We start from the raw sequence: 58,586 nt of genomic DNA, 5'->3' as shown, positions 1-58,586 counted from the left end.
AGGTTGAATAAGAAACTGAATGTACAGCACCTGACAGATGATTCAGGCACTTCCTGAGATACCGAAAGCCAGGAGGGCCAATATGCTACACAGGAGGGAAGAACATATTTTGACTGCTCAAGGAAGGTTTCCATCCTGTTTAAAGCTGGACTGTCCACCATATTGGATTTGTTAGTGGACTGGAAACATCCTTGCTATCTATCACCTGAAGGACCAAGGCAAACCCATCATCATTTTATGGAAGTTGATGATTACCAGCCTTTGGCCTGGTGAAAGTATTTTCATTCCTTTCCCTCTGGTGCACAGTTCACTTGTTTGATCGTTTATGAATAGAATTCTTCTAATCAGGCATGTGGATCTCTACCATGGGGTAATTTGTGCATTCTCTCTGCTTTTGGTATGCTGCTCCAGTAAGGATGAGGATTATCAGAGAAGATCATGTGAAATAAGGCAAGGGTGGGCAGACGTTAGGCTTCCAGGACCAACTTTGCTTTTTGGTAGAACCACCCAGAGCCTGGTGCAAAAGACCTAGGCGTTGTTTTGAGTACCAGAGCTAAATGGAGCTCACAGTCATTTCATAAAGCACTCCTGGGCCCCATCTACATGGCACCGCTTTCGCCCTCCACCCCATCGCAACTGCACAGCATTTCAGCTTCGAAGTAGCTTCTGATGGTATACACTCTCGATTTACTGCGTGCTTCCCTAACAAACTCTGCTGTGCCCTCTTTTTTTTTTTTTGCCATTATACTTAAATGAGCAGCTGTGCAGTCCAGTGAGCACGGGCGTGTGACATTTCAGCAGCTGTTTTATATTTGAGGGGTTCTGCTGTGTGTGTCTTTCTGCCCCTTTTTAGGTAAAAAGTGGGTGTTTTGTGCTCTTTCATTTCCACACGACCAGTTTGTCAGTTCCTCAGCCTGAGACCCTTGCGATGGTTCACACTCACAAGTGTGAGTGGTACGTGTCTACCCATTGCTCCGAAATGGTGGCTGGAGTGATGTTGGTCCTCCCCCAAGGCACCCCCCCTAGCCCTTGGGTACTGAGTCCAAAAGCAACCGTTGCGAAGATACGAAGGTGCAAAAATGTGTGAAAGTGTGATTAAATAGATGACAACGCCCCTCTGTGCCTCAGTACCTGCGCAGTTGCGAAGGGACAGGGAAGTAAAGGGGCGTCACAGAGCAACGCAAGCACTACGCACCCCTACAACATGCCCACCGCAAAATGCGAAGTCAGTTTGGGGAAGGGACAGACGGCTCGCAACCGCGGGAAACCCGCAGCAAACCAAAAACATTGCAGCAAAACGCCTCCTCGGAATCCAGTTTCCGGGAGAAAACCACAGATGGCTGCGAAGTGGCGACCTCATCGTCTAATCAAAAGGACCTTGACTCTCACCTGCCCTGGAGTAAAAGGCTCGTGTAGATGGCCCACTGGTTACCCCAAGCTCTCTTCATGTTCAACAATATAATTTAGCACAAGGTTGGGCAGGGAGTCGTTTTGTTGCTGCTACTGTCAAACAATTGGGAGTCTGCTTTTCTTGCTGATCTACTGTAAATCACACAAAGATCTCCCAGTAAACCAGATCTACCTTCTGCCCACCCCTGTAGTAGGGAGTTTAGAATAAGTGACAGGGTGGTGATTTCATAATGCACAGTGGAGGCCAGGGATCAGCTTTATAAACTTTGAGGTATGCCGTGTTTCAGCCCTGAGCTTCTAGCTTGATGACAAAAAGGGGCTGCAACCCATTGGTAGAGCACATGCATTTTGTATGCAGAAAGTTCCAGGTTTGATCCTCAGCATCTCCAGGTAGGGTGGGAAAAAATCCTGTCTGAAACTCTGGAGAGCTGCTGCCAGGCAGTATTAATACTGGGCAAGATGGACCAAAGGTCTGACTCCGTATAAGGCAGCTTCCTATATTCCTATGACTGCTGTCTAAATTATGGGTATTGCTAAAGGTCTGTATTCTTGGAGTTTGCAATCACGTTTGTCCTTTGGCATGTCAGTGTGATTTTGGCGGGGGGAAACCCCCTCCCCATTATCTGAACTTGATTATACAGAGGGATCATGTCCCTAGGGATCCCTTCCTATAAACCGGATTGCATAGTAATCATGCAAAGGAACCATGGAGCCAACAGGCTGAATGCAACAGCATAAGCCCCATTACGGAACTGACATGACCTCCTGGATGGCACTGTGTGCTACGTACAAGCTGGGATGTAGTGAACAGATCAAAAGGGAGACCTGATCCCTTGGGCCAAGGGGAAAACACCATGTTTGCTGAGCGCAAAGAAACAGAATTCCAAAGGGTTTGTGCAATAGGACCTCATTTGCTTACGGTGCAAAGAGCATCCTGGTGGTGTTTATCTAACCAAGTAGCCTCTGCATTTTTCAAATGTATGCATTTTTGTACGCATGTACCTATTGGCTAATGCAGGTTCATGCACATTTTAGAAATGTACACAGTTTTCTTTGCACATTCTTCAAATGCATGCATGTTGTCCAGCACATTCTTTTTGTTTTGTGGAATGCATCACAAGCTTGGAAATGTATGGGTTTGGGGCGCAATCCTATCCTGATGCTCGTAAGCCTCCCAGCTCGGAGGTGTACAGGCATCCAGTGCAGAGAAGGAGGAGTGGTGGAGGCAATCTTTGACTCCGCACTCCTCCCGCTCTGCATTTTGGCTGGGGTGTTCCAGAGGGGCAGGGGAAGGAGGCTGGAGCAGGTTAGGGATACTTTGTAAGCTGGCCTCTCCAGCCCACCCACAGACATGCCGTCTTTACCTCCTCTCCAGAGGCAGCTGGCACAGTTCTCTCCGCGCCAGCAGCAAGTGATGGGGGGTGGGGAGTGTGGATTCCTGTATCTGAGGACGGAGCACTTTCTCAGACCTTGGATCCAGGAATCCGAAACCTCCTATGGCCCCTCAGACACTGTCTAGGGGTCATAGGATTGCTCCTTCAGGGCGCCATCCTATGGCCGCTAGAGAACGTCTAGACGGCCATAGGATTTTTCATTTCCTGGGAAACCCAACTCCCTGCACCCTCCCCCACTGCCTTGTAGGCAGCGCAGTTTATCTCTGGCTCCGAGCTCATAAAAGTAGTGCGGAGCGGGCAAAAATGGGGCGTTCCTGGGGGCGGGGCGGGGGCGGCGGAAGCACCCTCACTACGCATCCTATGCACCATCTGGCCTCCCCCTCCCTTCTCTGAGGCGCCCTGGCTAGACAGCTAAAATCCACTGTCTAGCCACAAATGCAGGACAGCTGGAAGGTGGAGGAGAAGATCCCCTGCATTGGATAGTCGGTTGCCTCTGAGTTCGGAGGCAGCCGTCTATCCCCATAGGATTGTGCCTTTATTCATTCATTCAGTTTATAGAATCATAGAATAGTAGCGTTGGAAGGGGCCTACAAGGCCATTGAGTCCAACCCTCTGCTCAATGCAGGAATCCAAGACAGAGCATCCCTGACAGATGGCTGTCCAGCTTCATCTTGAATGCCTCCAGTGTGGGAGAGCCCGCTACCTCCCTAGGTAATTGGTTCCATTGTTGTATTGCTCTAACAGTCAGGAAGTTTCTCCTGATGTTTAGCCGGAATCTGGCTTCCTGTCACTTGAGCCCATTATTCCGTGTCCTACACTCTGGGATGATCGAGAAGAGATCCTGGCCTTCCTGTCTGTGACAACCTTTCAAGTACTTGAAGAGCACTCTCCTATCTCCCCTCAGTCTTCTCTTCTCAAGGCTAAACATGCCCAGTTCTTCCCGTCTCTCCTCATAGGGCTTCGTTTCCAGTCCCCTGATCATCTTTGTTGCCCTCCTCTGGACCCTCTCCAGCTTGTCTGCATCCTTCTTAAAGTGTGGTGCTCAGAACTGGACACAGTACTCCAGATGAGGCCTAACCGGTGCTGAGTAAAGGGGAACTAGTACTTCTCGGCATTTGGAAGCTATGCTTCTATTAATGCAGCCCAAAAGAGCATTTGTCTTTTTTGCAGCCACATCACATTGTTGGCTCATGTTCAGCTTGTGATCGACAGCAATTCCAAGATCCTTCTCGCTTGTAGTGTTGTTGAGCCACGTATCCCCCATCTTGTAACTGTGCCTTTGGTTTGTTTTTCCTAGGTGCAGAACTGGGCATTTATCCCTATTAAATGTCATTCTGTTGTTTTCTGCCCAGTGCTCCAGTCTATACCAGGTCCTATACCAGACATTAAACATAGGAAGTTTGGGGTTCGGCATCCCTGAGGGCAGTGGAGACTGGTGGCTCTGATTTCAGTCAGGCTGTGAATCCATTCTGGTTTTCAATCAGAACCAGCCAGAACTCTAAAGGAGCTATCCAAAGTGCTGAACCCTATCCCCCAAATAGGTTCAACACCTTGGATATCCCCTTTAGAGTTCTGGCTGGTTCTGACTGAAACCTAGAATGTAACCAAAATTGGAGCCACCAGCCTCCACTGCCTGACAGCCCTATAGTTCTCTCTGTCGGGTCTGTGGACATGTTTAAAAACTGGGCCTTTTGGTCTACAGTGGAATTCCAAAATTAATTCCATCTTTGGTTCCCTTCCTGTGCACTCAAGCTAATAGGCAGACCGAATACATGGGATTTAAATTTGCCAGATGACATCAGCTTTAGAATCAGCACAGGAGGAAAAAGAAAAACAGAGTTTTCAAATTCAAAAGTATTTTCACTGCAAATTTATACCAGTTCTAAACTTTTGGAGTATTAATGGGATTATAATGCATTACATCTAACAGCTGAATACAAATCCTGATTTTTTTTAATATGGTTTTTTTTTGGTGCTCATCTTTCTTTCTTTTTGACACTTGAATGTGATGCTCATCAGCGTCTTCTGGGAAGCTGTCAAATTATTTAAATGAGTGTGAATCTGACATTTTCCCCCCAGATAAGAGTGTTCAATAAGCACCTTAAAAGGAAGGTTTTCAAGGTTCCTGCTTTGATGGACACCATTCAAGCTTTTCAAAATAAAGGTTTTGAGCACTTCAATTTAGGAGTTGATTTGCTGCAGCACAATACTGGAGGGAAAGAAATGCAGATGTGCTTCATTACTGGGGAGGGAGAAGGGAAAAAACTGTCAAAGAAAAAAACTTTTAGACTTCATTACCTCAAGGAGGAGCACAACAAAGCATGGTATGACACTTGAAAGCTGTTGATGGTAGGTAATGCTGTACGGCAGACTGTCCTCAATTGTTCTTTGTGGTTCTAAATGTTCTAGGCATTGTCATGGGGGCGAAAACCAGCCTTGTATGACACCACTTGTTTTGTTTTGAGATGATATAATCATATATACCTGCCTGGACCAGAAGATCGGCTTTAGCAGTCCTTCTCCGGGAGCCCCCGCCAAATGAAGTGAGGTGGGTCACTACTAAGAAGAGGGCCTTTTCAGTTCTGGGATCCCAGCTGTGGAATGAGATCCCAAGAGATACCCACCTGGGACCTACATTGTGGTCTTTTCAGTGCCAGGTGAAGACCTTCTTATTTTCCTAGGCATTTTAGCCTTTCTGCTTCTGTGTTATTAATTCTGTTATTATTTTTTAAATCTTTGCACTGCTGCTAGGTTTTACTTTGGTTTTTTTAAATTTTATACTGTCGTTTTAAACATTTATATTTTACTTTATCGTGTTGCATTTTATGGTTTTAATTGTTGTGAACTGCTCAGACAGCTTAAGCTATTGGGTGGCATAGAAATGTAATAAATAAGTAAATTTTTTTAATGCCTTTACGTTTTTTCTCTCTTTTAAACAGATGCTCATGGTTTTCTTTCCATAATTTTATGGTTATTTACCATTATGGTAGTCAGTGGCCCATACAGTCAGCTTTTTCTGGAGGGGAGCTGAATAATAATAATGGGCTCTTATCATGGAGGGTTATGTAGCCTTTAGGGTTGCCAAACAACCAGTATTTTACAAACCACAAATATGGCTCCTGTATAGGCCTGGGGGCAACACTTGGCATCTTTGAACAGCTGCCAGGAGCCTACTGGTGCTGAGACCTATGCTGAGCAGCATCAGCTAGGAAGCTGCCATTTTTTAAATGCCCACAATGCCCTGACCCTCTGTCAGGGCATTGTGGGTAGCAACAGTGGCAGGTGTTTGCATCTGGTGCTGATAGCCCAGTACGAGCAGAGTCATAATTCAGGAGAAAGGAGGAAAACAATCAGCCTGTTCTGCAGGGGAGCAGAATAATAATTATGAGCTCTTATAATGGGGCATTGGAGTCGCCAAGCAACCAGTAATTTCCAAGTCCAAATAATTTTCTCTCAGGTAACCAGAATTGTGTACTGAAGATATGGCAAATGGCAGATCCTGCTAGGTTCCCCGCTGACTCAGCTCCATCTACTTCTTCTCGGCCTATAATCAAAAAGGCCTTTCCCTGGCTCTTCCTTGACCTGCAGAGTCCTGACAAGTGGACATAGCTGCCTTATACCGAATAAGACCACTGGTCTTCCTAACCCCATATTAGTTTCTACTCTGTGTGGCAGCAGTTCTCCAGGAACCCCTGCAGAAGTCTATCCCATCTCCTGCTCTCTGAGATCCTTTAAAATGGAGGTACCATAGAGTAAACCTGGTACCTTTTTTATGCGAAGTATGGGCTCTACCATGGGGCTTTCTCCTGCCCTACCATGGAGCCACAAACCATTCTCCAACCCCTGGTCTCATGTAGAGGGCTACTGTTTTTGAAATAAAAAACTGGCAATCCAAACACAGGCTCTAATTTACTGCTGGCACTGCCCCCTGGAGTTGCCCCCACCATGTATGTCCAAACGCATTATAAATCCCCAACGTGAAACAGTTACATCAGGGGACAGGTTTCTGATTTGGTGCCATTTCTTTTCTTCTATTTATATTACAATATGAATGTATGTGTTGTACATAATTTGTTATCCCCACACTTGATGTTTGACACATGGCCACTGATCTTGTGAACTGACGAAAAGCATTGTGTTTGAGATGAACGAATGTGGCGGCCCTTCCATGTTGCAGTCATGACGTGATGAACATATGTGTATGAAATCAGCTGTAACTGCACATAGGATTGTCCCTGTACTGTAAAAGTTAGTACCTCATAAAGTGGGAAATAACACATCCTTGACTCTGGTTATGGCTCCTCCAGAGAATGTGGGTAAAGAAAAACCTGAGGTCATATGTGGGAAACCTTTTGCATGGCCGTGTCCCAGGGTCAATCCTACCCAATACCCAACTGAGAGGCTGTCTTTAATCTCCGATTCTTACACAGTATAAATGTTCTTCGATTTATTTGGGGGAAATGAGTCACTATTTTATTTTTCACAATATAATCTTTATAAAAATAAAAAGCCTTCTAAGGGTTTAATGCTATTCTTTGGTTTGTTAAACATGTGATTCATCAATGTCAAAGAGCAGAGGGAGAAAGAATGGTGTACTGAAACTGTGTACTGAAAAAGGGCCAGTGGGCAGTTTCAACAAGCAGGGCAGAAGCAACTTGAAACACTTAGAAAAGAGAGGCAAAGGTTAAAAAAATTGTGACAGATTAGTAATTGCTGCCTCCGAAAGATTGGCTAATGGAGGTTGACTAGATGCTTTCACAAATAACAGGAGAGAGGCTAGAAAGCTCATCGGCTGAGAATGCCATTAAAATAAAATAGAACGAAAAAAGCGTTCCTTAAACGGGAGTAAAAATCGCACATTGGGTGGAGTGATGCATCAAGAGAAAACTAGACAGCATGGAAGGTCTGCACCACTGACTTATTTCAAGGTTGGTCAACTCACAGTCTGTAGGCTGGATCAGGCACTTCTCTGCCCCCCACCCAGAAGCAATATTGCAGTCTTTGGTGGCCCTACCAATTTTGAATCGAGGGGTAAAATCCAACTTAAGTCCTACTTAGAGTAGACCCATTGAAATAAATGGGATTCAAGTTAGTCATGACCCATTCATTTCAATGGGTCTACACTAAGTAGGACTTCGTTTGGATTTTACCCTAGCTATATTAATACATTTTTCCATGGTTTCACTCATAACAAAAAGAACATTTTTAAGTTAGATTAAACAGGACAAAGACGTATTTCTTCACACAGCACATAGTTAACTATGGAATTCACTACCACAGCATGTAGTCATGGCTACCAACTTGGATGGCTTTAAAAGGGGGTTAGACAAATTTCTGGAGGAGAAGGCTATCAATGGCTAGTAGTCCTTTTGGCTATGTGCTACCTCCAGTACCAGAGGCGGTATGCCCATGTACACCAGTTGCTGGTGTGGGAGAAAAAGCCTGTATAAGACCTGAACCAAAGTATCAGGCCTGGACCAATGTCTCCAATATGGAAGAATACAGAGGATATTGTATATTCTCATTCCCTTTTGTTTCTCCACAGTTTCCCCCACACTGGGGAACACGGGCAAGAGTATGCTGTTGCACTTGTGTCCGGCTTGTGGGTTCCCGGTTGGCAGCTGGTTGGCCACTGTGTGAACAGAATGCTGGACAGAAGAAGGCTTTTAGTCTGATCCAGCACTGCTCTTCTTATGTTCTTATATTCTTAATATGAAGAAGAGCAGCGCTGGATCAGACTAAAAGCCTTCTTCTGTCCAGCCTTCTGTTTCCACAGTGACCACAATTTCTGTGAGTTGCTTAGCCTGTTTTCAGAATTTGATTGGTACAGTATTCAGTCTTGAAGGAGTAGTGTATAATGGAAAATAATTTTGTTGTCCCTTCCATTTGTATTAGTGTTTTTTTAATGGTCTGAGATGATAGTTATACTTTTATTCTTTTACAATACTTTGTATATTTTATAAGTTGTTAGTTTAAAAAATAATTGTGTATAAATCCCTGTTGATACAGTTGGCTTTAATTTTGTAATTCTTTATAGATTGCCCATGATGAAAGATGTCACAGGTCCAAAATCTGTTGGACTGCAATAAGTTTTCATTATTAGTACCTCTGAGGGCTGCATTAGAGTCTACATTAAATGAGCGTCTAACTGATCCTAACTTATTTTACTACTCTAGTGTAAGCATGCATCTGTCCTGGTCCCCACCCCCACCCCAATCCAGATAGGATAGGAGGGCAAATTTAAGTGGGGAAGTAGCTGGGTGGTATTTAACACAGTGTCTAGTTTAGCCCTGAGAACTGGTTTCTCTTTTTGCATTTATTTTGCCTTTGTACCTTTGGATTTCTCCGGCTTCTGCACATGAAAGGCCAGGGGGGAACCAAGAAACTGTTGGGGTGCTTCCAGACGAGCCTGTTATTGTGCTCTGCCTCGTTCATGGAATTTTTCAGGGGATCCAGACATAGTCCTCCTCCATTTGTAACCCTCTATTTTCCTATTTCTCCTGTCTTTTTTCCTACTAAAGAATATCTGATAAGGATGGAAGAGATTAAACAGTTCCATCCATCTTTTAACTGTTAGTTCTGGAAGCACCCTGGGACTTGTAGTTCTTGACAAAGCATGTCCCATAGGGAAGCTTATTTTTCTCTGTTTCTCAAACTCTAAGCCCTATGCAAGGGTGGGCAACTTGTGGCCCTCCAGATGTTTTGGCTTAGAACTCCCATCATCCCTCAACATTGGCTATGCTAGCAAGGCCTGATGAGAGCTGTAGGTCAAAACCATCTGGAGGACCACAGTTTGCCCACCCCTATCTCATAAAAGCGATCTCCCTCTCTCTCACACACACTTCTAGATGAGGAGGGCCTGTGCTGGCAGCTCATTGTCCAGAATACTGCTTGTGCTGGTATTCTGGTTCTGATTCAGTTGATTCACTGCTTCTGATTCAGCCCAGCAAAACGCACAAGATTTGAACAACTCATTATAGACACAGGGAAATAAGTTTGCATGAAGTTTTCCTCAAGTATCATCTCCAATTTAGCCTCTCTCTTTTTTTTTTTACCCTTATGGTAATGGGTGGATGTGTGATTGCACAATGAAATTTCATTGTGAGATTGCAACATGAAAACCCCACGTGTTAGCAGCCATACTAATGTGGAAAGGTGCAGTTAGGGAATCCTTCCCCATCTTGCACCTTCTATTTTTATTTATTATTTTCTTCTTGCAGGAAATCCACAGCAGCAAAGATCCTCCTTCTCTCCACTTTATCCTCACAACAGCCCTGTGAGGTAGATTAGGCTCAGAGTCAGTGATTTGCCCAAAGCCACCCAGTGAGCTTTATGGCCGACTGGAGACTAGAACCAGGATCTCCTGCGTCCCAGTCCAGCATTCTAGCCACTGCACCACGCTAGCTCTCCTAGGCATGGAGAATGCAGATGGTCACGGGAGCCTCCGCATGTTTACTCGCGAGTAAGCCCCATTATATTCCATGAGACTTTACTCTGAGCTAAGCTTCCTTTGCGTTGCAAACTGACAGCTCGATTCCGTGTATGTTTATTCAGAAGCAAAGCCCTACAGAGTTTAATGGGATTCCCAAGCAAACACGTGTAGGACTGCAGCTGGACAACGCAGATCTTCTGCATGTTTACTCGCGAGTGAGCCCCTTAGCAATCCACGGGGCGTGCTCCCAGTTAAGCATGCCTCTGTTTGCTACCTGACAGCCCGATCTGTGCAAATTTACTCTGAAGTAAGCCCCAACTGGAATGGAACGTAGTCTCAAGTCAGCGCGCTATCGGATTGCAACCCCGGGCTTCTCTGCCATTCGTTGCAACATTTGCTGCGCGAGGTGGACCTGAGCGCCCCGCCGGATCAACGCGGGAAATTCGGGCGCTTTTCTACTGGGATACATGGAGGATTAAGAGGAATATAAGGGGGTGTTTGTGAGTCAGAAGGGAGATTGAGGGAGGGGACCGATTTTTAGGGGAAATCTGGGAATGAGGCCTCAGATAGAGGGGGTTCCACAGAAAGGGTGGGAAGGGAGCAGGTGAGAAAGCTCTAGGGTGGGCTCGATCCTACGCGTGCGTCCTTGGAAGTTAGCCCTATCGTGTTGATCCAAAGTAAACGTGCATAGCGTTTAGGGTGCAGGCCTGAAGCCAGGGGTGCCCTTCCCAAATTTTCCCTGTCCCTCATTTTCTTTTTTTTACAAACAATTAAACAGTTTACAAATTGTAAAAGGCCTGCAAACCAAGTGAACTGCGCCCCCTACTTTTTTGGCGCCCCCACCCCCGAACTTTTAGGTTGGCTATGGGCCTGTTAGAGAGTGGAAGTAGGTGGGATTCACTTCCGAGTAAATAATAAGCCTAGGATCCCACCTTGAGGCTTCAGTCTGGTGCGTGCTTACCAGGGAGTAAGGACCATTGAATCGGAGGGATTTGGTTCTGAGAAAGCAGGCCCGGGATCAGGCTGAAAAGGAGGCTAATTCTAAAGGCACAGACTGCTTAAACCCTATGCATGTTTACTCAGAAGTAAGTAAACATGCCCCTGGGTAAGTGTGCATAATAGGATTGCAACCTGAATGCTCCAATCTCAGACATTTTGCATTGAAGTAAATTTTACTGATTTCAACAGGAATGAATCTTGAGTAACCTCAAGGCATTTTGTAAGTCCTGGTGAAATATTGATTCAGGGCTATTTCATACTTTACATATTTCCTAAACAGTAGGAATTAATGCAAAGCCCAGGTGTAGATTGTAATGTGCCTTTGCATGTGCTGGTTATGCTCACAGAACTAAAATAAAATAGACAATACATGTGCCATTGATACATGGTACCATGTATAGGGTTTTCTGATTGGCCCTGCAATTAGTGAAGTGGTGCTTACTTCTAAAGAAAGGTGTTTCCAGGCCAGGAGAGAATATTTAGGGATGAGATTAGAAAGAACTAGGGTTCAAGATAATCTGGGGATTGAGAATCAAGTAGAGGAAATAACATGTGGGCAGGATTTAGGGTTAGAAAGATTTAAGAAAAAATTTGGAATGAGCACAAGATGCGGTATTATCAAGCGCTGAAGGGGGTGGGTGGGAATTAAGATGTTCCAGTACCAGGTTGGCAGTGGTGTTAGAAAGATAATTTGGGATGGGGGTCCCACAGTGCAGGAGGGAGATGATGCAAGTGAGGGGTTTAGGTTCAGATTATGACATTAGAGCAGGCTTATTTATTTATTTATTTATTGCATTTATATCCCGCCTATTTTCCTCTTGCAAGAAACCCAAGGCGGCTTACATTATCCTCCTCCTCTCCGTTTTATTCTCACAACAACAACCCTGTGATGTAGGTTGGGCTGAGAGTCTGTGACCAGCCCGAAGTCACCCAGTGAGCTTCCATGGCCGAGTGGGGACTAGAACCCGGCTCTCCCGGGGCTACCAGTCCGTCACTATCACCACTACACAACACTGGCTCTCCAAATATGTGCATAAAGGTTAAGCTCATGAAGAGTTATCTTTGCACTTTGTGCCACATTGAAAGGCGTGGCATAAATGGATCAAAGTAAAGAAGAACAGAAGTATATATCTTTCAAGTACACATACAATTCCTGCTTGGTCATCTTTGGGGGAATTTTTTACTTGCTACAGGCAACCAAAGAAGTGGTTTACGTGCTTAAATTAGAAATAACTTAGGGGTTGAAAATTAGAAAATAGTCAGGGGTACAGTTAGAATGATTTAGGGAAGAACCTGGAGTCAAATAATGTGCAAGCATGATAACTGCTGTGGGCTGTGCATTATTTTTAATGGCAATCTGGGCTCTGATGTCTGGGGGAAATATGTGAGAGAAGAAAAATGTAGGGGGTACAAGGCAAAGAGAATTGGGAGGATCTGGAATTTTAAAATGTCTGGAATTTTAAGATTAAAATGTGAGACATTTGTACACATATGCCCCAAACAGAAATCGCTAATGCCCCAAATGATGTTAAGGATTAGAGCCCATAGGAGGAGTAAAGGATGACTCTAGGCATTATCCTTTGCTAATCACTGCTTCTGTGTTTATGCCTGGGGAATGCTGGGAGTAACAGGACTTTTTCAGTCTAACCATGCATAGGATTGCACCCTCAGATTCCTGTGTATCATTCACAGTTGACTTGATGGGGCTGTGTGTGTACGCTTAGCCATCAACAGTCTGGTGCTTTGTGCCCGAGGTCAGAATGGAAGTTTTGGTTTTAGCTTTTGAAAATACAGATGCAGGAAATGGAAGGAAAACAGCAAGCAAATATGGCTGAAGGCCCAGCCTTGTTAGACCTGGGAGGTGGGTTGATTTAATTAAATCCATGGCCAGCAACTACTTTTGAGAAAAGGGCAGCTTAGGAGGGGTTGAGAACCCAACCACCCAAGGTCTGCCAAGAGTTCTGTTACCACTCTTTCCAAACAACGCTTTTACCCAGTAGTGCAGTGAGGTAATTTTAGACTCTGGACTTAATGGTCATATGGGAGGGCCCTTTTAGACAGCCATGTGCACTGCTTCACTTGTGAAGGACACAACATTTCTCTTCCTCTCCCCACTCACCATTCCATGTTGTACAAGTGCATCTGTATTCTTCATATATTACAAAAAAAGACAAAACTGTTTGCCAACCCTGATTTTTTTATAATAGTCTGAGGATATGCAGATTTCCATTTTAAATTCACATCGTCGCACCATCATGATGACATCAATAAGATGGAGTTTGTTTCTGCTGCCCTCATCTCCTGCTGCTCGCTGGATGGTCACTTGGGACGGGGGGGGGGCTTGCAGGGTCCTGGAATTTGGCCTCAGAGTCCAATCCTAGCTTCACCCCTGCTCTTACCTCTGGGGTTGGCAACTGGGAAGGAGGGTCAGCTATTGTCCTGGGATCTTCTGTGGCTCTTCTCTAACATAGAAGCTTTGCTTTCTAGTGGCTCTCTCTCCCCCTTTGAATAGGTTTAACAGGACAATGGATACCAAGGTTGATGAGCAATTCACTAAAATCAGAGGTGCTGAAAGAGTCTGGAACAAAGCCAGAGAAGAAGACAGTGTATCCTGTGAGAAAATGGGAACTTGTGGTTATGGTGAAGAGGACAAAAACCTGCATCCCATCCCATTTGGTTGGGTGCTGGAAGGAGGAGTAGATATTCAGCAGACTTTGTCCTCAGGAGAGGGAGAGAAATGTCTCATAGCACTAAAGACGGTGCACTTGAAAATGGAGGAAGATGAGTTCCAGGGGGCTTGTCCCACCGATCAGCAGGATGGTCTGGATGCCATGGTGCAAGGAGAAGCTAGCCTCTTGGAGGTCATACCACCGAGTGTAGGCATTCAGGAGAATCCAGAGGAAGTCTTGACTATAAGTCTGCCAGAAGGCATTTATACAGTCCACGAGATGGAAGTAATGCACATGAGCAGCCTGAAAGAAGCACAAGCATTTCATGAGGACGAAAAGTCAACCGAGGAGACCCCGAATGTCCTTGAGATTAAGGTAGCTCTGCCTCCTGATTCTGTATAGTTGGTAAGGCAGCTATACTGGACGATTCATTAAGGTGGCAGTATGACTGCTTCGATATAAATCACTTTAGACCAGGGGTGGACAACAACTCCCATGAGCCCTAGCTAGCAAAGCCAATGCTGAAGGATGATGGGAGTTGTAGGCCAAAACATCTGGAGGGCCACAAGTTGCCCACACCTGCTTGAGACATTTCTGAGGTAAATGGGATAACATTGGCTTTCTTTGGCTTAACCACAATGCTGGTCTCTCTGAGTTTCTGTTCTGTCCTTGAGGGGCAAGGAATATGGTAATTTGATTGTCCTAGTACTGCAGTAAACAATAATTACAAATAAAGAATGTACATAAAGGACCTACATGAGGGATGTGTCTGAATAAGAATCATGCATGAGGGTTCTTAATATGAATCCCTTGACTTTTTCAGATTAAAATATTACCAAAAAAAGTTATGCCTATAAATCCAAGGCCTGTATCTTGCAAGCTATGTAGCAGCTGTTAAATGTTTCTGCAAGTCATACCACCCACCAGTAAACCAATACAACATTTCTGTATTCTTGGTGTAACATTTAGGTTTGAAGAATTATTGCAAAGTCTTTGCCTCCTGATTTATTTTTATGGAAAAACATGGATGTCTTCGACTGTGGAAATTCAGTCGATTCAAATTAAATAGAGGTTGTGGTTATAGTTTTCCCTGTTCCAGCAAAAGGTCCAAAATTCATGTGTGGAGACAAATTTCCACAGGTGGAACACCTGTGTCAAGTGCAGAAACCTGTTATAGAACGGGGTGGGGGTGGACCCTGTCTGGCAATTCAATAAGGCAACTAGGGGCACAATCCTGTGGGGATAGGCATCTGCTCCAAACTCGGAGGTGACCGCCTATCCAGTGCAGGGCAGGAGAAGCACGGAGGGGATCGTTCCCTCCGCACTTCTCCTGCCCTACATTTGCAGCTAGACAGCCGATTTTGGCTGTCTAGCCGCAGGAAGGCGGAGCAGGGGAGGAGGCTACTGGACGACACATAGGATATGTTGTACTGGCATTTCTTCCTTCTTCCTGCCCGGAACACCCCCCGGAATGCCCTGTTTTGGCCGCTCCACACTCCTCTTCAGGGGGCGGGGGCGGAAGAGGGGGAAGGTCAGTTCTCTGGGAACTGAGCCCGGTACCCAGAAAACCAGATATCCTATGGCTGTTTAACCGCTGACTAGCGGCCATAGGATTGCTCCCCCCAAGACTAACACATTTATTATGGCGTAAGCCGTCCTGGACTGGAACTCAGTCCATCAGAAATGTTTATGCCATAATAAATGCATTATTCTTCAAGGTGCCATAAAACTTTTTGTTGTTGACGTGTACTCAGTGAGGGTTCTTTACCTGCTAAATTTATTATGGCTTAAGCTTTTGTGATGAAATGGACTCCAGTCCATGCAAGCTTGTGTCTTAATAAATGTGTTACATCTTTAAGGTGCCACAAGACTCTTTGTTGGTTTTGCTTCAACAGACTAACATGAATAACCCTCTGGAAATGGAGAATTCTCACACTGTCTTGGCTCTTATAGCAAGATTTATGACTTATTAGCTGGGGAGGTTCAGATGGACTCCCATTTCAGTTTACAACCAGACAAGTTGTGAAATAATGCAGAGCATAAGTAATTGTGAGATTAGTGACACAAAAATTCTAATCCTATCTCTGTATTTTGGCCTGGAAGTGTATTTCAGTCCGCAGCAGTGTCCGAGCCATGTTACTGTGAGCAGTGTCCTATTCTGCCCATACGCCAGAAGGACTAAGCACTAGTGCAAAGGGGAGCTAGCAATAGTTAAACCAATCTGAAACTAGTGGAAACACTAGTTTCTGGAACAGTGCAGATCAGCAGAGCTAACAGGGTTTTTCTACAAGGCATTTATTGCATGCTCGTCATTTTCTACTCACTGTTGTTTACAGGTTCTTTAGAGAACTTCATGACCCTCCAGTTTTGCTTCTGTGTCTAAAGAGCACTTTGGACGAGTTTTTTTAGAGCAGGGAAAGTGGAGTATTTAATTGTAAAAGAGAAAGAAACCGCTTTTTTAACATCTGTATTTGCATTGTTCTGCTATGCCACAGTGCCACCTAGAGACTATGTAGTGGAAAAGCAGGAAAAGAAATGCACTTGGTGTAGTGTTTTGATCTCAGTTCTGTGATGGAACCGAAAATAGATGCAGCAGATTAACAGCTTGGTGAAGAAAAGGTCAGAAGGGAGCTCCACTGTTTCCTGATCTGGAAACAAATGTTTCTGCTAGTTTCTGGCATCCCTTTACCAATCAGTGGGAGCACAACATTGGATACTGCCCAATGTTGAGATCACACTGGTTTCATGTCTCATGTGGAAAATGTATTTGTTTGAACAGGCATTTCCTGACCATTGATACTGTCAGCATACGCTACCGTCAGATTGGATATTATATTTATTATGATTTAATAATATTTTTATCTGGGATTTTTATCTTGTTTTTATTGTTGTGATTTTTCTATTATTTTATTTGTATACTGCTTTGGATATTGTAAAAATGTAAAGCAGTATAGAAACGTGTTCAAATAAATAAATAAATAAAATCTCACTCTAAGTTCTGTTTCCCCACCGCCTTTTGTTTTAATAGATGGATAGAAGTAAAAGTATTGTTCCAGTTGGAGGTAAGGACCAGCAGCTTCCTGTAGCTGAAGAGGACAGAATGAAACATTTCTTCGTGGCAGAGGCAGCAAAGATTCGGAGCAGTAGAATGAAAGGTAATCCCTTACTGTTTCGCCATGAAAACAAAGACCATAGCAGCAAGTGTGCATCACAGCATCCTGTTGTGACAAGCACTGATGTTGCTTCAAAAGCCGATGGGAGCATAGTCCAGTGGGGAGAAGGTATAAAGGCACTTGCACAATTTTGTAATTTCTGTGTAAATACAGAGTATTGTAATGGAGGACTTCCAGTTCTTTGAAGGTGGCTGGCATTTGTTGTTAGGAAACAGGATGCAGGAGGGGATGGACTTTTGGTCTGGTCCAGCAGGGCAGAAATCCTTACGATGTTCTTCTGGAACCCTTGGAGGAACTTGATGTTCTTTTATTTACTTACCCGCAGTTATTCATTTATACATAACACTTGGACTCGTCCTTTTCACAATTAGTCCAAGCATACCACAAAATAATTTTAGCCTTTGCAGACTCAATGGTCTGTACGCATTTATTTAATGAATTTATGCATTATTTACTGTATCTGCTCTATATGTGCATATTCACTATATGTACTCTATTATGTGTTCTATGTACTCTATTTACTATATGTGCTTTATTTACTATATGTGCTTTATATGTACTGTATGTGCATGCTGCTTCCCCTCCAAGGCTGCATCTGTGGTTCTCGCTTCTCCCTCCATCCTCACAACAACCCTGTGAGGTAGCTCAGGCTGAGAGAGAGTGTGTCTGTCCTAAGGTCACCCAGGGAGCTTCATAGCTGAATGGGGATTTGAACCCAGCCCCTGCTTCCCCCCCACCCCTCCAAATCAAGTCTGACACTCTAACCCAGGGGTGTACAACCTTTTTGGCCCCGAAGGCCACATGTGATGCTGGCTTGGAGGTCAGGGGCTGCAGTCGCAGATGCATGCACATATGTATGCCTGTGCATGTACCCCTACCCCCAGCAAACCTGATACAAGGCAGGGAAAGAGAGATCTGTATAAGGATCTCTGGGGGCTGAAGCAGAGAAAAGGAGGGGGAAAATTCAGCGGTGGTGGGAGGTTTAGGGCACCCTTGGAGAGCCGTATGCCGCCCCTGGATTAGAGGTTGAGCACCCCTCCTCTGACCTCTGCACCAGCCTTCTGCAACCTGGAACCCTCCAGATATGTTGGACTGCAAGCCCCGTTGCTATTGGCCATGCTGGCTGGGAAAGACAGAAGTTTGCTATCCAACACATCTGGAGGGGAACAGGTTGGAGAAGCCTGCTTTACACAATTATGGCAGGGGTGGGCATTGTATTGGTCATACTTCTATACTAAAGAGGTGGAGCACACAGCCTGCAGAGAAGAAACCGTGGCTGCGGGAGGGTGCCTGTGTGTTGGCAATTCAGCTGAAGCAGTGGGCCTGGCCCTAAGGACATTGAGGAGTGAATGACAGAAACATTTTCTTTAAGTGCATCATCAAAAGCAGGAAACCATTCTGAGAGGCGGTAGGCTACAGAGATAGATAGCTGGTAACACAGCTGTAAAAAGGTCTGCTGAAATAAAAATAATTTCAGAGAAAACACTGACTGATTGATTGCGTTGGTCTACAGAAGATGCTGGAGAGGTGCTACAAGAATACAGGAATTCTTGTTTTCAGGCAGTGCTTCTAAAGTCCTGTGGCAGATAGAGGTGACAAAAGGATGAAGGTTTACAAGTAATCAGCGCTTTTAAAATCACAAGTCACCAGAGTCTGGTGGCATTCACCTAAGTGTTCTTAAAGAATTTAGTTGTGAAATGGCTTATCTTTCAGATAAAATGTTTAACTTATCACTAAACTCAGCCTTGTTACCAAAGGACTGGAAGGTAGCCAGTGTAACACCATTTTTTTTTTTAGGCTCTAGGAACATAAGAAGAGCGCTGATGGATTGGACCAAAGGTCAATGAAAGGCATAATTCCTCTGCATTAAATGTTTCTGCATATGCATTCTTCCTTCAAAACATAAGAAGGATTGCTATATCTGATCAAAGTCCAGAATCCTTTGCAAAAAGCCAGCTGGTTGCAGGGACTGCCACCAGAAAATTATCATTGGTCCATTGGTAGACTGTAGTCTACATTCTTGCCACCCCTGCTGTAGACAATGCCCAGGTTTTTACATTCAGTCAGGCATGACAGTGACATCACAGAGTTAGCCTCCTGTGTGAACTAGTCTTCTGCATGAGTAGCTGACTGCATGCAGGGCACAATTCACACTGAAGGCTCTCTAGGTGGGAGCGGGAGAGGTTCATGCCTTTCCTTTGCCACGCTATTGCGGTCCTTCCTCATGACTGGAAGCATGAATTGGGTGGAGATGTAACATTTCTGGAAATGTTGACACTTCCTCTGCTTCATCCGGCCTCCTCACCATCGGCCATCTAGCCGTGGATGCAGGGTGGCTGGAGCACGGAGGCTGGAGCATGGAGGAGAGGATCCCCTTCGTGCTTCTCCTGCCATGGATTGGATAGATGGTCACCTCCGAGTTCAGAGGCGGCCGCCTATCCCGATAGGACTGCTCCCTTAGTAAATTTGTAATTATTGTCTGAATAGATTAGAACTACATTAAATGGCTACACAGGACTCTGTAGAACAAAATTCAAGCTATCAAGAATGCACATTTACTGTCAATAATGCACAATGGTGACTCTACTCACATGTTGGGAAACAGCATAAATGTCTATCAGTAAAATAGACTTTAGATCAGTAATTTTAATAAGGAATGAAAGAGCTAACTATGCTGAGAATCTTACAGAGCGGATTAAAAAAACATTTTCCCCCATGACTTCACTATTTCTAGACATTTTATATCTCTAGTCTTTCTGTAAAAGGGTTCTTATTACATAGTTTTTAGAAATCATTTTGCAAGGGAGTAAAGGCTGGGTAACAGTATATAAATACTTTGTCTTAAATTCTGAAATAAAACATTTCATAATCCAAAGCTGTTCAATTTTCCCAACGGGGGGGGGGGGGGGGGGCGGACACAAAAACGGTCCTGGGAAAAAAATGGGGAAAAAAAATTTTTTCTCAGAATTTCTCCAGTTTTTTTCCAGGCCTTCACATCGCTAGAACCGGGAGTATGTGATGTGAAGACAGCTGTCTTTAAGCCTCTGTCTTGTTCATGTGTTTCTGATAAGATTCATCTTGTGGTTTCTCAGCACTGTTTGCATTACATTGCAGCAGCTTGTGAGTTTCATGCCCATGTTTCCATGTGGCTTTGGATCCTTGGAAGTCGATCTGCTGGCACCTTGCAGTGTTGTTACAAGCTGAAACAGGGACTACTAAAGTGTGGTTCACACATGCACGTTCACTGCTGCATGACTTGCGTGTTGAACGAGCCATTGCAGATGGAACATCCGCATCGCTCTGAAGGCAGTCATGAATTCCAGCGGAGCCAACCCACACAATCCAGCTGAAAGTCATCAAGTGACAAGACATCAAATAATGCAGGGGTGTCGAACCTCTTTCAGCCTGCGGGCTGGGTTCAATTTCAGAGAAGCTCTCAGGGGTCATGTTTGACTAGTGGGCGGGGCCAAGGCAAAGCGGGTGGGACCAAAGGGAAAAGGAATGGGGCAAAAACTGCCAACTTATAGCTTAAAGCTCTTACGGGCAGTAACTGTCAGAAATGCATTTCAACCATTTAGAATGGGGGGAAAACTGCAAAAAAGCCAGGGTTTTGTTGTTCAGTCGTTCAGTCGTGTCCGACTCTTCGTGACCCCATGGACCATAGCACACCAGGCCTTCCTGTCCTGTGCTCTCTCCCGGAGCGTGCTCAAGTCCATATTCATTGCATCAGTGATGCTATCTAGCCATCTCATCCTCTGCTGTCCCCTTCTCCTTTTGCCTTCAATCTTTCCCAGCATCAGGGTTTTTTCCAGAGAGTTTTCTTTTCACATTAGGTGGCCAAAATATTTGAGCTTCAGCTTCAGTATCTGTCACAATCTGTGGTTGGGACAACGGGAAGGGGGCATAGCCATTTGGGGAACCCTCTAGGGTCAGATTTGGCCCCCAGGGTCTGAGGTTCCCCACCCCTGAAATAATGTATATATGTGTGTGAATGGTCCATTTCTTAGGGTGGGCAAGGGAGGTATAAAGTTAGTTTCCTGCTGCTTTAAAAAAAATAAGAAGAAATGTATTTTTATGGCTTATTTGACCTAAAAACGACTTTTAGTTGTTTTTAGTTACATGTTGCTTGTGTATATTGTCTGTGTGCTGTAATGTAAGTGGCTTTTAAACTTTTTATATTGTATTTAGTGTTTTAACTTCTGTAAACTTCCCAGAGAGCTTCTGCTATGGGATGCTATGGAAATGTAAATAATAATAATAATAATAATAATAATAATAATAATAATAATTTTCTCCTAGGAGACATGCTGCAACATTGCAATTTGTGCACATTCACCTCTTTCAGTGTGTCAAGCCTTAATCGTCACATGAAAAAACATTCAGAGGAAAAAACCCAGGTGTGCCACCTCTGCCATAAGGCATTCCGTACAGTCTCCCTCTTGCGCAACCATGTGAACACGCACACAGGTATGGTTGGTTGATGTGTGTTTGTTTTACTTGGTGCCCTTACGGGTTGTCGCAGCCATTTTTATGACGACTCTTACCAACGTGAATCTCGTAAAACACGAATCTCTTAGGGTGCAATCCTATGCATGTTTAGACAGAAAAAAAGGCCTACGACTTCCAGCATGTCCCAGCCACCATGGGTGGCTGGGGCATGCTGGGAGTCGAAGGCCTTTTTTCTGTCAAAACATGCCTAGGATTGCACCTTTAATGTGCCGTTTCAGGAGGTTTGCATATTTATGTTGATGTGTGCAGAGGTCCACAATCTTAGCTTGGATTATAAAAAAAACAACAAAGCTAGCTGTGCTGGTCCATGAGAAAAAAAAATCCAAAATCCACAGTTGGGCAATACCTTTATTAGGACCAACCAGAACTCCACAAAATTGTGCAACTTTTCGAGGTCTCCAGAGGTCTCCATCAAGCTACAGTATATGGTACAAAAACCAGGGGATGGGGGAAGAAACAGAAAGGCCCAAAATTTGGCCAGGTGTCATGGCCAATCTACAGTTTAGATCGACCCAGTCTCAAAATGGAGATTTGTAGTCTGAATGAATTAGTTAGCAGTATGTGTTGCAGGTATCAGATTACACCTGACAATGCATTTTGGGAAGCAGAAGCTAACGACTAAAGCTATGCTTCTTCACCCTTTTGAACCTAATGATCCTGGATTCCTGCATGAAGACCTTAAGCACTTTTATACAGCTGCAAAGCCATGTATAGAATGTAGTTGGAAGTCTCCAAAGCAATCAACTAAAAAGTAGTGGGTTGATAAAATTTGGGAGACTTTGACTATTTACAAACTTACTCGGCAAATGCAGCAGCAAATGAAGAATCCTAACTTTAAGAAAAATACGATTGTACCATGGTTTCCATTCATTTCCTATGTTGCTCTTCAAACCTTTGATCAAATTCCAACCAAGTACCATTGCCTGTATTTTTTCTGACTAATACACACATACACACAAAATCACACACGCACACGCACCTTTTATATGTTGTATAAATTGTATTTTTAATCTTTCATTAGGTATTGAGCTCCTACTTAAGCTGTTTTACTGTAGCTGTTCCATAAACATATCGGTTATAAACTAAGAATTACAATTAGTGAATTCCTTTGTTTCTTTAGTGATTGTGATGCATTAAGTACATTCTTTTTGTTGTCTTTATTTTGTTAACTTTATTTCGAAATAAAAGAAAATTTCATGGAAAGAAAGAAGCAATGCACACCATCTCCCTGCCAGCCTTCCTTGCAGGAAAGGCCGGTGGGACACTTGCTACCTAGGCTGCTGTGCGGTGAGGTATGAGCAAAGATAGGAAGAAGATAGGAAGTTGCTTTATACTCCATCAGACTACTGGTCTGTCTAGCCTGGTATTATCAACTGGGTTCTCCAGTGTTTCAGGCAGGAGTCTTTCTAACCCAACCTGGAGATGCTGGGGATTGAACCTGGGATCTTCTGAGGCCAAGCAGGGGCTCTGCCACGTTTACCCAGTCAGTCAGGGGGTGCATGCTAGCAGTGGACGCTGGTGGCTCCGATGTTGGCAGGGTGGTGAATTTGCTCTGGGCTTCAGTCAGAACTCTACAGGAGCTATCCAAGGTGCAAAGCTCCTTTAGAGTGCTGACTGAAACCCAGAGCAGATTCACCACCCCTCTGACATCAGAGCTAGAGCGCTTGCTTGTTTAGTCACTTTGTGATGAGATGCGCCATGCGCTTCGCCTCAGGACAGCCAAACAACCCCCAGCCTCCCCCCCCACACACACACACACTTGAAGCTGGGAAAGGGGTGGGGATCTCCATGTAACCCCCAGGATGATCCCCTCCCACCTCTGAAGCTGCAAGGTTGGGAGGAAGGCTGGTTGTAGAGCTAACTAAAATTTCCCACAAGACATTTTTCTGAGGACATTTCTGAAGAGTTTTCTTTTTCTTCCCCTCAATCCCACTCTCCCACAACCCTCAGCAAAAGAAGACCACTTTGCAGAATTTTCTCCAAGTATTCGCCACCTTTTTGTGTGTGACAGCCACCATTTCTCTCCCCCCGCCCCCCAGTGTCCTAGAACAACGCTAGGTCCAGCGTATCATGGAGGATGCAAAATGGGGGCCGGTCTGCCAATGCAAAACAAAGCAAAACTCTGGGGGGGTGGGGGAGAGAAAGAAGCTATGCTACTGCCACCACTAATGGTGAGCTCGCCTCCAAGAAATTGTTGGTGAATTTCTCCTCACCTTGGAGAAATTAGCTGAAATCCCCCCCCCCCCATTTCTCTGCCCACGAAGAGGGTGGAGAATTTCAAGAAGCCCTTTGTGTAGAGCTCTATCTGTTTGCTTGTCACGCACACCAGAAGGCAGCAGCACACTCACCACGACAAGCATGGAAAGGGAAAACGTGGAATAATAATGTGACAGAATCCCAAAAATGCTTGAAATGGTATGACAAGATCTTGACGGCGTTGAATCATTTAGAAGACGGCCTGTCCTGGCTCCTGCCCAATTAAATAATCTTAGGGCGCAATCCTATCCAAATAGGCAGCCCCTTCCAAACTCGGAGGCCTACCCAATGCAAGGCAGGAGAAGCACGGAGGGGATCGTTCCCTCTGCACTCCTCCTGCCTTGCTTTTTTGGTTAGACAGCCAATTGCAGCTGTCTAGCTGCGGGAGGACAGAGCAGGGGAGGAGGCTGCTGTACGACACATTGGATATGTCGTACAGGCATTTCCGTCTGCCCCGGAACACCCCCAGACTCACCCCTTTTTGGCCACTCCACACTCCTCTTGCAAGCGCAGAGGATGGGACTGTTCTGCGCTGCCTCTGAGGAGTGGGAGGAGGTCGTTTCTCCAGGAACCGGCCTTGGAGTGTGGGCTCCAAGGTCGGTTCCCAGAATACAAGATATCCTTTGGCCGTCTAGCCTCTGTCTAGCAGCCATAGGATTGCTCCCTCTGTTGATCAATCATAAAAGTTTTAATTTATTAAATTAAAATGGGGGCTGAGTTCTGCTCACTGAGCTGATAGTCTGGGGGCTTTTCTACATGAAGTATTTATCGTTTGCTTGTCATTCCCTACTCATGTTTTTTATAGGTTCTTTAGACAACATCATGACCCTCCAGTTTTGCTTCTGTGACTAATGAGTACTTTCAGTTAGATTTTTTAGAGCAAGGAAGATGCAGCATTTAATTGTGAAAGCGCAATTTCCTGTTGTGTAATTGCACTGTTCCACCGTGCTGTCTAGAGGTTATGTGACAGAAAAACAGGAAAGGAGACGCTCTTCGTGTAGTGCTCAGATCTCAATTCTGCGATGACACCGAAAGTAGATACAGCGGATTAACAGCCTCATGTAGAAAAGCCATATGTCTGGACTGTGACATGTCTGACTGCAGATGGGTGCTCACATAAATGAATTCTCCATACAAAAAATAATCCACATAGAAGACAAGTGGATGTTAGGGTTCTCGCTTAGTGTTCACCTGACATGCTAGCGTTCTATGTGGCAGGCATTTTTTGTATGGAAGGGTATTCAGCCATGTGGGCCTGCACCTGCCATCTGACGTGGTACCCTGGGCCAGCCTTCTTCAACCTAGTGTCCTCCATACGATTTGGACCTGAGCTCCAGCCAGCATGGCTAATGGGGAGGAATTCTGGTAGTTCAAAACATCTGGAGGATACCAGGTTGTCCGAGGCTGCCCTAGGAACATGTTTACCACAGACCTACCTGTAGTTCTGTTTTTTCCTAAATGCTTCAAGAGGCTGAATACCTCTGCTGGAAGAGTTGTGGCTTTTACCTCGAAAATGAGATGATATTTGATCAAAGAAGGGCCATAGCGCAGTGGTAGAGCACATGCTTGGTATGCAAAAGGTCCAGGGCTCAGTTGTGACATCTCCAGGTAGGCCTGGAAAATCTCTTGCCTGAAAACTGGAGAGCCATTGCTGCCAGTCAGTGTCAACAGCACTGAACTAGATGTACCAATGGCCTCATTCAGTCTAAGGCAGCTTCCTGTGTTCCTATGATCACCTGGTTTGGTATGGACTTTACCTCTGTGTTTACCATATTGGGCAGGGCAGCCTTCTCCAAGTGGTGCCCTCCAGATACGTTGGACTGTGAGCTTTTCTACCTGAGGCTGTTAATCCGCTTTTGGTTTCATTGAAGAATTGAAATCCAAGCCCTATGCGAGAAGCATTTCATTTCCTGCTTTTTGCTACATAACCTCTAGGTGGCACTGTGGTATCACAGGATAGCGCAAATAGACAAGAGGATATTGCACCTTCTTTCTCTTTCACAATTAAATGTCACTTTTCCTGCCCTAAAAAAACTCACCGAAAATGCTAGTTAGACACAGAAGCAAAACTGGGGGGTGATGATGTCATTTAAAGAACCCATTTAAAGAACTGTGAGTAGGGAATGACGAACGCATGATAGCTTGTGTAGAAAAGCCCAACCTTTTCTACCCTGTGTAGAAAAGCCCTACAACTCTCATCAGTCCTGGCCAGTGAGCATGTTGGCTGTGGATGATGGAAATTGTAGTCCCACCGCCAGATGAGAGAAGGCTTTTATAGGATCAGTCTTGGCTCCTGGACCAGGGGATTGAACCATATCAGCCAGTCCCTTCCAGCCAATATCTTTTTCAAATCCACTGACTATTTAAAGCATACTTTTGCGGGGAGGCAGTTTTCATTGGGATCACAGCACAGGGAAAACGGTTTAGCTCCCCCTAATCCAACCCGCCCCCAGCAGTCCTGATACTGCTCCTTCCCCATCCCTGTGGCTCGTTGTTTACATTTTTTTGAAGTGCATGCCAATTGCATTCACACAATGAACGTCACATCTAGCTTGGACTGCACTTGTATTTTAGATTTTTATTACTATCTAGGCTAACTATTTTATTTCTGGTGTTGTTCGTTTTTATTAACTTTTGTTGTTTTTACTGTATGGAGCTTACTGTATAAGCTGCCTTGGGAGTGCTCTTACCCTGAAAAGCACCCTAGAAATATTTTCAGTAAATAAATTGTGTTAAGTGTTTGATGGGTCATTTTCTGCCTTCGTGTGCTCCTCAAAATAGGTAGATATAAAACCAGCAGCTTGGCATCACAATAAATGCACACTTTAAAAAATGAGATTTCTCAGCATTTTTAGAGGAACAAGAGTGTTTTAGTTACACAACTAGCATTTAAGACAGGACACATTATTTCTTCTTACAGGGACCAAGCCATACAAGTGCAGTGAATGCGATATGGCCTTTGTGACCAGTGGTGAGCTTTCAAGACACAGGCGGTATAAGCATACTCTTGAGAAGCCCTTCAAGTGCTCATTCTGTAACTATTGTAGTGTGGAGGTAAGAACAGCATTCACAGCAGAATTGCTTTCAGTGTTCTTACCTGTGTATGGCTGGATACCGAGAGATGAAGGCTCTTTGAAAGAGACATCAATGTTCATGGTGTGTTTGCTCTTGTTTGTTTGTTTGTTTGAAACGTTTATTCGCCACTCTACAGGCATAGCTCTCAGGGCCAAAGCACACATTACTTTAAAGACATAGCTAGCAACTACATCTTGTTGTTTAACTTTAGAGTAAGCGCAGAGTCTCCATCCAGATTGGGACCCTAGCTTGGGGGGCTTTAATCCTTCCCCCGCATGCTGTGGTCCTGATCTGGATTGGCCCACCATGCCTGCAATATATGGGCTTCACCACACCAGGCCTTCTTTGCAGTATTAAGATTGGCTCCTTACACGCCTGACATGTGCTGTTTGTCTTTCTCGGCCAGTTCTTGGCGAGTTCTGTGTGTTTCATTTGACAGCCACTAGGTGGCACTGCTGTTATAGCGCCATTATGGAAGTACACAGCAAATTAAGCACGTCCTAGAGAAAAATTGGACTTTCCCCGTGCTTTACAAGGGTGGGATAAAGGTCGTAAACTGCAGGAGGGGCCCTGGAGGTTGTCGACATTGTGTAAAGGACTCACAGACTTCCGTGAGCGACTAATCTTGATTGCACGATAGAAGCCCTGTGTGGAGAAGCCCTGTATTACGAAGCAGCCTTCCCCAACCTGGTGCCATCCACACTACAACCCCCAGTATCCCCCAGCCAGCTAATAGACAATAATATGCAAACTAGGAGAAATGTGACAAAATTAACCTGGCTAATGTTTTGTTATCGCCAACCTGTAGTCTGAGATGTGTGATCCTCTACCACTTTATTTCTGACTCATTCTTCTGTATGTGTAAAACCAGTTCAGGAGGTTAAGTAATTCCTAAAGGCTTTTGAACTTTTGATTGAGGTGGGTATCTCTGTGTGTGTGTGTGATGTATAAAACTCCTACGGATCTTTGATTGAGGTGCGTGTGTGTAGATAGACGGATATCTGTGTTTGTGTGCGTGCATGTGTGTGTGTATCAACATCCTTCCTGATATGTACAGCATTAACACAGGAGCAACAGAACTGTTTTAGAAAGGAGAAACTTTGGAAGATCAGTGATTTGTCAGTATGACAGTCTCTGAAAGTTGTAGCACTTGTAACTGAAGTAGTTTTTTTTTTTTAAATGATGGATTATTTTGCAGGATCCCTGGTGGTATCGTAACTTAATTTATTTTCATTTCTAACTATAGGCCAGCAAACTGAAGCGTCATATTCGCTCACATACAGGAGAGCGCCCTTACAACTGTACTCTCTGTAGCTATGCTAGCAGAGACTCTTATAAGCTGAAAAGACACATGGTAACTCACTCAGGTAAAAATTAGAACTGTAATGATTGTCACCAAAATATTTCTCTCGCTGTGTGATGTAATGCCTGCTCCTGTGAGGTCGTAGCATGCTGAGCCACTGAAAGGAGATGCATAGATGGTTGGGGAAAGAGCAAGAAAGAACAATTGGTAGCCCTTGGCCCTGAACTTTCAGCATTTATCTCTCCCTATAAGAGCAAATTCAGGTGGAGAGCGTCGACAGGACTGGAGTCAAAAGAGGGCCAGCGAGAAACAAGAGGAAGGTATCGACGTTCTTGGCGGAGCCCTGTGCTTTGCAGAAATACCAAATATATTTTTAAAAAAACAAATGTAAGGAGGCAACCCCCCACCCCCCAGTGAGGACTGAATATGCTCAGTAGTCCCAGAATGTGTCTGTTGAAAAAGAAAAAGGGGTGGGGAAGTGGACTGCGCCGGGGCAGGGAGGCAGAATCCTGAACAGGAGGAAGGATGTTGCAAGTTCCATATATTCCCACTAATAGCAAACCCAGGAAGTGGGTTTGAGAAGTGAAAACAGGGCCACCCTAAAACAAGGTAGTTGTTTCTACACAGTTGATTATATGCTGAACATTAGAAGAGCCCTGCTGGATCAGACCAAGGGTCCATCTAGTCCAGCATTCTGTTCACACAGTGGCCAACCAATTGCCCACAGGAAAGCCACAAGCAGGACAGAAGCACAATAGCACCCTCCTGCCCATGTTCTCCAGCAAGTGGTGTACATAGGCTTACTGCCTCTGATACTGAAGGTAGCATATAGCCATCAGGACTAGTAGCCTCTGATAGCCTTATCCTCCATGGCTTTGTCCAGTAAAGCCATGCAAATTGGTGGCCATTGCTACATCTTGTGGTAGCGAATTCCATAGTTTAGCTATGTGCTGTGTGAATAAGGACTTCCTTTTATCTGCCCTGAATCTCCCACCAATCAGCTTCATGGGATAGCCCCGAGTTCTGGTATTATGAGAGAGAGAGAAAAAGGTCTCCCTATCCACTTTCTCCACACCATGCATAATTTTGTACAATTATGAGGTACGTATGTTTATGAATTATAAGAAAGAAAAGGTAAAGAAAAACAAAACAGCCCAGTGAGGACTGAGCATGGGCAGGCATCTCTAGGACCCATGGAATACTGGAGGGAGGAGGGGTTGGCCTGCTTGAGCCCCTAACAGCTTGCAGTATCCTGGATGAGGGGGACATGGCTAGCTGAACAGAAGCACTGCTGTGAAGTGGTGAAGATATACTGCAACACTTTGTTGCAGGCCCCACTTGTATTGTACTGCTACATTGTGGGCTTACCTCTCCCGTTCCCATAGCCCCTTGTCATGAAAGAGTATAAAGTATGCTGCGTTTGAACAGGTAGTACATGACGAGGGGAATTTCTACACCAGCCTAAAATCCTGCATTTAAAATGGGGCTTTCCGCTTCCGTTTTAAATGCAGGATGACAACTGATCCCCTTTACACGTGCTTCCTTCTCTGTAGATGGCTGTTCGCATACCATTAAGTTTCCGTGAAGAGGCATTACACACACTCTCGGTTCAGCGATACTTGCTCCTGGGTTCCTGCCCCTTTCCCTCCCCTTGCACATTACTGTTGGATGGGGACCGACACGATGACAGCCCCCCTGCTGATCTCCCCAGGCCCCACCTCCCTCTTCCATGCTTTTGGCCAGTCCTTGCCGCTCTGTTGCCCCCCTCGCTGCTGCTCTGCCGCTCTGTTTTGAACAGGCAGGCTGAAAATGGTGAGGAGCAGGAAGGCTGAACACCCATCAGACCTTTGTCACCACCTTTGACATCGTGACCACGCCCCTAACAACCACATTTGGCACTTCATTCAGACTAAGGGAGAAATACACAGGGAGGACATGGCACTCCATTTGCGCATATTTGGAAAAATCAATTTTTTTCTGTTTGAGGAAACACGGGATAGGTGGGAGGAAATAGTGGAATAATGACTGGACAACGACGGCGTCATGTAATGGGCCCGCACAATTCAGTGAGTGAGCAACCATGAATGCACAATAAACTTGAGGTGTAGAGATCCCCAAAGGAGTACAGGAGAGTTGCAACATTTTCTGCCTTAGCATGAGGTGAATCATGGAGACAAACCAGGAGAGGTAAAGATCTCAGTGGAAGTATATGTTTTAAGACACTGTAGAGGAGACATCTGTAACTGCCATTTACAACAGCAGTAAAACAAAGAAAAGGAGTGTGGGTATGTGTATATAAACAGTCTCACAATTTTCAGCGATGACATTTTGCTTTCTAATTTACATCTTCACCTTTTTCGCTCTAGGTGAAAAACCCTTTGAGTGTCTGATTTGTAAGGCCAGATTCACTCAGGCTGGAACTCTGAAGTTCCATATATTGCACAAACATGGGAAAAATGTGCCAAAATACCAGTGTCCACACTGTAACACATCTGTCGCCAGGAAGGGTGATTTAAGTAAGTTTCATTACCCTTTTAAATGTTCTATGAAATCAATGAAGAATTAGGGTTGGCATCTGTATCTAATTTTGATTTAAGAAATTGCTGTTCCAAATGTATCCTAATCTGGCTCATTTGTTCCAAATCAATAATTAACTTGAAGTCTTTGCAATAAATAAACTATGATTTCTCCAGTGTGGGCAGCATAAAGGCCTTTTGGTGCAGCTAATGAGCACTATACCCTGTACAAATCAGTTGAGTATGAGACGTTTTTGAAATGCTACCTACTCAAATTTCTGCCTGTGTTTTCAGGTTCCAAATTACCACGTTTCCCTTCTGTAGCAGCACCAACGCATTAGTGTTCTGCTATTCTTCTGTTCTTGATTGCTAGTAACTTCGTTCAGGCTGCTGCAAATTGTAATGTTCAAATCTTTTTTTCTTTTTCGCAGAATCCCAGTGTGCACCGGTGCATAGGCGCATTGATGGAATCACAAGGCAGAACTGTGCCATCCCATCAAGATTCCATATTCTTCCATTATTCCATAAGCACTTCAACTTAATTACTGCACGTATGCACTGGTGCGCATTGGTAAACCCGTAAGGGAGAAGAAAAAAAGAGTGAACCGAGAATGGAACCAAAGTGTGTGTGCTCCAATACAGAAATTAATTTGACAAATTCTCCAAATTAAAGCAGAAAGGAGGTCAGGTGGAACTCAGGGAGGTGTGAACTCACAGAACGATGATGGAAAAGTATGGTGAAAATCCATGCCGAAGCTATGTTCAGTTGCTTCATTGACTTGAATGAAATAAGAGATGACAGTGAGGTCAGGAAAACTGCTGTGGGGAAAAATACTGTCCCATGACCGCTACCCCAAATTGATTATCCCCAGGGTCTGAACTGCAAGCGGAGGATAAGGCTATCAGTGGCTACTTACTATGATAACTGTATGCTGCCTCTAGTATTAGAGGCAGTATGCTTCTATATATCAGTTGCTGGGGAACATGAGCAAAAAGGTGCTATTGCACTCATGCCCTACTTATGGCTTTTCCACAGGCAACTGGTTGGCCATAGTGTGAACAGAATGTTGGACTAGATGGACCCATGAACATAAGAGCTATGGTGAATCAGACCAAGGGTCCATCTAGTGTTGGACTAGATCGACCCTTGAACATAAGAGCTATGAATGTTGGACTAGAAGGTTGAATGTTGGACTAGAATGTCGTACGTTGGATTAGAATGTTGGACTAGAATGTTGTATGTTGGATTGGAATGCTGGATTAGAATGCTGAATGTTGAATTGGAATGTTGGACTAGAATGTTGTATGTTGGATTGGAATGTTGGATTAGAATGTTGTATGTTGGATTAGAATGTTGGACTAGAATGTCGAATGTTGGATTGGAATGTTGGACTAGAATGTCATATATTGGATTGGAATGTTGGACTAGAATGTTGAATGTTGGATTGGAATGTTGGACTTGAATGTTGAATGTTGGATTAGAATGTTGGACTAGAATGTTGTATGTTGGATTAGAATGTTGGACTAGAATGTCGAATGTTGGATTGGAATGTTGGACTAGAATGTTGTATGTTGGACTAGATGGACCCTTGAACATAAGAGCTATGAATGTTGGACTAGAATGTCGTATGTTGGATTAGAATGTTGGACTAGAATGTCATATGTTGGATTGGAATGTTGGACTAGAATGTTGTATGTTGGATTGGAATGTTGGACTAGAATGTTGTATGTTGGACTAGATGGACCCTTGAACATAAGAGCTATGAATGTTGGACTAGAATGTCGTATGTTGGATTAGAATGTTGGACTAGAATGTTGTATGTTGGATTGGAATGTTGGACTAGAATGTTGGATTGGAATGTTGGACTAGAATGTTGAATGTTGGACTGGAATGTTGGACTAGAATGTTGTATGTTGGATTGGAATGTTGGACTAGAATGTCGTATGTTGGATTGGAATGTTGGACTAGAATGTCATATGTTCAACTAGGTGGATCCTTGAACATAAGACCTATGAATGTTGAACTAGAATGTTGTATGTTGGATTAGAATGTTGGGCTAGGATGTTGAATGTTGGGCTAAATGGACCCTTGAACATGAGACCATGGGTCCATTTAGACCAGTATTCTGTTCCCACAGTGGCCAGCCATCACGCCCTTGGTCTGATCCAGGATGGCTCTTATGTTTTTAACAGCCTCCCCCAGCGGTTTTCCTGGTTGCAGCCTTCTGAATTGCTCCACACAAGTCAATGCACGCACTGCAGCCAGGAAAACCACTGGGAGAGGCATTAGTCCTTGCACGTCTGGCCCTGGGGATAACGGGCCTGAGATGGCAGGGCGTGGAATGCATTTGCTTCGCTGACTTGTGTGCATCGGGAGAAGGGGCTGCAGTTATTATTTTTTAAAGTTGGGTGGAGGGCTCTTGCCAGCCCCTGACTTGGGGCACCATGGGAGCCTAGGTGTCAACCGGCAGTTTTCCTGATTGCAGCCAGACAAGAGGAAAGATGAAATTTCAGAAGTGAGCCTGTAAGCAGTCTCGGCTGCAGCCACTGCTAAAGACCACTAGAGAACCACTGGAGTAAACGCTTCAGTCGTAGTGCAAGAGACACGTTGTTCAAAGCGTCAGGAGCAACCCACAGCAACCCACTCAGTATTTGCTGCCCTGCTGCCTCTGTTTATGCCGAGGGAGCTCATGCGGAAGTTGGACAAGCCCTGCAGGTTCAACATACCTTTCTGCAAGCCTTTTCGGCTGCATTTTCTGCTTACTGTTGGTGAGAATATGCAAGTATCTAAATTTATTTTTTGAAATGAAGTGAGGTGGCTCCACCTTGTGGTTGTTACGAGTTAAATGAACCCAGGCAACAGCCCAGTCCAAAAGCAGTGGAAGTGTGTTCTCGGTAGGAAATGAGCAGCCACTGTGTTTCTAGTCCATGTTAGTTTCTCATGCATCTTTCCACCTTAAATCTACTCCATCCGATTTCTGCACCAGTCTACGATTTCTCTGAAAACTTCACAAAACTTCACATTTATTTTCATAGGTAATTTTTTTAAAAATTATTATTATTATTATTATTATTATTATTATTATTTAGATTTATTAGCCGCCCATCTGGCCAGCTACCTGGCCACTCTAGGCAGCGTACAATACAAATAGCAATGCAAAATACAACATAATCAACTGAACAAAACAACGTTGCTCTAAAAAAACCCTAACCCACCCCAAATGCCCACCTGAACAGCCAGGTTTTCAAAGCCCGGCGGAAGCTCATCAAAGAGGGGGCCTGGCGCAGGTTGCTAGGGAGGGAATTCCACAAAGTGGAGGCCACCACAGAAAAGACCCTCTCCCTAGTCCTCACTGGCCTAGCTGTCCTGCCTGATGGGACAGAGAGAAGGCCATCCGAGGCTGATCTTGTTAAGCGGCCTGTCTGGTGTTGCTGGAGGCGCTCCTTAAGATAGACTGGGCTGGAACCATATAGGGTTTTAAAGGTCAATAACAACATCTTGAATTGGGCCCGGAAAAAAAGCGGTAACCAGTGCAACTCCTTCAGCACTGGAGTGATATGATCTCACCAATGGCTGCCTTTAATCAGGCGGGCCGCTGCGTTCTGCACCTGCTGCAACTTCTGAACCATCTTCAAGGGTAACCCCACATAGAGCACATTACAGTAGTCTAGGCGAGAGGAGACCAGGGCATGAGCTATTGATGGGAGCAGATGGTTAGGGAGGAAGGGGCACAGCCGCTGTATCAGATGGAGTTGGTACAGCACTGCCTGGCTCACGGCCAACACCTGAGCCTCTAAGGACAGCTGGGAGTCCAAAATGACCCCCAGACTGTGGATCTGGTCCTTCAGGAGCAGCCACACCCTATTCAACACTAGGTCAACCTCCCCTTGTCTCCCACCAAAAGTCCTTCGGTTTTGTCGGGGTTCAATTTCAGCTCATTCCTTCCCATCCAGCCACTCACTGACTCCAGACACTTGGACAGGTTTTCTACAGCCACCCTTGGCAAGGATTTAAATGAGAGGTAGAGTTTCCCCTAACATATACATTTTGTACACATCTTTCCTTAATATGCCCATTTTTGAATGCCATTTTGAGTAGAGAATTGCATTCCCAAATTTGAAGACATAAGCAATCCGAAAGATAAACTGTGGAGCAGATTTAGGGGACATGTGGGCTGCATGGGGGAGTGGAGATGCCTTTCACTAGCAGTCCACTGATGGACGGACACCCAGGTACAACCCAGAGTGCTAGTTTTTGCCTACACAGGGGGGATCTGTGTCAGGGCTTCACTGCGCAGTGAAGATGACCTGCTTCTTCTTCCATCTCCTTTGGAAGCAAGGTTAGCATATTTACGTTATTACTACATTTGTATCCCACTTCTTTCCTCTTGCAAGGAGCCCATGGAAGCATTCATAATCCTCCTCCTCTCCATTTTATCTTCACAACAACCCTGTGAGGGAGTTTAGGCTGAGAGTCAGTGACTGGCCGAGAGTCACCCAGTGAGCCTCCATGGCTGAGTGGGGACTAGAACCCGGATCTCTCGACTCCCAGCCCAACAGTCCAACCACTACACCACACTGGCAGGTCCATGTCACTGGTTATGGAACTACCTCCTGAAGGAGGTTCAGCAGGTGCCTTCCCTTACCTTTGAAGACAGGCACAAAAACTGCCTGTTGGGTGAATAGGGGCTGTACTGGCATTGAACTAAACACTCTGAACTTCTCTCTGGTGCGTGTGTTGTGCTTTTATATTGTATTGGTTGTTTTGAGGTTGTGATGTGTGTGTTTTTAAATGGCATTGTGAGCCACTGTGGAGGGAAATGGCGGGATATACATTTTTACATAAATGAAATGACTTGCAAATGCTTGCACAAAACCGTCTGTGTCACATGTTGAAGCATTGTGGGCATCAGGTCACGTGCTAATTAAGTGCCCAAAGCTACAATAATCTCAGGTCTCAATTCTGCGCTTGTCCAGGGTTTCAGGTTGGCATCTTCTCCAAAGATAGTTGGAGAAGTATTTGGATCCCCCCAGTGTTGTGCTCAAGAAATGAATAGCGATGCCTTGAACACATTTGAGATTTTGAGGCAGTGTACTAAAAGAATTAAGGTTATACAGACCAGGGGTGGGCAACTTGTAGCCCTCCAGGTGTTTTGGCCTACAGCTCCCATGATCCCTCACTATTGGCTTTGCTGGCTAGGGCTGAAGGGAAGTGTAGGCCAGAACATCTGGTGGACTCCACATCACCCAATTCCCCATCCTCCATGGTTTTCCGGATTTTTCCCCAACAGTCACTCAGCGTTTTGTGGCCATGCTCAGTCCTTAGGCTTGGGGTTTTTTTCTAAAGATTTTTTGTACTTCTGCAGACGTTGGGATTTCCCCAAGCGTGCTCCCTCTTGTGTGTGAATGCTGCTATTTTGCTTACATAAGGATCAGCACTCACCCCCAAACATTGCTAACAGAGGCAATGGTGATTATTCTATAGAACTATAGAATTAAGATTTGGCTTTTCAGTGTGCAAGACGGGTTTCAATTGCTTGGCCGCATATCATCTAATGTTTTCAGTGTCTGTTTGAGTATTCATATGTGAACATTTGGGACAGGAGGGGGTGTAATTTTATTAATTCTTATTTGTGAATGGCTTAGCACAAGTCCAAGGGGAGTTCAAAGACAACATGGAATCACAACGAAAATCAATTCAGAGGAGACCAATAAGACTCCCTTTGAAGTTGTTGGGAGGTTTTCCATGGCCTTTTACTGCAGCGTGGGTCTGGCCCAGAGCATCCATTAACATCTGAACTTTTATATCTGTTTAGAAAACAGTAATTGTATATATGACTCTTGAAAGACCTGGCTGCATTTAAATTTTATTAAGCCAGTATAGCAGAATTATTCTTCAGGTCCCAGAGACTCATAGCACATGTTACAGGGGAGAGATCTGTTGTAATAGCCAGGTTTGCTTTGTTCCGTTTCATTAGCCACAAAGGACAAGAGAACAAAACACTATATTTCAGACCCTTTTTGTGTAAAGATACGATCCTCACCGAGCCGGGATTTCTCCCCCCGCCCCCCCCCGGCTCTAATCCGCAATTTTGATTCCTACAGAATGAGAGAGCAGAAATATATAGTGATTATCACTGTTGGCTTTATTGACACGCATTTAAGGCCCTCCTCCAAGTGCCTCTTCCAAGGGAAGCTTGGAAGGCAGCAATGAGGGAGAGGGCCTTCTCAGTGGTGGCCCCCCCATCTGTGGAACGAGCTCCCCGATGAGTTCTGCCTGGCACCAACATTGTTATCTTTTTGGCACCAGGTTAAGACCTATCTCTTTTCCCAGGCATTTGGCAACCAGCACATGATGAGTTTTAATTGCTCTTGGTCTTTAGTTATGACTGACTGTTCAGAGTTGTTTTTAGTTATATGTTGTTTGTGTATATTGTCTGTGTGCGTTTATGTAAATGGCTTTTAAACTTTGTATATTGTATTTAATGTTGTCACTTCTGTAAACCGCCCAGAGAGCTTCGGCTCTGGGGCGGTATGGAAATGGAAATGATAATGATAATAATAGCTGTCCAAATCTCAGCACAGAATTATTGGGGTGGAGGAGGCTGTACACCAGGGTGTTGTCAAACATCTTTGCAGCATTCAGTTTCAGAGAAGCTCTTGGAGTCCACATTCCAGCGGTGGGAGGAGCCAAAGGCAAAAGGGGTGGAGCCTGAAATAGCAGTGTACTTTAGCTTGAAGCCCTCACTTCTAATAACTAAGCCTTAGGAGAGACATTTCAACCTTTTAAAGTAGGGAAAAAAGCCAGGAAACCACAAAGTATTCATGGTCAGGAGAAAGGGTGTGAGGCCAGGAGAAAGGGCACAGGCATCAGGGGAACCACAGAGGGATGGATTGGGACCCCAGGCAAGCCAGATTTGTCCCATGTGCCTGAGGTTTGACCCCCCGGTATAGATCGTGTTTCCAGAAGGCCATTTTGCCAGGCCAGGAGAGTAGAAATAACCTTATTATAGGCATTAAGAAGGAACTTTGGAGGGGTAGCGAATGGGTCTGATGACCTACTCAAGTAGTAGGTCCACACATTACATTTTTAGGCATACACCTAAGATCTTTTACATCCCTACATGTACCCCTAAAAATGTAAGCATGTAATAAACTTTCGTAAAGGAGATGTGATGGCTTCGGATTCCCGTTGAGTGTACCCTCAGTGATAAATGCAGATTTGCCTCCATGTAATGTGTGAATGGCCCACTGACCATCATGAGCATGGCGGTCAAGTAAATCAGCCCTATTTCCAGATCCGGTGCTGAACTGGAGACCAGGTGGAAATGCTGATTTCTGAAACCCGTTATTTCCTCCACCGCCCTAGACTGATGTAATACATCTGCTCATGACTCTACGGTATGGATAAATCCATTGTTGTTGTTTATTCAGTCAGTCGCTTCCGACTCTTTGTGACTTCATGGACCAGCCCACCCCAGAGCTTCCTGTCGGCTGTCACCAGCCCTAGCTCCCCCAAGGTCGAGTCCATCACCTCCAGAATATCATCCATCCATCTTGCCCTTGGTCGGCCCCTCTTCCTTTTGCCTTCCACTTTCCCGAGCATCAGCATCTTCTCCAGGGTATCCTGTCTTCTCATTATGTGGCCAAACTACTTCAGTTTTGCCTTTAATATCATTCTCTCAAGTGAGCAGTCTGGCTTGATTTCCTGGAGTATGGACTGGTTTGATCTTCTTGCAGTCCAAGGCACTCTCAGAATTTTCCTCCAGCACCACAGTTCAAAAGCATCTATCTTCCTTCGCTCAGCCTTCCATATGGTCCAGCTCTTGCAGCCATAGGTTACTACGGGGAATACCATTGCTTTAACTATGTGGACCTTTGTTGTCAGTGTGATGTCTCTGCTCTTCACTATTTTATCAAGATTTGTCATTGCTGTCCTCCCAAGAAGTAAACGTCTTCTGATTTCCTGGCTGCAGTCAGCGTCTGCAGTAATCTTTGCACCTAGAAAGACAAAGTCTCTCACTGCCTCCACGTTTTCTCCCTCTATTTGCCAGTTATCACTCAAGCTGGTTGCCATAATCTTGGGTTTTTTGAGGTTTAACTGCAACCCAGCTTTTGCACTTTCTTCTTTCACGTTCGTCATGAGGTTCCTCACCTCCTCCTCACTTTCAGCCATCAAAGTGGTATCATCTGCATATCTGAGATTGTTAATGTTTCTTCCAGCAATTTTAACTCCAGCCTTGGCTTCATCAAGCTCAGCACGCCATTGTTGTTGTTCAGTCGTTCAGTCGTGTCCGACTCTTCGTGACCCCATGGACCATAGCACGCCAGGCCTTCCTGTCCTGCGCTCTCTCCCGGAGCGTGCTCAAGTCCATATTCATTGCATCAGTGATGCTATCTAGCCATCTCATCCTCTGCCGTCCCCTTCTCCCTTTGCCTTCAGTCTTTCCCAGCATCAGGGTCTTTTCCAGAGAGTTTTTTCTTCACATTAGGTGGCCAAAATATTTGAGCTTCAGCTTCAGTATCTGTCCTTCCAATGAGCACTCAGGGTTGATTTCCTTTAGGAAGGACTGATTTGACCTCCTTGCAGTCCAGGGAACTCGTAAGAGTCTTCTGCAGCACCACAGTTCGAAAGCATCGATTCTTCGGCGCTCAGCCTTCCTTATAGTCCACAGCACACCATAGAAAGGCTAAAAAAGTATTTTGCTCAGAGCCATCTTTGAAAAGAAAAAATAACATTATGCCAAAGCTCATTTATTTTCAAATTATGTGTTTGTTTATGCTACTGTTACACTGCTTAATATTCTAAAAATTTCTAAGCAGTTCATAACACAATACATATATAATACAGTATAAAAATCAATGTAAAAAACGTGTATGAACAATATAATATAATTAATTCATAACATCGCAACAAAGACAATCATAGAACAGAGCAGAGTCATGGTCCATTACAAGGCAGGGAAAGCTTGTGTAAACAAATACACCTTCAAGCATCATTTAAAGTTCACCACAGTTTCTGCCTTTTAGGTATCCACTTGCGAAACCTCCATTCTTACATTGAAGTGCCACTGAAGTGCAACTACTGTGAAGACGCCTTCCACGAGCGCTATGCTTTCAGACAGCACAAGAAGACACACAGAAACGAGAAGAGGTTCAAATGTGATCAGTGCAATTACGCGTGCAAGCAGGTATTTAAGATAGTCGGGTTCCAATTGCTGGTTTGATGGGATTCGTTTGTTGGATGCGTATATTTGCTTTGATCACCCTGCAAATCTTTACTGCTAAACTTCTGTAGAACTTCAAGGTTTGCTGGTGAAAATGGCAGAAGAGAAATACATATCTATAGTCTTGAAATGTGTGATTTGCTTGCTAGAGCAAAGGAGCTCACCGTCATTATGATTGACGAAAAAATGCTTTATTTGAAGCCGCTTCCCTCTATGATATGCCAGAAATGATATTTTGAACTGTGGGAATGAAAATGGACAAATTATTTCAGCATGTGATCAAATCATGATTAATTAATTCCTGCCATTAAAGTAGCCAGAAAAAAAAGTATTCTCTGGGTTTACTTAAGAAGGAGCTTCAGCTTGGTGGTAGGGCACAATCAATATGAATTAAGGCTGCAGCCTTTTTAATCAATGAATCACAAGTGTTTTACTTGATTCGTTTGCATACATTTACATATGAGTAAAAACAGTATTGCTGAAACAGGAAGCACATTTTCTTTGTTTTTAGAATCTAAAAAGCCTAAATGCAGTGTTTTGAGGTGGCAGGGGGGACTGGGGAAAGTCTCCTATCTCCAGGGATAAGAGATTTTCCCTGCCTGGGATGGGGAGGAAAGGACTGGAGAAAGGGGTGGGGCCTAGAGATAGGAGGTGTAGCCTAAGGAGAAGTTGGCAGGCTGGATGGACACACACATACATCCTGTGGACTGGGGGTTCCCATCCCTGTTTTAGATGATTCACACGTGTGCTGCATCATCTTAGAAAAGTTTTCCTCTTGGGTGAAAGAGAAGAGAAAATGCCTCTTGTGCTTAACATCTCTAGTTTTTAGAAGCAGACAAGGTCTGTTATTTTAAATATCTGCTGCCTGATTGAGTCAGCTTTTAATCAGTTAAACATTTTAATTGATGAATCTAACCAGTTAATTTACTGCACGTTGCATTGCATATTCTAATTACAAACGCAGCATCCACACACGAGAGGAAGGTATCAGCAGGCAAGAACAGAGGTACAAAAGGTTTGCAGAAATACAAAAAATATCTAGGGAAAAAACACTCCACGGGTGTAGGAAGAGGACTCAGAAACAGCCCAGTGGAGACTGAGTGTTCTCAGTGGTCATGAAATGCTGACTGTCAAGGAGTGTGGGGACAGAACCCTACAAAACCTCCTCACAAGGCATATTTTTATTTTATTTTTATTTTATTACATTTATGTCCTGCCTTTTTTCCTCTTTAAGGAACCCAGGGCGGCATACGTAACCCCCCCCCCTCCATTTTATCCTCACAACAACAACCCTGTGAGGTGGGTTGGACTGAGAGTCTGTGACTGGCCCAAAGTCAGCCAGTGAGCTTCCATGGCTGAGTGGGGACTAGAACCCTGATCTCCCGACTCCCAGTCCAACACTCTAGCCACTACACCACACTGGCTCTCATATAGTTAAGCTATAGAATTTGCTACCACAAGATGTAGAGACTAGGATACCTGAGAGAGTGCCTTCTCCTTTATGAACCTGTCTGGACGCTGCGGTCATCAGAGGGCATGTCCCTCGTGGTTCCACATGGACCCATGGCCCGGCTGGAGTCCACCAGGAAAAGATCCTTCAGCGTGGTGGCCCCTTTCCTGTGGAACTCTCTGTCTTTGGAGGTCAGGCAGGCGCCAACGTTGCATTGTTTTCTGCGCCTCCTGAAGACATTTATTTCGAGAGGCCTTTCTTGAGTGACCAGCCACGGTTTATGAAGTTCAGAATCTGTTTCTTTTAAAATGTTTAAATTGTTTTAATATGGTGTTTTATTCTTTTATCTTGTTGTTCACCACTCTGAAATCTTTGCTGTGTAAATAAATAAATAAATGAATAAATAGTGATGGCCACCGACTTGGATGGCTTTAAAAGAGGGTTAATTCCTGGAGAAGAAAGCTACCAATGGCTACTAGCCTTGACGGCCGTCTATGGCTGCTCCCTCCCCTTGCTGTGGGGAAGCCCTCCCTCTAGTGAATGGAGTAGACAAACCCCTCCCTCGGGGTGATAAGGATGCACCATGGCAGGGGCCATGCCTAGGAGTGCCATGGGGCGTGGTTTCAGTCAGATGTGCCGGGCACAATGTGTCCAACTCTGGCCACTGTATAGGTTTGCTTGAAGGCTTTGTTGTATCAGACTTAGAGCTATTCCAGACCACGTGAAGGCGGGTCCACTCACTAGTAAGTAAATAAATGTGGGGTTCCCGATTGTGTGAAGAGCCTACCCACATAGTTAACATAGTTAAATGTTTGCCAGTTCCCCCATTTAGACGTTCTGCCAAATGCATGATGGTCAGGGGCAGGGCTGGCCAGCCCGCAAGTTGACACTGGGGGCAAGGCTAGCGGTATTTAGGGAATGGGTGGAGGGCCCTTGTGGAAAGCCCTAAGGGGTATGAACATTCTGCTCAGCTCTGTAACACAAGGGATATTTAACCCCAAGGGATGGTTCTGCACATTTCCAGGTCATTATGGTAATGCTTGGCTTTATTTTGGTCAACACTTTTTTTCTCTCCCTCCCCCAGGAACGCCATATGATTATGCACAAGCGGACACATACTGGCGAGAAACCCTTCGTTTGCATCTCGTGCAGCAAACGCTTTCGTCAGAAACAGCTTCTGACAGTTCACTTCAAGAAACACCACGACTCCAGTTTCCAGCCACGAGTCTACGAATGCCCTGAATGCGGCAAGGGCTACTCACGCTGGGTAAGCCAACATGCTTCTTAAATGGCCTTCTAAGAGATGTCTGTAGTCAGATATAAGCAGAACTAGGGATCTTCTGTGGGTTCTGTGCAAGGGCAATTTTTAAAAATCTGGTATTGTTTGCAAAATTCAGCATTGTGATAACCAGAGCTGTTGGGTGTTTTTTTCTGTTTGGCATCAAGACAGAGCGGAAAAGCTCTCTACTTGAGAACTTGGAAAGGGGCTGTCAGTCAAAGCAGACCAGGGGTGGGTAGAAAATAGATCGGGATCCACTGGGTAGATCTCTGGGTGATTTGCAGTACATCAGCAAGGCTCTCCGACTCCCAGTAGTTTAATAATAGCTTTATGTAGGTCTAACTTTGTTAAATACTCTGATCTATAGTAACTCATATGTAGGTTTGTATTTGTGTATGTAGGCCTTGCCACTGTATTGATCATGGGCTAGAAGAGGGGAGACAGCTGAACACAGGTGAAGGAAAACTTGTGCTGAGTCTGACCGAACTCAGGTTAGAGCTGATTATCGAGCCTACTCTGTGGCAATGAGGGTGGCAAAGAGACGGTTCTTTTCCACCAGCATTGCATCTTCTCAGTGTTGTCCAGCGGAGCTTTTCTGAGTGGTTTGCGGCCTGTTACATTCTGGGCCAGGGAGAGAGATGGTGAAACCCTCAGTTGCACTCTGTGACGAGTTTGCATGGCACTTTGAAGATAAAGTCGCTCAGGTTCGTCATGAATTGGACACCACGATTAATGCAGTTCCATTGGTAGAGGCATTCAGAGCACCGTCTGGTCCAGTTCAATTGGATGAGTTTCAGTTATTGAGGCCTGAGGATGCGGACAAGGTGCTTGGCCAAGTCCAGTCAACCACTTGTGTGCTTGACCCTTGCCCTTCATGGCTTATTACATCAAACAAGGAGGGGATGTCCGGCTGGGTCCAGGAGGTTGCAGATTCCTCCTTGAGAGAGGGAGGGTGCTGGCCTCTTTAAAAGATGTGGTAATCAAGCCACTCCAAAAAAAGCCTGACCTGGACCCAGAGGATGTTAACAATTACAGGCTGGTGGCCAACATCCCCTTCCTGGGCAAGGTACTTGAGCGGGTAGTTGCAGGACAACTCCGGGCACTCTTGAATGAAACGGGTTATCTAAATCAATTTCAATCAGTCTTCAGGCCTGTTTTTGGAACGGAAACTGCCTTAGTCGCCCTGTAGAATGACCTCTGCCGGGAGAGGGACAGCAGGAGTGCGGACCTGTTGATTCTCCTGGACCTCTCAGCGGCTTTCGATACCATCAGCCATGGTATCCTTCTGCATAGGTTGTCTGGGTTGAGAGCTGGAGGCGCTGCACTTGGATGGCTGACTCCAGAAGGTGGTCCTGGGGGATTATTGCTCTGTGCCATGGCAATTGTGCCATGGGGTTCCACAGGGCTCTGTTTTATCCCCCATGCTGTTCAGCATCTACATGAAACTGCTGGGGGAGGTTATCCGGAGGTGTGGGCTGAGGTGCCATCAGTATGCAGATGGCACCCAGCTCTACCTCTCTTTCTCATCAAAACCAGGTGAGGCAGTGGCTGTTCTGAATCAGGGCCTGGGCACAGTAATGGACTGGATGAGGGCCAATAAACTGAAACTCAATCCAGACAAGATGGAGGTACTGCTAGTGGGTGGTTCGTCTGCCTGGCTAGGTGATATTCAACCTGTTCTGGAGGGGGTTGCACTCCCCCTAAAGGATCAGGTTTGTAGTTTGGGGGTGCTCTTGGACCCAGAACTATCTCTTGAACTCAGTGGCATGGAGCACTTTTTATCAGCTTAGTATGATAAAACTGTGCCCTTACCTGGACAGAGATAGCCTAGCTACAGTTATCTGTGCTCTGATAACTTCTTGTGTGGATTACTGCAATGCGTTATACGTGGGGCTGCCTTTGAAAATGGTCTGGAAACTTCAGCTGGTCCAAAATAGGGCAGCAAGATTGTTAACAAGGATTGGCCAGCAAGCTCATATTACGCCAGTACTTTTCCAGCTGCACTGGCTGCCAGTCCATTTCTGGGCCTAATTCAAAGTGCTGGTATTAACATTCAGAGCCCTTAACAGCTTGGGGCCAGGTTACCTGAAGGATCGCCTCCTCCCATATGTGCCTGCCGAGACCCTACGATCGTCCTCAGCGGTCCTTCTCTGTGAGCCCCTGCCAAAGGAAATGAGGCGGGTGGCTACTAGAAGGAGGTCCTTTTCTGCTGTGGCACCCCGGCTGGGGAATGAGCTCCCTAGAGAGGTTCACCTGGCACCTACGTTGTATTCCTTCCAGTACCAGTTGAAGACCTTTTTATTCTCCCAGCATTTTAGCACTCTAGTCTTTTAGATTTGGTGTTTTAAATCTGTATTTTAAATCTCTGCATTGCTGCTAGGTTTATTGTGGTTGTATTGTTATATTGTGGTTTTAATGCTTTTATATTTTAAATTGTTTTATTGTGTGCTGTTTGGTTTTAATTTTTGTGAGCCGCCCAGAGAGCTTCGGCTATTGGGTGGTATAGAAATGAAATAAATACAATAAATAAAAAATAATGAGCTGCAATAGATTAGCCTTCCCCAACCTGGTGCCTTCCAGATGTGTTGGAATACACATGACCTGGCTGGGGGATTCTGGGAGCTGTAGTCTAACACACCTGGAGGGTGCCAGGTTGAGGGAGGCTGCTCTAGTCTGCTCTACGCCATGGTTTCTCTCAAGAATGTTCTTGAGAAATCCTGGAATACAACCTGTTCTGGAGGGGGTCACACTCTCCCTAAAGGATCACGTTCGCAGTTTGGGGGATGCTCCTGGATCCAGAACTGTCACTTGAGGCACAGGTGAACTCAGTGGCATGGAGCACTTTTTATCAGCTTAGGCTGGTATACCAACTACGCCCTTATCTGGACAGAGATACCCTAGCTACAGTTATCCATGCTCTGATAATTTCTCGTCCCGATTACGGCAATGTGTTATACGTGGGGCTGCCTTTGAAAATGGTCTGGAAACTTCAGCTGGTCCAAAATAGGGCAGCAAGATTGTTAACAAGGACTGGCCAGCAAACTCATATTACACCAGTACTTTTCCAGCTGCACTGGCTGCCAGTCCATTTCTGGGCCCGATTCAAAGTGCTGGTATTAACATTTAAAGCCCTTAACAGCTTGGGGCCAGGTTATCTGAAGGATCGCCTCCTCCCATATGTGCCTGCCCGGACCTTAAGATCATCGTCAGCGGCCCTTCTCCGTGAGCCCCTGCCAAAGGAAGTGAGGCGGGTGGCTACTAGGAGGAGGGCTTTCTCTGCTGTGGCACCCCGGCTGTGGAACAAGCTTCTAGTGAGGTTCACCTGGCACCTACGTTGTATTCCTTTCGGCGCCAGGTGAAGACCTTTTTATTTTCCCAGGCATTTTAGCATTTTAGCTTTCTAGACTTTTAGCTTTGCTGTTTTAAATCTGTATTTTAAATTCCTGCACTGCTGCTAGGTTTTATTGTGGTTGTATTGTTATATTGTGGTTTTAATGTTCTATATATTTTAAATTGTTTTATTGTGTGCCGTTTGGTTTTAATTTTTGTGAACCGCCCAGAGAGCTTCAGCTATTGGGTGGTATAGAAATGAAATAAATAAATAAAATACAATGGCCTAGAGCAGCAAAAGATGCTCTAGCCCTCCATACTCTGTGGTTTCCCTCTCAGTAATCCTATTTTGGAGAGTGAAACCACAGAGTTCATTGGGCTAGAGCAGCCACCTCTTCTAGTGGGGAGAGGAAAACTTTCCCTGTCCAAGGAGGGGAGGTTTACGATCCTGAGGAAGATGCAGTCTTCCCTAACCTAGTGCCCTCCAGACGTTTTGGACTTCCAACTCCCGGCATTACTGATTGTTGGCCATGCTAAGTGGGGCTGATGGGAGCTGAAGCCCAAACAGCTGGAGGGCACCAAGTTGGGGGAGGCTCCAGTAACTCTGCCCCTTGAGCCCTCATTTTGCATTTGGCTCCAGTTGGTTGACTTCAAGGTTCTAGTAAAAAACTAAGTAGATCCCACAAGCCTGAAGTCTGCCTTCCTCGGAGTAGACAATACTGTGCTAAAGTAACGGTCCTGGTATAAGGCAGCTTCCTATGTTCCTGTGCATGTCATCCATAGTTCCAGTGATGTGTCATTCAAAAGCCCATTTCTCAGCTACCTTGGAATTAAAATTCTAAACTTTCCTTCCATCACCCCTGAAGATGCCGTGGTCTTTCTCTGGGATGTCCAGTTCATCTGTCCAGTCCACAGAGCAGCAAAAAGAGGGGCAGGTAGAGGAGCTGTGAGAACTGTTTGTGCAAATGCCCCACTGTGACTCAGAACAGATCAACCAATAGCATCAAAGGAGGTGGGGCAAGCAAAGAGGTCAGAGGTTAGGAGGAGATTCCAAAGGTGAGATTGTCAGAGTAGGGATGGGGGACGCTATCAAGCTCGCTTTTGTTAAGGTTCTCATTTCATCAATGTTAAGTTCATTCTGTCCCATTTCTGTGGGAGATTGCAATGTATATTTTTAGTCCATACAAAGATTTGTACAAACATATGGATTCTGAGAGTATTTATAGTTGAGAAGAGATTTAGGGCACAATCCTATGCATGTTTAGACAGAAAAAAGTCCTACAGCTCCCAGCATTCCCCAGCCCAGAAGGAGTTCTCTTCTGTCTAAACTTGCATAGGATTGTGCTCTTATACTCCAAGCTTGGAAGGATAAGCACCTGTCATAAGCATCTGTCATTCAGCGGTCTGAGGATTTTACTGCTCTCTCTGAATATGAACATACATTCTTTAGTCGTCAGTTTTGTTTAGATACCTATTCAGATATAGGGACTGCTTATATTAATGCATATATTTACGATATGAGCGCTGAAGTTTTGCAAATGTCATTGTGAACTGACTGTTTTGTGTTTTCTTTTTGTTTTGTTATATTTTCAAATGTAATGAATTTACGCATTTTTGTAGGAATTTTTAACGTACCAATTTCTGTGCGTACTTTTGGGAATGTACGCATCCCCCCCCCCAGTGCTTTTGTGCACATTTTAATAAATATACACATTTGTGTGCACATTTTTTGAAATATGGACGTTTTTGTATACTTGGGGGTGGTGAACCTCCTCACAAAGTTTTGAATTGTATGAATTTCCACAGCAAACTGGACTGCAGTTTGTGTTTAGGTATGGGAAGTGTGAATTTGTATTTTCTTTTGCTTGCTAAGAATATCTGGAAGCTTTACATTTTACATCCCTTTTTCAACACAGTAATGCATAAACGTTATTGAGCAGATTAGCAGAATCTTGTTTTTGATATTGGACAGAATAATATGCGTAAGCATGCTGAAAACTGTGGAAAGGAAAGACCTGTTCAACTGAGCAAAGGAAGCAAGAACAAAAAGCAAGAAAACAAGGGATCAGGCCACAACACTAAACAAGAAGGTAATGAAGTGATCTCAGGTAAAATTGCAGAGCAAAAGGTTCTTTTTGTCATGTTAAGGCAGTCTTCCCCAACCTGGAGCCTTCCAGACATTTTGGGCTACAACTCCCATCAGCCCCAGCCAGCCAGGGATTATGGCAGTTGTAGTCCAAAACTTCTGGAGGGCACCAGGTTGGGAAGGCTGCTTTAGAATATGGGAAGGATGTTTTGCTACCAGGTTGGGGCAGGCTGGTGCTCATCCAGGTTGGAATTTACACACTTAGGGTGCAATCCTATGCATGTTTACACAGAAAAAAGTCCTACAACTCTACCATTGAGTCTACCATTGAGCCAGGGCAATTCCCAACAATTGAATCAGGGCCAACGTATTTATGCCCCATAAACTGAACTTCTCTCTCTCTCTCTCTCTCCTTCTCAAGTGGTTGCTTGTGTCAACTCTCAATTCTACACCACCTACAGCGTCCCTGTTGGAACATGGGAAAAAGAAGAAGCTATTTTGGATGACGAGAAAGCTGGGATTACTTGTGAGATGATCTTCAACTTGATGGACGAACAGTGAGGGTGATACTCCTTCTTTCTGCTTGCAAAGCGGAGGCCTCAGCCATATAGAAACATTGAACCCAGTTGGTGTTTATGACATGTTCCTGCATAAGGTTATTCATGGATCAAAGGGTGCCATACTACATATATCTTGGCAATGTTGTGTTAGTGCCATGCAAGATACTCAGACTGTATTTTGCAAGTAGGTTCCTGGAATTTAAATGGTTGGAATCATTTCAAATAACTTCTGTTTTCTTGCCAAGGATGAGTCAGTGCTGAATAAACTGTTGAATTCCAGATCACTTCCATTGTCTTTAGCGTCACAACTTTAGTTTAACAGAGTTGGAGTTAGAACGCAGTTTGAATGTATTCCTCGGTGGCATTGATCCAGATCTCTTTGCTGAGTGTGACTGGAGACAGCAAGAGTTTTTTTAAAGAGCTGAAAGCATTATGAGAGATATATTGTTCCCCGTGAGGTGTATACTCATCCCGCAGCTGATTCTAAATCAAATAGGTTTTGCGGGTTTTGAGATCCAAACTACATATGAGCTTAACTGTAGGTCTGCCCTTGAGTGCAGTTGTTTTTCTTTTTTCACAAATTGCCAGGGTGCCTTCCTGCCGTCACCCCCCCCCCCCCAGTCTGGATGTGGACTTTAGCATGGGAGCTAGGGGGGCTTTAACCCCTTTTGTGGTCCCAAACTGGATTGGGGACACAGCACCTGCAATTTGCATTGCAAAAAAACGTCCCATTGAAACCTACGACCGGGAGACTCTTCTCTTTTTTTGCGATGAAAGTTGTGAGTGGGGAGACCTGATCCGGATTGAAACAGCATCGGGGGGCAACAGGGGCCCTGTAGTGGCACTTCATATAAAAAAAAAAAGATCTGCACTCATGGTCAGATTTATACAGGTATGTTCACGTATACTTTGGCCGTTAGTGCTTCCAAGACTTCTCCAACCTGTTTGACCAGAGGCAATAGTGGGACCAGATAAAACATGGTTTGCACACCATGGGAAGCAATATCTCTATCATACCACCCCCAGTTCTCTTTAAAAAAGCAAAACTATTGTCTTCAGGCTGTGCAACCTAACTAGACAGTCTATAAAGAGCCGAAAAGGAGGCAGTATATTTATGCAAGATTGTAATGAAAACTGGTCCACTAATCTCCAGCTGTTTTTAGATTAACCATCTGCAATCTGCTGTCTTACTGTATCAGAGTACATGGTTGTTGTTGTTGTTTTAAAAGTACTACAGAACTATAGTACTGTGTATTTCCATTTAACTTGCTAGCACAAACAACTGGAAGAGCAGATTTTCTTCTGTTATGGAAATCTGGACACAGCCGTATTGGCTGGCTTGTACTTTGAGATGATCACAGGAACCCTCTTCTCATATAGTTAGGACTTACTAAGCTGTAGTGAGATCTTTATGAGGCTTGCTGTACATGTTTGTATGGTTTTTAAACACAGGAATCTTTCCGCAAGTGATTTTGGTTTCTAAAATAAATGGGGAAAGCTAGTACTGTTCATGATCGTTGAGAAAGTTGTGAGTATTGCCCAAGAGCTGAGAAATGGTTTGACAGGACTATTGGTTTTTCTTGGAGGAAATGGCATGGCTGGTATCAAAGATTAACAGTGCTGTGTGGCTGTCAGAACATAGAGTTGTTCAAGGGTTTACCTGCCAAGAGCCAGTGTTGCCATCTTGGTTTTCATGAGATGCAAGACTTGGCCAAGTCAGAGATAAGGTGCAGTGCCTCCAACCTTACAGAATCCTGTGTTATAAGTGCATTGTAGAATCTCTCATGATGCTGCAAAAACCAAACTCCATAGAGCAACCTTCAGCAACCCGGGGCCCTCCAGATGTTTTGGGCCACAAAGTCCTAGAATTCCTGATCATTAGTTATAATGTCTGGGGAAGGTTGCCTTGGAGTATTCTTAGTTCATAGGCATGAGCTGTCTCTTCCCTACTCACAGAGAACTGTAGGGCTTTCTTAGACAAAATTGTCTGAAGGGCCACCATCCATATAAGAGGTCTGATTGTAGGCACACCTTTGCCCCCCAGCAACCAGTGCTCAAGTCTGGCAACCTCAACTATTAGTTAAGCAGCCAAAATTATTTTGTCCATCTGCTGCATAAATGAAACTCTAGATTGGGGCCATAATGTGTGTGTGTTTTTTCCTTTAAAACATTGCTAATTATCTCAACGTTACTGAGATGTCACCAGAATGAATAGTTTCTAGTACTGGCATAATTTATTTTGTTGTAATAAGGTGCGGTATGGTATATTTTGTGGTGGCATTCTCTCCTTTTAACGTTTACTTGTTCTTGAAGACAAGGAAGGCACTTATGTCATTCATGCTTATGGCGTGATCAGCCTACATTTTATAAGAAAGTTATAATGGGAAGGGATACTGGAATGTTAATGCTTGTTTATGAGTGGTAATGGGAAGAATCATTGCTTTTTGTTTAATAAAGGTTTTTTTTCTGAACAACATCATTTTTCAGCTGGTCTCTTTAAGCAGTTGTATGTCTGGCTTTTAGAAACCAGATTATTAGAAGAATAAAAATATCCTACCATGTGGACATCCCCAAGTTTGTAGGCATTTGGGAGCCTATGAATAAAATCTGTATGGGGGGAACTGGGCATTCTGAGAGAGAGAGCGCTGTCAGAGCGATGGCAGTTCCATGTCTCTTGGGACATCTAGTTCTACCCTACGCCTAGGGAGAAAAATAGTTCTTGGATACTTGGCAATGGCCTTAGTTCATTCCAGAAAAATCAGAAATAAGGACGTTACACAAGCTAGGGCATCATTTGCAACTGGCACGGAACAAAACCATTGTTTTGAATATGGCTAGGACAGCTTCCTTCAAGGGTAACCTATTCAATAACATTATATCTTGTCAAGGATACCATTTATTAATAAGCAAAAGGCAAAAAAGAAAAACCAAGCTGTAAAGCCTGGGTAGGCAACTTGTGGCTGTCCCGATGTTTCGGCTTTCAAGTCCCATCAGCCCTTGCCATTGGCTATGCTGGCTAGGGCTGATGGGAATTGTAGGCGAAAACATCTGCAGGGCCACAGGTTGCCCACCTCTGCTGTAAAAGAAGCCAGAAGCATGTCTTTAAAAGTCTCTGCTGTTGTGCTTTGATGTTACCATGGGTGTCATGGCAAAAGCTGGCCTCAAGATGGTGATATAATTTCACTTGTGTGTTATACACACACAACAAGAGTTGTAAGAGACTGATCTGGAAAAAGTCTGTGGCGTTTTCAGAGGGGAAGCCAGCCATCATTGCCTGCCGCAGCAGAAACAACAGAGGATCTTGTGGCAACTTAAATATTAACAAATTTATTATGGTATGCGCTTTTGTGGGCTAGAGCCCACTTTATCAGATGCATGAAGTGTTAATCCTGAGCGACAGGTACATATACACATGATTAAAGGGTGTGGTTGAAAGCAGAGAGGTTAGAGGGAGGTGAAATGTAGAAAATAGAGACAGTGGGGCTGTTCACATGTAATACTAAGCTACTGTGAGTTAACTTCCCATCGGGGCTTATCAGAGCACACCGGCTGCCATTTCGAATATGCTCGTAGCTTGCCGTGTCATGCTAGCCCAGTGTTGTGGGTTGAGGGGGTAGACAACCCTCAAATACCCCATGGCTTGTTTGAGGGTTGTTTGGGGGTTGTCTATCCCCTCAAACAACCCACGATGCCAGGTTTGCATGACACAGCAAACAGGGGCGCCTGCAGGCATCATGCTAAAAGAGCACCCATGGGCGCCCGGCATGACACGACAGCCCCAGTGGCGACATTAAGCCACAGTGTGCTGCTTTGTCTTGTGAACCAGGTCAGTGATAATGGCCTTATTCACACTGGCCATGCACCAGGTTTTGGGGTGATAATACAGACATCCTTACATTGGTGAGGTGATTAACCACACAGAGGGCTTGATAACAAAAAAAAACAGAATATTCTTTCAAGATAGTGTTGAACCTCTTGATGAACCTCTTCAGCTGTTTCACATTACAATCTGCTTTGAAAGTTTCTTTGCTCCAGAATGACCTCTTTAAGGTCTGTGACAGAGTGTCCTGGGAGGCTGAAATGTTCCGCCACTGGTTTGTGAATATTGACCTTCCTGGTGTCCAATTTGTGTCCATTTATTCTTTTGCGTAGAGGCTGGTGAATGCTGAAGGTGTCACAAGACTCCTTGTTGTCCATTGCCTTGTTGATCCCAGGGAAGTGGAGACATACAGAATTGGTGAGGCGGGACTATCTAGCAGACCTCTGAAATAGACAGCTGTGGAAGAGTGTTGGGTGTGTTCTAGGTTACCCTCTCAATTTCCGTAGGGCAACAACGAGGCCCAATAGGCTTCCCTGGCTGCTGCCCCACAAGAGAAGAGCCTTCACTGTGATGGCCCCCTTCCTATGAAATTCCCTGCCTTTGGAGGTCAAGCAGGCACCAACGTTGTGTTGCTTCTGGTGCCCCCTGAAAACACTGCTGTTTCAGGAAGGCTTCCTTGAGTGATCAGCCACGGTTTTATCAGAACTCGGTTTCTTTTTTAAAATAGTAACTATTTTAACACGTTTTTAATTCTTTTATCCTATCTGCTGTTCACCATCCCGAAATCTTTGGATGTGGAGCAGTATACAAATGTTGTAAGTAAGTAAGTAAGTAGAAAGACAGACAGACACAGACAGTTGAGTGTGCGTCCCAGGAAGTGCCTTAGGGCTGAAACAGACATTACTTTAAATCTGTATCTAGCAACTACATCTTTTTTTCGTTTTTACTCTAGAGTGAGCACAGTCTTTGCCCTTTTCTGTGTGACACCCCTTCACTTATTTGAAAAGTGCTATCATATTCCTTCTCGGTCTTCTCTTCTCCAGGTTAAACAGACCCAGTTCCTTCGACTTTTCCTCATAAGACCTGTTTTCCATACCGCTGTTCATAGTTCCCCATCTCTGAAGCTGTTCCAGTTTGCCCACATGCGTCTTCAACTGTAGCACCCCAAACTGGACACAGTTACTCCTCAGGAGGTCTGATGAGTGCCAAATAAAGTGGAACCGTTATTTCTTGTGGCTTGGAAACTGCTTCTATTCATACATCCTAAAATCACATTCACCCTTCTTGGCACCATGATTTTGAACGTTACATTCTTTCAGAAGTTGATACCCACCTTAAATTCCATACTTGCAGAGCTATTCACAGGGATTTTGGCACTGGACATGAGCTCCATTTGGTTTGTGACAAGTTCCATGATCGATAGTGCTTTAAAACGGCTGTGTTGTTGTTGGGCCTGATATGGCCACCACAGTTGTCTCTGCTTGGACAGTGTATAACTAACGTCTTTCGGGAGGTTTTGCTGTTGTGTATCGGGCAGTCAAACTAACCCTGGAAACCTGCTTAATGAAGCAGTACTTCCCAGCATATGGCGCTATCCCTTCTGGGTTCTATTTTTTAATAGCCCACTATTGTTCCAGATCAGCCACTGAAACAGTTGAACTCTGTCTAGCACTGCAGCGTGTGGCTATAATGCAACAGTAAAAGAATGTTGTTAATAATTTCTGATCCACTATTTTTAATGTGACATTTTAACAGTTCAACACTATTTTGGACCGTTCTTCCATTGTCAAGTGCTTGCTACTCTTGGTTTTTAGCTCTGTCCTCTACTCATTCTCCTCTTTGCCCTTCTCATTTGATTCCATGCCATCTGGGCAGCATTCCCTGGTCACAGTAAAAAGTGCAGCAAGATCTTCCATGACATTTTATCTCTGACTGAGCTGGAATCGAAACAAAGAACTTTTTAAATGCCTTGATCTGGCTATGGCTATGCACCAGAGGAGGGAGGCTTCCACTTGCAGTTCTCTACCTACAATAAAGATCACATTTCCCAAAGCTAAAATACCCCTTCAGGAGCTGTGCGCGCACACAAACACACAGTCCCTGTCAGGTTATCAGTGGTAGCACCAATCACTTGTTTGAAAGAAGGGTGGAGCAGGGGAAAATTCTGACCCCTGATCCTTTGTCCCCTCATTCTGCACCCCTGCACAGTTGATTGGTTCTTCATCTAACAGTTGCTCCTAGCCTTTTGCTTGGCAAAGCGTGTGTGCCATCTCTGTGCGCACATAGATAGATAAATCCAGTTAGTATGAGAGGTTCTACAACTGGATGGAACAACCCATTAACTAATAACTAATGCACCAGCATTTTTCAGGATGTAAATACACATCATGGGTGACTCTCCTTACAAAAGTCATGATATTGGTAGTATGCTCCCCAATTCTCTTGAGGAGAGAGTAGGAATGGGCAAACTCACCATTTTTCGCCCCACTTACTGTACCCCTGCTGGCCACCTGACCCTGGTCGCCATGCACAGCAAGCCACTGCCTGCTCCCTCACCAAGCTGCCATTTTACAGCGTAATGTTGCGTAAATGGCTGCTTTACAGCTGCCATTTGCGTGAATGGTTATTTACAGAAAAGCCCAAGCTGCCATTTTTATGCAAAATGGTGTTTTGGTGAGGGGGTGGGTGACCACAAACGTGCCCGACTTGGCGCATGCCGAGTCGGGCAAGCAAGGGGATTTGCAGACTGGCATCTGGGGGGCTGAGCCAGTGAGAAATCACCAAGCTTTGAGCCCCAACCAGACTCCCGAGCCATTCCTAGCCGTGAGGTTTCGGAAGTTCCATCATTTACCTGGGGTTGGGGTTGGTTTGAATTACATCACTGGAGGCTTATGGCATTTTGTAATATTTGTGTTTTAATTATATATAATTATAATTAATAATTATCTCTCTCTGTGTGTGTGTGTGTGTGCATGCATATATATATTACTAGGGAAAGTGGAAGGCAAAAGGAAGAGGGGCCGACCAAGGGCAAGATGGATGGATGATATTCTGGAGGTGACAGACTCAACCTTGGGGGAGCTGGGGGTGGCGACGGCCAACAGGAAGCTCTGGCGTGGGCTGGTCCATGAAGTCATGAAGAGTCGGAAGCGACTGACTGAATAAACAACAACAACAATTATATATAAACAGGTTGGACATAGGTGGAGGTTCATAGTGTAATACTCCCAAAGTCCACTGCTCCCCCACCAGATTTCTATCTATCTATCTATCTATCTATCTATCTATCTATCTATCTATCTATCTATTTATTATTTCTATACCACCCAATAGCCGAAGCTCTCTGGGCGGTTCACAAAAATTAAAACCAACACACAATAAAACAATTTAAAATATATAGAACATTAAAACCACAATATAACAATACAACCACAATAAAACCTAGCAGCAGTACAGGAGTTTAAAATACAGATTTAAAACAGCAAAGATAAAAATTTAGAAAGCTAAAATCCTAAAATGCCTGGGAAAATAAAAAGGTCTTCACCTGGCGCCGAAAGGAGTACAATGTAGGCGCCAGGCGAACCTCACTAGGGAGCTCATTCCAGAGCCGGGGTGCCACAACAGAAAAAGCCCCTCCTCCTAGTAGCCACCCGCCTCACTTCCTTTGGCAGGGGCTCATGGAGAAGGGCCGCTGATGATGATCTTAAGGTCCGGGCAGGCACATATGGGAGGAGGCGATCCTTCAGGTAACCTGGCCCCAAGCCTTTAAGGGCTTTAAATGTTAACACCAGCACTTTGAATCGGGCCCGGAAATGTACTGGCAGCCAGTGCAGCTGGAAAAGTACTGGCGTAATATGAGCTCGCAGGCCAGTCCCTGTTAACAATCTTGCTGCCCTATTTTGGACCAGCTGAAGTTTCTGGACCGTTTTCAAAGGCAGCCCCACGTATAACGCATTGCAGTAATCCAGATGAGAAGTTATCAGAGCCTGGATAACTGTAGCTAGGCTATCTCTGTCCAGATAAGGGCGTAGTTGGTATACCAGCCTAAGCTGATAAAAAGTGCTCTGTGCCACTGAGTTCACCTGTGCCTCAAGTGACAGTTCTGGATCCAGGAGCACCCCCAAACTACGAACCTGATCCTTTAGGGAGAGTGCAACCCCCTCCAGAACAGGTTGAATATCACCTAGCCGGGCAGACGAACCACCCACTAACAGTACCTCCGTCTTGTCTGGATTGAGTTTCAGTTTATTAGCCCTCATCCAGTCCATTACCGTGCCCAGGCACTGGTTCAGAACAGCCACTGCCTCACCTGGTTTTGATGAGAAAGAGAGGTAGAGCTGGGTGTCATCTGCATATTGATGGCACCTCAGCCCACACCTCCGGATAATTTCCCCCAGCGGTTTCATGTAGATGTTAAACAGCATGGGGGATAAAATAGAGCCCTGTGGAACCCCATGGCACAATTGCCATGGCACAGAGCAATAATCCCCCAGCACCACCTTCTGGAATCGGCCATCCAAGTAGGAGCGGAACCACTGCACTGCAGTGCCTCCAGCTCCCAACCCAGACAACCTATCCAGAAGGATACCATGGTCGATGGTATCGAAAGCCGCTGAGAGGTCCAGGAGAATCAACAGGGTCGCACTCCCGCTGTCCCTCTCCTGGCAGAGGTCATCCCACAGGGCGACCAAGGCAGTTTCCGTTCCAAAACCAGGCCTGAAGCCCGATTGAAATGGATCTAGATAATCCGTTTCATTCAACAGTGCCTGGAGCTGTCCTACAACCACCCGCTCAAGCACCTTGCCCAGGAAGGGGATGTTGGCCACTGGCCTATAATTGTTAACATCCTCTGGGTCCAGGTTAGGCTTTTTCAGGAGTGGTCTAATTACTGTCTCTTTTAAAGTGGCAGGCACCACTCCCTCTCTTCTAGGGAGGGAGGAAGCACCTACAGATCCTAGTAAGAGAGCAACTCAGCTTTCCCTTGGTCTCAATTATGGACATCAGACAATCGGGCCAGAGGGTGACGTTCGCTGAGCTTTCAGCAGTTCAGCCCCCCCCCCCCAACTCTGGCTCACTAACCTGCGAGCTGTCCCGACTTCATCTGTATGAGCCAGGCCAGCTCATGGATCCCCCCCCCCCCCGCATCACCATTTACACCAATTGCAGCTGCAATTTTCGCAAATCGTGGCTGTAAATTGCTCAATTTGCACAAATTGCTAGTGTAATTTGCACGGAATTAAGCAATTTACAACTGCAATTGGCACAAATTACAGCTGCAATTTCAGCAATAAATGGCGATACTGAGGGGGGGACCCAAGAAGTGTCCCAGATTCTGGGAAAAAGCCTGTGGTTTGGCTCACAAATACCAAGGGCTCCGGGGAAATCCACCGAGCCCCAAAAGGGCTGGATTTCCTCACGACGGACATCCCTAGCCTCCATCTGTGTCTCCCTGGTCTCCCCTCCCCATGCCAGCCCGGTCTTTTGTTTCTTGCTTACACACTGACCTCAAGATTGTTACATTCCGTAGGTGCGAGGAGCAAAGAGGCATCCCATTCAGATATTTGCTGGCCATTCATAAGGATCATCAACAGCTAACCTCCCAAACATAATGGAATCTGCTAGGCTAAATTTGTCCTATGAGTTTGACCATTTTAGCCATCTCTCTTCTTACAATCTCAGAAACACAAGAGTTGGAAGAGACCCTGAGAGCTCACTTAGCCCATCCCCAATCGTAACAAAATTTTATTTGGTGCTACAAGAAATGCTCGGTTTTCTTATTCTTCCATCCCTTTCATGTTCTTCGGCAAGGGACGTCAGATTTTGGCTGGCCTTGATAGTATCCTATTACTTGTGGTCATCCCCAAAACCTTTCCCTGCCCCCCAAGTCCTCTGGCATGCCACAAAGAGGCTTCTGGTTGCCAATGGCACCCTGGCAGCTGATTTTGCGGAATCCCTTCCAATAGGGAGGGTGAGCAGCATGGAAGGGAATCCTCGCTTTATCTCCCATCACAGACCAGAGAGAACAGTGGGGTTTCCCCTTAATTGGCATGCCACTCGCTGCTCATCCACCTGGCATCCTGGGACATTATCCTCACAAC

General features: G+C 44.9%; 1 protein-coding gene across 7 annotated transcripts; it reads left to right on the top strand.

Moving 5' to 3' along the window:
• The first annotated feature begins 9,642 nt into the window (after window positions 1-9,642).
• On the top strand, window positions 9,643-51,145 carry CTCFL (CCCTC-binding factor like). 7 transcript variants are annotated; one of them, XM_084854229.1, is made up of 12 exons: window positions 10,614-10,736; window positions 12,131-12,358; window positions 13,748-14,279; window positions 16,933-17,059; window positions 21,377-21,544; window positions 26,763-26,896; window positions 28,164-28,284; window positions 30,587-30,736; window positions 39,767-39,927; window positions 42,498-42,680; window positions 47,995-48,112; window positions 48,530-51,145. In XM_084854229.1, exons 2-12 carry the CDS (start codon window positions 12,333-12,335, stop codon window positions 48,667-48,669), a joined length of 1,860 nt encoding a protein of 619 aa, XP_084710355.1. In that variant the 5' UTR covers window positions 10,614-10,736; window positions 12,131-12,332; the 3' UTR covers window positions 48,670-51,145. The 7 variants fall into 7 exon arrangements, with proteins under 7 accessions (XP_084710353.1, XP_084710357.1, XP_084710355.1 ...); XM_084854227.1 differs by lacking the exons at window positions 10,614-10,736; window positions 12,131-12,358 and adding an exon at window positions 9,643-10,266; XM_084854231.1 differs by lacking the exons at window positions 10,614-10,736; window positions 12,131-12,358 and adding an exon at window positions 10,371-10,543.
• The last annotated feature ends 7,441 nt before the right edge of the window (window positions 51,146-58,586 follow it).

Source organism: Heloderma suspectum, chromosome 4 (assembly GCF_057233095.1).
Source record: "Heloderma suspectum isolate Gila_16-S chromosome 4, 16-S_ref, whole genome shotgun sequence".
Taxonomy (NCBI): domain Eukaryota; kingdom Metazoa; phylum Chordata; class Lepidosauria; order Squamata; family Helodermatidae; genus Heloderma; species Heloderma suspectum.
The sequence above is the reverse complement of the archived record's forward strand: the minus strand, read 5'-3'. Positions and strand labels throughout refer to the sequence as shown.

What these genes read in the sequence shown, in the direction of transcription:
- CTCFL (XM_084854227.1), top strand. Translation starts at nt 10,220, where the DNA reads ATGGAGAATGCAGATGGTCACGGGAGCCTCCGCATGTTTACTCGCGA. An exon ending in CGAATGTCCTTGAGATTAAG is followed by an intron (nt 14,280 to 16,932) that starts GTAGCTCTGCCT and finishes TTGTTTTAATAG; the next exon opens with ATGGATAGAAGTAAAAGTAT. An exon ending in CCATGTGAACACGCACACAG is followed by an intron (nt 21,545 to 26,762) that starts GTATGGTTGGTT and finishes TTCTTCTTACAG; the next exon opens with GGACCAAGCCATACAAGTGC.